General features: G+C 45.4%; 1 protein-coding gene across 1 annotated transcript; it reads right to left on the bottom strand.

The window, feature by feature from the left end:
• Positions 1 to 46,084: 46,084 nt before the first annotated feature.
• ADAMTS15 (ADAM metallopeptidase with thrombospondin type 1 motif 15) lies at positions 46,085 to 71,218 on the bottom strand. The gene is made up of 8 exons (XM_066365248.1): positions 69,877 to 71,218; positions 59,171 to 59,303; positions 58,504 to 58,671; positions 58,005 to 58,288; positions 52,197 to 52,374; positions 50,956 to 51,137; positions 50,674 to 50,849; positions 46,085 to 48,868 (listed from the first exon to the last, which is right to left on the bottom strand). Exons 1-8 carry the CDS (start codon positions 70,831 to 70,833, stop codon positions 48,094 to 48,096), a joined length of 2,853 nt encoding a protein of 950 aa, XP_066221345.1. The 5' UTR covers positions 70,834 to 71,218; the 3' UTR covers positions 46,085 to 48,093.
• Between the last annotated feature and the right edge of the window lie 871 nt (positions 71,219 to 72,089).

Genomic DNA, 72,089 nt, shown 5'->3' with positions numbered 1-72,089 from the left:
TTCCTCTTGCACCCTGTGTCCACCTTTATTGAGAGGTTTATGGTGGGGGGTAATTAAGAGATAAACCCGAGGAGACAGTCTCATTCAAGTCCAGTAATGCCATTTACTAGCATAGAGTTGTTGCAGAGATTATCTGAGTTAGCAGAGGCAGAAGGCAATGGCAAAGTACTTGTATGGGTAAATATACATATATAGCCAAATACAGAACATGAATAATATATATACCTGATATGCTATATAGTATGTATATATAAATATATATATGTGTGTATATATGTATGTACATACTATTGATTTACTAGGTATAGTTATATAATTTATACATATAAATTCTATTATTATATACCAAAAATTTGTGTATTATTAGGATATTAATGTGTTAATATTTGTACTAGATTGTACAGAAACAAATAAGATGTAAATAATATATACTGTTGATATTTCCCAGGATGAATAATATATCACATTATCATATATTTATTTGTCTGCATTCGTCACTGGACTATGAACTCTTTGAGAGCAGACACCAGGACTTCTATTTTAGCTCCCCTTAAGCCAGTGTTTGGAACACAGTAGGAACTCAACCAATTGATGAACAAAAAAATACCAAATGACTGTGTTGCCCATCCCAGCATATATGCTATCAACTGAGGCAGAAAAGTTCAACTCACTATCCACTCTCCTCAACCTTTTTAATTTCCCAGAAGAACCTCAAGTGAAACGTTCCAGTAGAGGCCTGGCTTTAATTTTAAGAGATAAAGAGAGCCAAGTGCTAGAGAAATGTCTTATCCTGGTTCTCAAGCCCTTTACTCCTTATTCCCCCAGGGCTCCCACTTCTGCTTTCCTCCCTGGCCCCTCCCGGGCTACACCCACCTCCGTTCTCCACCCCTGGGCGTCCCTCCTTTCCCACGCAGCCTGTGACACCTCCGCCTGCTCCCAGGGACACAGAGGAAGGAGCTACCTCAGAGGCCAGGCAGGCTGGTGCCATTCCCACAGCCATCATCCAGGGCCCTTCAACACCGACCAGCTCTGCTGGAAGCAGCCCAAACGCCTCCGACGTTGAGAATGACATTCAAACCAGAGCCTCGGCCCGCAAGGCTGGAGGACCACACACAACAGGACGTCCACACCCCCACCCTCGGGCCTCACTCCCCACCCAGGCCTCACACAGACACCCACCTCACACACAGTGCTGCACACAACAGCCCCTCGCAAAGGGCACCCCACTGCCTCTGTCTCTAGAAAAAAAGGAATGCTGTTCAGCACACAGCTCACTTAACACTGCCGTTTCCAGAGTGTGCAGAAGCTCCCGGCTATCCCACATCGTGACCAAGTGCTCTGTGATCCAGCAGAAAGGAGAGCAGAAGCCTTAAGCAAAAATATCACCAATAGATTGCATAACCTCACAGAAAAATGTAAAATTCACATGGGCTATAATAAATGTCAGGTTCTACCCATGCGAGGCACTTTTTAGGGGTGAAAAAGACTCCAAAAGCAAGAATTAAGTTTACGACACCCTGGTTCCATCAGTGTGCTTGGTGGCACCCATGGCCCCTTTCCCCACCCCTGGGTTCCCCCAGAGCAGCTCCACCTGGGTTTGTTTTATATAAGAATATATACCAGTAAGTTAACTTTAGTTAGAAGAAAGAATGCCATAGCTAAAAAGTAATAAGCATGCAATTCCCATATCTCCACTTCTACCGAGTATACAAACACATGGGTTTAGCCTGGAAGAAGGATTAGCCTCACATTTCTCCTCCCTTCAGTCCCCTCTGTGCACACACTCGGTAAAGCCAGTAGCCACGGCTACCATCACAGCCTCCTGGCTCATGCAGATTCTCATTTGATTCAGACAGATGGTAATGAAACAACAGAGCCAAGAACTGGTGAGCCATTATCTTTAATCCTAGCTTGCACCTGGAGGGCGAGAAATACACACAGTGGAAAAACATTTCCCTTTCCATTCAGGGCTCCCAAAGCCACTGACTCATCTGAGTTTCCTAGACTCAAAGGTTTCTACCTCACCAGCCTTATTCACCTCTGTTCCCCATTTCCTTCTCTCTGCACAAACTCTGCACATACTGGCTTCTCCTTCAGCACTCCACCATCTAGGCTGCCTCTCCTCTGCAATGCTGATGACAGGATCTGAGCATGAGTGCCCCCGGTCTGCTTTATCTTATAGTGTAGAAATTAAAGCCTTTAAGCCAATATACAAATAAGGAAGTCTCTGATACAAAGCCACTCATCTGAGGCATAAATGGGATTCCTCATAAGAGTGCACCACCCCACATCATGCAACAGTCAAGGGTGTGGGGAAAAGCTCAGTTTTGAAAAGATCTTAGTATTAAAAGGATGGGAAAGGCTTAGTCTTAAAACCAAGCCTTAGGCCAGGAGTCCCCAAACTACGGCCCGCAGGCCGCATGCGGCCCCCTGAGGCCATTTATCTGGCCCCCGCCACACTTCTGGAAGGGGCACCTCTTTCATTGGTGGTCAGTGAGAGGAGCATAGTTCCCATTGAAATACTGGTCAGTTTATTGATTTAAATTTACTTGTTCTTTATTTTAAATATTGTATTTGTTCCCGTTTTGTTTTTTTACTTTGAAATAAGATATGTGCAGTGTGCATAGGGATTTGTTCATAGTTTTTTTTTATAGTCCGGCCCTCCAACGGTCTGAGGGACAGTGAACTGGCCCCCTGTGTAAAAAGTTTGGGGACCCCTGCCTTAGGCTATAACAGTGGTAGTCAACCTAGTCCCTACTGCCCACTAGTGGGCGTTCCAGCTTTCATGGTGGGTAGTAGCGGAGCAACCAAAGTATAAATAAAAAGACAGATTTAACTATAGTAAGTTGTTTTATAAAGATTTATTCTGCCAAACTTAGCGAAAATTCGACATAAAGTACTTGGTAAGTAATTATTATTATATGCTTTAACTTGCTGTAACTCTGCTTTATAAATTTTATAAAGTAAAGTTACTTCCTACTTTATAAATCACCATTATTGTGGAACCGGTGGGAGGTTAGAAAATTTTACTACTAACAGAGACACAAAAGTGGGCAGTAGGTATAAAAAGGTTGACTACCCCTGGGCTATGACTACCTTGTCACCCTCACAAATGCTGCCCCTCTCAAGCTGGGGCTCTCTGTCCTTGGCTGGGAAAAGGCTACTTTTAGTTACCAGGCTTAAATGGCAAAGAAGGCCAAGGTAGCCACCACTCTTTGCTTTGGGACATTTTGTCTGGAATGTTCACACTTACAGCATCAGGCCCCTCACTTAGCTAAAATGCAGAATTCTTCAGCCTCCTCTGACCCTTGAGTTACTGCATCTTTGGGGTTTCTGCTACCCCAGAACTCCACATTGGGAAATGAGGGTGGAGTGGAGGACAGATGCCATCCTGAAGCTATTGTTGGGAAACAGAGGGATCTGTGAAGTAAACACTCTGGTGTTCTCAAGTTTGTCTTCTCATGAAAACTTGGTACTAAAAGGGGAGGACACATTATTCCGTAAACGGTCATTCGATACCACTGCATGGCGTGCATGACGTGCACTAGTACTAGGAGCAGATGAAAAGGAAAGATCTCCTGTTTACAAGGATCTAACCATCTCACTGGAGAGATCAGACCACATCTGCCCCAGAGAAGCACATTATCAACCCAAAGCCACATGTAATCAAGGACAAGGCAGGGAGGGCTCTCAGAGGAGAGGCCAAGAACTTGGGAGTCTTCATGGAGAGATGGGACTCCATTGGGGTCTTAAAGCATTCTCACAGGAGAAAGAGGTGGACAGAAAGCATTTCAGGGCCCAAAAAGTAACCTCAAGTAGACTAGCATGGAAGTGAGCAGGGAGCTCTGAGAAGATGCTGAATAGAGCTGCCGAGCTACATGTGGAGTATGGCTGAGAAAAACACCAGCATCGACAAGAGTGTTTAGGGTCAGGCACCTTGTTGATTGATTGATATAAATAATGTCTCACCAGATGTATAGAGAAGGAGGGAGTTCAGCTTAAGTCACTTGCCGAAGGCCCCATCCCTACTTCTGTCCCCAGAGTCCGAGCTTTCTCTTCTCAACTCACTGTGTTACTCTGACCCGCCTTCTCCGTTCTCTACAACAGCTAGAGGAATACTGGCTCCTATTGGATCCGGACATGATGCTAAAAGTCTCTCCTCATTGTTCCCTCCAGCTCATGTCACTTTTTTTTTTTTATAATAATTTTATTTTTTTAATGGGGCGACATCAATAAATCAGGATACATATATTCAAAGATAACCAGTCCAGGTTATCTTGTCGTTCAATTATGTTGCATACCCATCACCCAAAGTCAGATTGTCCTCTGTCACCTATCTAGTTTTCTTTGTGCCCCTCCCCCTCCCCCTTTCCCTCTTCCTTTCACCCCTCCCCCCCGTAACCACCACACTCTTATCAATGTCTCTTAGTTTCACTTTTAGAGCACATGTCACTTTTAATAAAGCTATCACTGTCCGCATTCATTCATTCCCTCGCACATTCACGTCGCCAGCTAGTGACCTGAAGAAAACGGGTATTAAAAGTCTTGAATTTCAATTAACCACTGACATAGTCAAACCGTGGTTCTCCAAGAAACTGTCTGGTGGAGCTATGCCTGGCTCAGTGAAGGTCGCTGAATGACCACTGACCTCAGCCACCAGCCTGAAGCTGCAAGGAAGACATAGCAACTGAGCACCTCCCACGTGCAAGCAGTGTGCAGGGCCGTCACCTCATTTAATTCAAATGCCAGTCAGCAGGTAATTAATTCTCATTCTCCCCATTATATGAAGAAGTGTCCCACTAGCTCAGAGAAGTGAAGTAATTGATCTAAAATCACAGAGCTAGTGAAGCACGGGACTCAGGTGTAAACCTGGGATCTGCTTGGTCTCAGAGCCTGGGCAGCTACCACTATAAAGTGTTGTACTTTCCATAGGCCGATGTGCCTGAGTTGACAAAAAATAAAAATAGAAAGGAACTGTCTGGAGAGAGAAACCACTCTCAAACAGTTACCGCCTTTCCCTCAGAGAAGCCACTGGCCGCTGGCCACGCTCGGCCACCTCAGGGGACCTCTCCAGAACATCCGTGCTCTGATGGGGTGGGGTGCCCTCGAGAGCCAGGACATATAGGACTCTTCCTGCACTTTAGGGGAGTCCTTGAGACACTACACCCCCTCAGTCCCCACCTTGCCTGGGCATCCCCCTCCCCCACAGTGGCATACTCAGAAAGGTCAGAGTGCAGCGTCAGGCCTTGGGCGCCAGCGTGTGGGTATAAGCATAAGGAAAGCCAAGGTTGCTGGCAGGCACTGAGCCTCGTGGTCGAACTCCAAGCCCAGGTGCTGGGGACTGGGGTGGCGTTGGGAGAACAGGAGGCATGGCAAGTATTTTTCTGAAATTTTGGAGAAACAGAGGGTCACTGGGACAGGAATAGCTTGGGGTAATTTTTCCCCCTGTTCTGGCCATAGGTCTTCATGCTGCAGCCCAGTAACCACAGCGTGGCTGAGAGGAGGCGGGGGCTCCAGGGACTCCCAGTAGCCCCCTTCCTCTGCCCTCAGCTCCCCCATCCCCTCATCTGCAAGTGCAAGCTCTATGTTGAACTAACAGCCAAGTGACCATAAAATTGGTCATCCAAATGAGCATATTCTCGAGAATACAAGGAGGCATTGTTAATGATTGTGCTGGGACAATCGATATAAATTGGAACTGGGGCAAACTAGGGTATGCAGTCCCCTAGCTACAGGGCTCAGAGCAAAGTCTACTCAGGGACAGCCATGCAGACTTTGCCTTTCAAGGAAAGTCAGCTGACTTCTGTTTCAGGCAAGAGTTCTCCCAAAGACGTTTTTAGGAACCCCTAAGGGTTTTGTGTCTTTCTCCTCCCTGGTTTAAGAGTTAGTAGTCAGTGAAAACAGATAGGAGGGAGTTAAAGACACTGACTACTAGTAACCTAGAAACTTAGAAATATATTGTAGCAATTGTCATATCAACAACTTTTCCAGAATCCTCTTCCCTGGGTGGTTCTGGGTTAGAATTTGAACTGACAATAGCTCTGGAAGCAAAGTGGGGCAGAGGCCACCACTCTATTCGAGTTGTCACAGAAGTACCCGTGTGTCCCAGCTCATCCTCCACTCTTGATGCGTTTTCCTTCTGGTCACCGGCTCTGCCCTCCAGTGAGCACTCAGGCCATCACCAGACACTTGGCTGCTGGTCCACTACCCCACCTACCCCCTCTCCATGGGTTCATTTAGGCAACTTCTTCCCAGTACATCCATGTCTTAAAGGATACATTTCTATAAGAAATCTCTTCTCCCATAGCTCACAGTGGATAAGCCTTCCAGACTCACTCCTGACTGACTCATATGTAGAGAGCAGACTCCTTAAATATCTACACAGGTGTAGACAAATTATACACAAAGGCACCCTGGCCTCCTGTTATCTCTGCACAAACCGGTGATTCTAAGGAGGGCCTCCAAGAAGAGCTCAGATGAGGAGATCTGGGACGTAAAGGATGCAGAGTTTAAGGTCGGGGACCACAAGTTCCTGGAGTGGTTCTCAAAGTGGGGTTCCCATACCAACTGCATCAGCATCACTGGGGAACTTGTTGGAAATGCAAGTCATTGGCCCCCACCCCAGACCTGCTGAATCAGAAATTCTGGAAGTAGGCCCAGCAATCTGTTTTCATAAGCCCACCAATTTTAAGAAGCTCTAGTCTAGATGTATGAGCTCCTCTCCCTTTGTCAGAGCCAGAATAGGACAGTATGGGAAGACTGCAGGCAAGAGGGCCAGGCAGAGCCCCGGGAATTGCCATACTTTGAGGCAGTGGCTGAAGGTAAGGAGAAGGTCTCTGATGAGCTGGTAGGAAACCTGGCTTTTCCTAGGCAGCAGAAGGTCGGGGTTCTGTCCTTTCAAAAGCCTAATCTGTCCCCAGAAGAGTCTGACCATATGTCACTACAAATAGTACAGCTTGCTTCATGGCAGAACAGATGTTCCTGAAAGCCAAGGCATTTGAATAAAGACAATAGGCAGCCATAAGTCATCAGCTGGAGTCATGCGGAGGCTGCAGGAGGATGAGGCCACCTGCCCTGAGCCCTGGCATGACAGCTAGGTGTGTGCTCCATTTGAGCCAGCATGCAGGGCATCCGCCAAACAGGAGTAGGAAGGCCAGGCTTCCTCCCTGTGCCAGCTCAGAGCTCAGCCTGCAGCCGATTCTCTCTACTGGAGAGACCCTGAGCCCTGAGTCCAGGGACAGAGCCACAGGGGGTGTTTGTGTACCATCTGTTAACAACTGTCTCTGTCTACAGTAGTCCTGTGGGACCTGAGAATGTGAGCCCCAGGGGCTTTCAGAGGTAGGGTAGCTCTTGGAGGCTCATCCCTCAGGTGGCAGCTTTAATAGTTGAGGTGCTAGATATGCGGTACAAATTCTTCACCCCTCAGGGAGAAGCTGGGAATTGGGGGTGGCTTCCCAATTGTAAGGCACTGTGTTGGGTGGTGTAGTTTATGCTGAGACTGTTTCTCAGCCTTGCTCACCTATTTCAATATGGGTGTTTTTTCAGGCACCTGATGTCTAAGAGTCCCTCGACTTAGTTTCCGGATTTTTCTCAGAGGGAAAATGATTCATGTATAGTTCTATATTCACCCATGGGAGGAGGGAAAGTCAGAAGCCCCCTATGTTGTCATTTTGGTGCCATCAGAGGTAGCTGCATGGAAATCAGTCAACTTTCCCACAGTTCATCAAGGCATAGGGTACATAGTGATTCCCAAGTTTTAAGACATTAGCCCAGGAGAAAAGTAGAGTGGGACTATCTTATAAATTCTGTCAAAGGATTTCACCCAAGTGGCAGGAAGGGGGAACCCAGATACAAGAGGGAGGTCAACACCACAGGACTGCTGGGCCGGTAGAAGAGTTGTAAGCAACTGCCCACTTGGGGCCACAAGTCTAGAGACATAGGTGAATAGAAATGGAAAATAGTATGTTTAGTGACATCACAGGTTTAGTGACATCACATACGATACCTTCAATGCGTTGCCCCAGTTTGCAATGCACTGGGCAAACTTTTAGTGAGTGTGCTTTTCTTAACACAGCATTTTCCATTTTTATCCATCAGTACATAGTGATGTTTCACCTTAATGAATTTGTGATTTTGATTTTCACTGAATAAACCTTTACTTTTAGCACACCCCAAAGAAGCAATAGGAAGGATTCGGTGTTTAAAAAAAAATAAAGGAAATAATAATTGTCTAGGTTTTCTTTTTTATGGTCCCTGAAGATAAAAGAAATATATACAGTCACTATGTTAAGGGGTCTGCAGAAGGGAAAGTGCTGAGGATAACTAAAGAACACACCAACATAGCCACGATTAAAGCATGCTCTATCACCCACAGCACAAAGCCAGTATGGGGCACTTCCAGTCAAGAAGTACCTCTCCTATGTCCTCCCAACACACACACACACACACACACACACACACACACATACATTTTCTCACCACTCCCTTCTACCTTCTCACACATGGAGGGAAAAGAAGCCAGCCAGGAGATGAGAAAAAAAGATGAGAAGAAAGAGCTGAAAAATTGAGACAGCTCCCCCACTCCCCTCCCACTGCCAGCTCACGGGGAGTCCCCCTGAGGCTCACCTGAGCCACAGGTAGGAGGAGACTTAACACTAAATCTAGTTCAGAATTTTAATTATCTTTCTCTGAACGTTGCAGTTTCTGAATCGTGGCTGTGAGATTTAATGTGTTGATAAGATGTATTGCTAAAGTTTTCTTCCAGGGCAAAGGAAGATTACACCCGCTGAATAATTTTAAAGGGGTGATAAACACAGAACACATGAAAATATCTTTTGCATTTTGGCCATGTCATGAGTTGTTAGCATTTACTGAGTGCTTACTGTGCACCAGGCATTTTCCCTGCACCATCTAGTGTAATCCTCACAACAACAAGCCTGAGAGTCAGATGTTGCTTTCCTCTCTTCATAGCTGAGGATGCTGAAACTCAGAAATCACCCAACCCTTCCAATGACATCCAAGTGTATGTAGACAAGCTGAGACTGAACTAACGTGTCTCAGACTCCAAAAGTCTTGCCCTGATTCATCTCATGTTCAATGTATTCTTTCTGCCTGTGAGTTTGTCACAGGTCTAACATGTAGGGATGGGAATCAGGCACTATTCCCTGCGCTTGTTTGCATGTGGCCAAGCATCCCAGGAACCTATAAATTCTAAACTCCATTGCTTTGATACTCAGCCCTCACATTCCCTGCAGCCCAAGCTACTTCCCTGTTGTAGGAGCTGGCTGCACACAGGCAACAGCCTTCATGTCTCCTAACCGGGGACAGAAATGGGAAGTATGAAGGGGGCTCCTTTATTTCTCCACCACATACTTTGGAGTCACCACTTCACTTAAAAGAGAATGTTAGATTGGCGCAGTTGGTTAAAGTCCAAGACAAATGTTAGATGTTTGTTTTGAAACCAGCCCTCATGAGCTAAAACCCCCACAAGTTATGATAGAGGAAACCACCTTTTACAAGCACACATGGGCACAGTGAGAGAACTCCTTAGGCTGAGGCTGGTTTGCTCTACCGGTTTAGAAACTCAGGGGTACAAACAAAGACAGGTGCTAGTGCAAATACTGTGGTCAAACTTTTAAACAAATTCAATTTCTTGTGAGATGTGCAGATAGGACAGACCCATTTGAAAAAAAAAAAAGAACTTGTTTTGGTTTGGGGACTGGAAAAGGAAAGATGGCTGTGAGATCCTGGGTTCAACCCTTGACTTTCTAAGAATTGTCCCCAAGTGCCCTCCTGGGTCAGTGGGAATCCTGAAAAACACCAACAACCACAGCTAGAAAGACTCTGGCCAAACCACATAACTCTTTTAGTCAACAATCCATCAACAAGCCAGCAGCCTGCCAGGCTGCCAAGACAAAAGAATGCGGCAGTCAGCCTCTCAGTAGAATCCTTAAAATCAGGTGCGGGTTTTGAGCCCAGCCCTGCACTGACCATCTGGGCAGCTTACAAAGCTCCAGTTTTCTAATCTGTAAATTCAAGGTGATAACAATGAACATACAAAAGGTGATTGTGACGGTTAAATGGGAGGACATTCGTAAAACAGCTTGCACAGTTCCTGGTCATTAAATCTTAATACTAAATGTTACATATATTTTCACTAAAAAGTATACAAATGAAACTAAAAAAATTGTAAAAGCTGCCCTTCCTTAGGATCCCAGTCCCCAATTTAGATCATTGTGATAACGTTTTTGAGAATTCAAACAGAGAGCTAGATTTTCATTTCCAAGATAGAATAGACATACTTCTCCCTGTTATTCCCAACATATACAACCAGAAGTCCTGGACAGAATATGTAAAACAAACATAATAGGACTAAAAAGTGGAGAGAAGGCAGACTGGCTCGGGACTTGGGACTCACAACACAGTGGGAGTTCCCTGGGCTTATTTTTCTGCCTATCATATACTAGACTTAGTTCAGAAGAAGGTGGCAAACAGACCAGAAGGCAGAAAAACTCCCCAGAAAAGCCTCTATTTGGCCAAAGGATCAGGAAAGAAGAACCTAGCAAGACAGAAAACTGGCGGGGCCTCAGTACTTTGTGTGCCACAGAAATAAAGCTGTGGCTCCATGTCACCTCTGCCAGCAAAAAAAGTTGAATGGGGAGCTGCTCTTCACCACCCTCATCAGGCTGCGATGAGAGGCCCCCAACGTTCCTGCATGGTACTGTCACAGGAGGTCGAGAAAGGAGCCCCGAGCTTCATCCCCACTGGGAGGTAACAAATTGCCTTCCCTCGGGATATAGGTGGAGACCAAAAGGGATCTGGATGTCAGGTCCACAGGGGAGTAATGAGGTGCCCCCCACCCCCACAGCAGAGTTTGTGTCAGAGGAAACCTAGTAGAAAATCAGGACTTACTGTCACCTTGTAGTAATAAACCACCACGCACACACCTCTCTTGGTGTCAGTGAAGGTCATGTGGGAAGTAGGAACAAGGTACTTCTACCCCTGCCAGCCAGGGAAGTTTCTGGAGGCCTAGTGAGAAGCCAGGACTCCCACCCCTACTTAGCAACAATAGCGAGCCCCTCTCAGGTGTCATTAGAGGTCAGGTGAAGGGACCCAGATTTCTACTTGCTTCTGGCAAGAGCAAGATGCCTTTTCTTTGCCAGAACAGTGTTTAGAGAAAATAACATAATATCCAAAATGTCTAAGTTTCTATGGAAAATCACTCAATATGCCAAAAACCAGGAAAACAATTTGAATGAAAAAATACAATCAATAAATACCAATAGCAAGATGAGAGAAATCTTAGAATTATCTAACAAAGATTATAAAGCAGCAATCATAAAAATGCTTCTAGGAGCAATTTATAAGCACGCTCCATGTGCCTGAGACGAATAAAAAGGATGTCTCACAAAGAAATAAAAGATATTTAAAAACCAAGAAAAATTTTAGAACTGTAAAATATAATAACCCAAATAAAAACTTAATTTGTGAGTGCACCAGCAGAATAGAAGAACAGAGACAAAAAAAAATTTCAGAAAATCAGTGAACAATAAAAATAGAGCAATAAAAAATACTCAATATTAACAACAGAGAAAATAAACTAAAAAAGAAACATGAACAAAGCTGTAGGGATATGCAGGGATTGCAAAGGGGGAAAGAGAGAGAAAGAGAAAGGGAGAAACCTTACATTCAAGTCACCGGAGTCCTGAAAAGAGAGGAAAAAGAGGGCAAGGCTGAAAGAGTAGCTGAAGAAATAACACCCGAAAACTTTCAATTTTAGTAAAAGGGAGAAACATACAGACTCAAAAACCTGAGAAATCTCTAATAGGATAAACCCACACCAAACCACATCACAGAAGAGTTCTGGGCCCTGACTGGTGGTTCAGTGGATACAGGCTTGGACTGACATATGGATGTCCTGGGTTTAATTCCTGATCAGGGCACACAAGAGAAGCAACCATCTGCTTCTCTCCTGCTCCCCGTTATCCTCCCCCTCCCCCTCCTCCTTCTCTCTCTCTGTTCCCCTCCTGCAGCCAGTGGCTCAGTTCAAGCATGTCAGACTCAGGCACTAAAAATAGTTTGGTAGTGGAGCATTATCCCCAGATGGGGTTGCCTGGTAGATCCCAGTTGGTGTGTATGCAGGAGTTTGTCTCACTATCTTCCCTCCTTTCACTTAAAAAATATAAAATAGGCCCTGGCCAGTTGATTCAGTAGTAGAGCATTGGCCCAGTATGTGGATGTCTTGGATTTGATTCCCAGTCAGGGAACACAGGAGAAGTGATCATTTGCTTCTCCACCCCTCCTTCTTCCTCTTCTCTCTCTCACGCGTGCTCTCTCTCTCTCTTTCTCTTTCTCTCTCTCTTTTTCCCTCCCACAGCCATGGTTCAGTTGGTTCAAGCACAATGGCCCTGGATACTGAAGATGGCACTGTAAAGCCTCTGCCTCAGGAACTATAAATAGCTCAGTTGCAAGCAAGGCCCCAGGTGGGTAAAGCATCGGCCCCAGACAGGGGTTGCCGGGGGGATCTCAGTTGGGATGCATGCAGGAGTCTCTCTATCTCTTCTCCTCTCACTTGGAAAAGAATAAGAAAAGAATAAAATTAAATAAAAGTTATGGACACTAAAAACAGAGAAAATGTTCTGCAAGAGAGAGATCAAACCTTATATGGGGGAAAAATTTAGATGACTGTGGATTTCTCACCAGAAATCATGAGTGCCATGAGAAAGTGGCATGATATTTTCCAGGTGTTGAGAAGAAACAATTGTCAATCCAGAATTCTGTATCTAGCAAAAATCTTCTCCTGAAATGAATATTCAATCAAGACATCCTCAGCTGAAGGAAAACTAAGAGAATTTGTCAAAACAATCCTACCCAAAGAATGGCTAAAGGATGTTTTCCAAACAGAAAAAAAAAGACAAAATAAGTAATGTTGTAACATCAGAAGGGAAACTCAATGGGAACCATAAAATTATTATTAAAGACAATATATTTTCTGTTTCATGTTAATTTTTTTAAATAATATTTGACAATAGAAGCCAAAATTGTAACACTGTCTGATCTGATCCTAAATGTAGTTAAAAAAAATATTTCAGACAACTATATTATAAATGACTTAGAGTTAAGCATGTAAAGGGAAGTAAGGTTTCTACAATTCACTCAAAATGATAAAATGACTATACCAGTAGTCTGTAATAAGTTATGTATATACAATATAATCACTAAAGCAACCACTAAGAAAGCTGTACAAATAGTTACAGTCAAAAACACTATGAATCAAAATTTAACTCTAAAAAGTTCAAGTAACTCATAAGAAATCATGGTGTGTTTTTTTTTGATACGTAAAGACACATGCAGCCCCATGTTTATTGCAGCATTGTTCACAGTGGCCAGGACATGGAAACAACCAAAAAGCCCGTCAATAGATGACTGGATAAAGAAGATGTGGCACATATACACTATGGAATACTACTCAGCCATAAGAAATGATGACATCGGAACATTTACAGCAAAATGGTGGGATCTTGATAACATGATACGAAGTGAAATAAGTAAATCAGAAAAAAACAGGAACTGCATTATTCCATACGTAGGTGGGACATAAAAGTGAAACTAAGAGACATTGATAAGAGTGTGGTGGTTACGGGGGGGGGGGGGGGGGGAAGGGGGGAATGGGAGAGGGAAAGGGGGAGGGGGAGGGGCACAAAGAAAACAAGATAGAAGGTGTCAGAGGACAATCTGACTTTGGGTGATGGGTATGCAACATAATTGAATGACAAGATAACCTGGACTTGTTATCTTTGAATATATGTATCCTGATTTATTGATGTCACCCCATTAAAAAAAAAAATTATTAAAAAAAATAATAAAAAAATAAAAAAAAAAAGAAATCATGTTTTTTTAAAAAAAGAGAGAAAAACTAAAAACACAGAGGGAGAAATAACAGAATGTCAGATTTAAGCTTTAATATACCAATTACTATATTAAATGTAAATTATATATGTGTACCAATAAAATGCAGGTGTTGGCAGAGTGGATTAAAAACCATGAAAATGTTATTATTGTTTATAATAAAATCACTTCAAATATAATGATATATGTAGATTTAATATAAAAGGATGAAAACTGATATATCATGCAAATATTAATTTAAAAAATCAGAGGTAGTTATATTAATATCATATAAAGTGAACTTTAGAACAAAGAAAATTACCTGAGGCAGAAAATTACTACATCATATAATGATTAAAGGGCTAATCTACCAAGAGACATAGCAATCTTAAATGTGTATGAACCAAACAACAAAGCTGTAAATTATGTGAAGAAAAAGCTGATGGAATCAAAAAGGAAAAAAGCAAATAAAATCCACAATTATAGCTAGGGGCGTCAACACTCCTTTCTCAACAATTAATAGGAAAACTAGACAGAAAATTATCAAGAACATAGAAGTCAGCACCACCATTAACCAACAGGATCTCAAGGACATTTAAAAAACACACCACCCAGACACTCCACAGAAGTTACATATTCTTTTCAAGTTTCCTTATCATATTCCAAGATAGGTCATATCCTGGGTCTTAAAACAAAACTCAACAGATTTAAAATCATTGAAGTTATAGAATCAAACTGGACACTAATAACAGAAAGATAACAGAAAAATAGCCCTGGCCGGTTGGCTCAGCGGTAGAGCGTCGGCCTAGCGTGCGGAGGACCCGGGTTCGATTCCCGGCCAGGGCACACAGGAGAAGCGCCCATTTGCTTCTCCACACCTCCGCCGCGCTTTCCTCTCTGTCTCTCTCTTCCCCTCCCGCAGCCAAGGCTCCATTGGAGCAAAAAATGGCCCGGGTGCTGGGGATGGCTCTGTGGCCTCTGCCCCAGGCGCTAGAGTGGCTCTGGTCGCAACATGGCGACGCCCCGGAGGGGCAGAGCATCGCCCCCTGGTGGGCAGAGCATCGCCCCATGGTGGGCGTGCCGGGTGGATCCCGGTCGGGCGCATGCGGGAGTCTGTCTGACTGTCTCTCCCTGTTTCCAGCTTCAGAAAAATGAAAAAAAAAAAAAAAAAAAGATAACAGAAAAATAAATAATACACGTCTAAATAAGCCCTAGATCAAAGAGGAAATCTCAGGGAAAATAAAAAATAAACATTAAACTGAATAAAATGATAATACAACATATCAAAATTTGTGGAAAACAGATAAAGCAGTGCTTTGAGGGAATTTTATAGAACTAAATGATGTATTAGAAAACAGTGAAATAAGTCTCACACTTATGATCTAAGTAAGTTCCAGCCTCAATAATCTAGGGAAACAAAAATAAATAAATAAATAAATAAATAAATAAATAAATAAGCAAGCTCAAAACAAGTGGAAGAAAGGAAATAATAAAGAGGAAGGTGAAAATCAATGAAGTTGAAAACTGAAAAACAATAGAAAAAATCAATGAAACAAAGAACTATTTCTTTGAAAAGATCAATAAAATTGACAAACTTCTCCCTTCCAAGTACTAACCAGGCCCAACCTTGCTTAGCTTCAGAGATTAATGAGATTTGGCATGCTCAGGGTGGTATGGCTGTAATAGTCTTCTCTTCTAATGATTTTAGCTATAGTTTCCTTAATGTCGCTTTTTAAATAGACAATTAAACCTGTAAAAAGACTGACAAATAAAGAGAGAAAGAGAAAGGAAAGAAAGAAGGAAGGGAGGGAGGGAGGAAGGGAGGGAGGGAGGGAGGGAAGGGGGGAAGGGAAGGGAAGGGAAGGGAAGGGAAGGGAAGGGAAGGGAAGGGAAGGGAAGGGAAGGGAAGGGAAGGGAAGGGAAGGGAAGGGAAGGGAAGGGAGGGGGAAGGGAAGGAAAGGAAGGGAGGGAAGGAAGGAATCACCAAACTAGAATTCTTTACCCTGTGAAATTATCCTTCAACAGAATAAATAAAGACTTTCTCAAACAGAAATTGAGGGAAATGTTAAAAAAAAGCTCATCAGAGAGAAGAAAAATGTTATAACTCAGAAACTTGGATCTATTGCAATACATAAAAAAAGATGAGCATCAGGGAATATAAAATAAAAACTTTTATTTTTCTTATTCTTAATTGATCTAACAAATAACAGACTTGTTCAAAGTAATAATAGCAACAATGTATTCAATTATGCATGTTTGTGTGTGTATGCATCTATATTTATGTATGTTTATGTATAAGTTAAATAAATGGCAGCAATGATACAAAGGACAAGAGGGAAGAATTAGGATGACTGTGTTATTACTAGGTACTTTTAGTACTTGTGAAGCAGTATAGTGTTATTTGAACATGGACTTGAATTAGTTGTAAATGTACATTGCAAACTCTAGGATAGCCACTAAAAGAAATATATATATATTATATTAATAAATATATATATATTTATTATTATTATATATATTTATTATATATATATTTATATTAATAAATATATATTTATTAAATATATATAAATATATAATATTAATAAATATATATATATATAACTGATATAATAAGAAAAGAGAAAAAGTAGAATCATAAAATGCTCAGTAAAAAGCATAAAAGACAGAAAAGAAGTGGAAGACCAAAAGGTGAGCAAAGACAAGGGTAACAAATAGAAAACAGTAACAAATATAGTAAATATTAATCCAACTATATCAATAATTATTTTAAATGTCAATGGTCTGAGAATATCAATTAAAATTCAGAAACTGTCACAGTAAATCAAAAAACAAAACCCAGGTATATACATTGTCTATAAAAAATTCACTTTTGCTTCATTTTTTTTTAATTTATTTTTAGAGAGGAGAGAGAAGGAGAGAGGAGAGACAGACAGAGAGAGAGAAGGGGGGAGGAGCAGGAAGCATCAACTCCCATATGTGCCTTGACCAGGCAAGCCCAGGGTTTTCAACCGGCGACCTCAGCATTTCCAGGTCGTCGCTTTATCCACTGCGCCACCACAGGTCAGGATAAAATTCACTTTTAATATACACATATAGATTAAAAGGAAAGAAAGAAAGAAATATCATGCCAACACTAAGCAAACGAAAGCAGGAGTAGCTCTCTTAATTTCCGAAAGACCAGACTACAGAGCAAGGAAAGTAATCAGGACTAAACAGGTCAATTTTCCAAGAAGCCATAGCAATCCTTAATGCATGTGAACCTAACAGTAAAGCATCAATACGCATGAGGCAAAAACTGATAGAACTGCAAGGAGAAACAGATAAACCCACTGCTCGAGTCAGAGGCTCCAGTACCCCCCTATCAGAAATGGACAGATCCAGAAAACAGAAAATCATTAAGGACGTAGTTGAACTTAACAATACCAACCATAAACCAGGGATAACTGACATCTATAGACTACTTCATTCAACAGCAGAAGAATATAGATTCTTCTCAGAGAAACACATACTACTTAAGCTCATGTGAACCATTCACTTAGATCACATTCTGGACCATAAAACAAACCTTAATTAATTAAAAAGACTAGGAATCAAACATTTTCTGCTCTCAGACCACAACAGAATTGAATAGAAATGAATAACAGAAAGAACAAAGTACTTGGAGATTAAACAGCAACAGAGGCGTTGCTAGCGGAACCGGGATGCAGGCAGTTCCCATGGGCTGTGAATGAGTCGGTGGCCCCAGAGAGCACTAGTCAGTTTTAAGAAAAAGTAGAAATCACTTCTGACTATATTAAATAGCAAAACTAAGTTACACTGCAAACCATGGCATTACCATTCCAGAAGGACTTAGAAAAGTGCAAAGACCTGGATGAGAATGACCCCCCAGGAATCTATCCAAAATAGGGATTAAACATCACAGTTCTAAATTATTATACATGTGGGTCAAAGAAGAAATCTCGAGAAAAATATTAAATATTTAGAACTAAATGAAAATAAAAACATCAAAATTTATGGGACGCAGGGAAACTAGTGTTTAGTGGAAATGTATAGCATTGAATAAACCTGTTAGAAAAGATGAAACCTGTTAGGAAACTGAAAAAAAGCAAAAAAGCAAATAAATCTAAAACAAGCAGAAATCAATGACATTAGAAAGAAAGCAATGGAGAAAATTAACAAATCCAAGAAACTGATTCTGTGAAAAGAATGGCTTTTTGAAACACATCCAGCCTGATTTGAGCTGTCCCTGAAACGGAGCAGTTTCTTCAACCCTTCCTTAAAGTAGCTGAAATAACTCAATGGCCTGCATCAATTCCTACCGTTTACTGTAAATTAGTTCAAGATAATGTTTAGTCCCTTGAGAAAAAAAAAAGTACTTCCCCAAATACCATTATTTAAATGGTTGTCACCTAAGAACCAATTTAATGCAGACTTCAGATGTCCTTAAACCATGGGACCAACTTCAGTAAGGGAGGCAGATGGGGAGATTATAACAGTAATAACTTCTAACTAGGGGATGTGGGGAAATTTTCTTCCTCCCTCTGTATTATCTCAACCTCTGTAAAAAGCAACATTACTAAGAATCAACTTAAATACCAACCATCTCCACAAAGCCTGCCCTCATTCTTCATTCTTCATCTAAAATAACTTCTTCCTCCTCTCAACTCCAATAAACCTTATCTAAAACACTCTCACCATTGTTATCTTGTACTCTCGCCATTGTTATCTTGTGTTATAATTAGATAAACAGGTTTGATATTCCCTATGAAACTGTAAATTCCCTAAGGACAGTGTTAGTTTCATTTTTTATTCACCCATGGTGCCTAATATGTTATCGAGAAAGTGAACAAAGAGTATGTGTTGAAAGAATAAATCAAGGACAAATTGAGACAATTTGCTCAAGATATGAGCAAGTCCTTTTAAAAGTCAGAACCATAAACTACAAAGGTAATCATGCTGCCTGTGAGTAGGTGTGGTTACCCCCCTTCCCTTACTGGTTGTGGGGTCTTGGTCCAGTACTTTAGCCTCCTTGGATTTCTCAGAAATGCCTTATGGATAGGGAGAGTGCAGTTGCATTCTGTTTGCTTCTGTTTTCTATTTCTACCACTCCTCATTCAAAGAAATGAAAGTGAGGGTTGGGTACCATAAAACCCCTGTACCCAAGGCATATAAAGATAAAGGTGAGAAATCGGAAACCAGAGGAAGGAAATGGGGAGAGATAAGTTAACTGGAGCCATAGGTGAAACAGTCACTGTAATTGGGCTATTAAATTAAGTATCAAGCTTCCTGGTAGCCAAGGCAAAAAGGAAAGCACAACAGTGTTCTTAGTTCTTTCTCATTGTCAGAAAAAAAAAATGATCATACCAGATATCAGGAAAGACAAACCTCTTCCCAGAGCTGCATTTTGCAGAAATTATGGTGTTATTCCTTTAAAAAGTCTGATGAGTAAACTCCTGGGTAACATGCTCAGCTGCCACCCCCTTAGCCGGCAAGGCTGCAGGAGAGCTTTGAGTCCAGGGTTCAGGGAGGGCGCCAGGGAAGAGCCAGTCCCAGCCAAACCCCCAGCCCAAGCAGCTGCATAAACTGGCCAATGTTGTCTGATTGCATGTTGAAAAATACATGCCTAAAACACCTATTTTCCATCTGGCAGTAGGCTGAGCTCTTCTTTCTTACAACAATTTGCCACTGGATAAAATTCTCTGTTAAAACAGGTTGTGTCTCCTGAGTGTAAAAAAATAAGCCATGATAATGGCATTCTCTTTCTGTTTGCTGTGGCAGGAAAGCATGAGCCAAATTTATCTAAAAAGTCATCACCTGTTTGCAAGTTAAAGAGAAGAGTATTGTAATAAGAGAGTTGAGAAGAGAGGGCTGAGGAAACACCAGCAGCAGACCAGGGTCTTTTGAATCAGGTGATGAAGTATGAGGCTTTCATTGTTCTTTTCTCTCTGTGTTTGTGTGTTTAAAAATATCCATATGTTTTGGTTTTGTTTTTTAATTTTTTAAACCTAACAGCATTGCAATACAGGATTCCGGCTATGAAAGGTGACTTGCACCCTCTAATGCCCTACCCAGGGGTGACCAACCCTTCACTGGAGCTGTTGTGACTCAGCAGCCCCAGGAGATCCAAGTGACTTTCCAGAGTTCACACGCAGGCCTTGTCGTCCAGTGCTGGCTGAGGGCACCCGGTGACCCAGGGGACTGCCAGTGTTCCTAGAAGCATGTCAAACAATGAACTGCTTGTTCCCAGCGGCTGGGCCTTGGAGAGAGTTGGTCTCACTCCTTCTGTGCTGCAGCAACAAGAAATTCTGCCCTTGGTGGAGGTGAACAGGGGGAACACAGGCTCTGGCCTCCCCTGGAGGGGAGGAGGCAGTGTGGTGCTGGCCCTCGGGACTCATGGGTCTGGGATGGGAAGAAGAAGAGAGAGGATGCAAGAACTTGAGGACATGAGGGATAACTTTCTTGCAGAGCTGGGGCCTCTGGGGCTGCAGACTGGAGAGTGAGCCCTGCAGAGCTGCAGGGACTGCAGAATCCGGAGGGGTGGCCCAGCAAGGAGGAGCCTGGGACGGAGGAGGGGCCTCGGTGCAAATGGTGAAAGGCTGTGACTGGAGTGAGGAGGTCTGTAGGCCTGGGTGAACGTGGGGCATCCTCCCCTCCCAGAGCCACATTCAGAGGGGCTGCCCAGTAAGAGCCCTGAGTGTGGGCACCCCCATACCATCTGATGCCACAGAGATTGGCTCCCGCGATAGGAAGGGAACGCTAAGAGGGAAACTCTGAGCTGACCCCTGGGAACTCAGCGGCCCCAGCTCCCAGCCTGGCTCGTCCTCCCTTGAAGGAAGCAGAAAAAGAATGTGCTTTGATTTTCCTAAAACAAACACTGTGTTGAGAAAAGAGATAAGCTCAAACATGGGTTGGCTCAGGCTTCTCCGTGCAAGGGAAGTCACACTTCATATTTCCAACATGAAAGCCCATGAAGGGCTGAGCCTTGCACAGCGAAAAGCCGGAGAGGCTGCTGCCCCATTAAGGAGAAGGACTCCGGGGACAGACCTATCAAGTCGGGGTTGGAGGTCTTCTGTGACCAATCGACAGTGGCAACTGAGACACGTTTCTTCACCAATTGGGCATGAGTGTCCAGAGCCAATAGGGTACAAGGAGGAAATAGTTTGGTCTTCACAAAACGGACCTTGGCGGCTGAGGCCCAAGGACATGCCACCTCCCAACCCTGGGGCAGAGGGATTAAGGTCGGATGAGGCCCAGGCGCAGAAGAAAATTTTGGGCCCCTTCATGAAAGAGAGAAAAAGGGGAAATAAAAATACATGTTAACCATATTTTTAAATAAATAAAAATATTATGTACTATTAATGTTAAAATTGCAAACATGAAACCAAACTTGGTGTCATTAGAAAAAATTGTGAAGTTGGGGTTTTGCGGGGCCCTTCAGAAGTCAGGGCCCAGGGCCCGTGCCCGGTGCGCCGGCAGTTAAATCCACCTCTGCCCTGGGGGGTTGGGAAAGTGATCTTATTAGAGAGGAAAATCTTCCGAGGAGACCCCTGGCACAGTAACACAAGATGTGAGAGGCAGAAAGCTCATGTGCGGCTCAGGAACAGCAGGAGGACATGGTCCATCTCCCCTCCCCTTCCTCACAGGCCTGCGTGCTCCTGACTGCTGTCTGCGTTCACCGCCACGAGTGCTGGGGGGATGATAAGAGCAGCCCGGCACTCAGTGTTCTGAGTGCTTTCATATGTTATCTCTCTTGGTCCGCTCGGCAGCCTACCAGGCAGGTACTCCTATCATCTCTGTTTACAGATAAGGGCGCCAAAGCACCAGGAAGAGCAGCAATCGCAAGGTCACCCACAGTTCAACCACAGTGGAACCTGGATACCTGGCTCCCCACAGGCCCTACCATACTCCGCCCTCAGGCCACTCACCAGAGATCTCTGGGCAGTCGATTTACATTGATGGCTAGTGTTCCACCTGCAGGTGATGCTGACATGCTCCCTTCCCTCTGCTCACTCAGCTCAGCTCCTTGGGCCTCTTGTAGCCCTTCGGAAATACTCCCAAATCAGACACCTCTGGCACAAAGCCTGTAAGTATATACAGTCACACGCCACATAAGATGATAATGAAGATGAAAAATTTTTGTCACCTAGTGACTTCGTAGCAGTACTAACACCCTAACATAAAGTATTACTTATGTGTTTGCAGGATGCTGGTGTAAACAAACCTACTATTTGTTACAGGTGTATAAAAACATAGCACATATAATTATGTACAGTATATAATACTGGCAATGATACAAATGCCTATGTTACTGCTTTATGTATTCACTATGTTATACTTTTTATCGTTAGAATATATTCTCTTTCTACTTCTTAAAAAAGCTTACTGGAGGGCAGTATGCCATTTCTCTTATTAGCATCATTTCTCTTGTGTTTGATTTAATCTCATGTTGTTTTATAAATTTAATGTAGCCTGAGTGTACAGTGTTTGTGAAGTCAACGGGGTTTACAATAATGTCCTCAGCCTTCACACTCACTCACTCCTCCCTCACTGACTCAGCCAGAGCAACTTACGGTCCTCCAAGTGCCAGTCATGGTAAGGGCCATCTACAAGCGTACCATTTTATCTTTATTTTACCTTATTTTTACTGTACCTTTTCTATGTTTAGATACAAAAACACTGGGCACTGTTTTATAATTACCTACACTATTTGGTACAATAATGTGCTGTGCAGGCTTGTAGCCTAGGAAAAGTAGGCTATGCCATATGGCCTGGGTGTGCAGTAGGCTGTACCATCTAGGTCTGTGTAACTGCACTCCGTGATGTTTACACAATGACAAAATTGCCTTATCATTAAGAGGTACATAACTGTATTTTTCTCTCTCATTAAAAAAGCCAATTCTATCAATACATGATTTCTCTCAAAGGAAAGAATGGGAAGGGAATAAGCTGATCCCCTTTCTAACCCAAATACTCTTTATTTTTTGTCAAATTGGCCTTGACAAGCCAGCCTGTTATGATTAAATGGGAGTCCACTGGCAGCCGGCTCTGGTGTGCATACATTGAGCAGATGGGGTCAAGATGGACACCCCGGGCACCAAGATGAAGGTCTTGAGGCTAATGGGGCAGCAGCCTGCTCAGACTGGGAGGCTGAGCTGGAGACCTCACCACCAGGCATTAGCCTTTCTAAGACCAAAGCCTATCAGAGCCTAACCCACAGGCCAAAGCCCAGAACTAAAACTGGCTTTGAGAAGTTGGGTTTGACTATATTCAATGATACTGCATTGTCTACTTGAAAGTTGCCAAGAGACTAGATCTTAAAAGTCTTCATCACAATAAAAAAAAAATTTTTTATGTTGATGTATAGTGATGGATGTTCATTAGTCCAAGACAACAAAACCCCAATGCCAGAAGACCCCCAGCACTACTGATTGATAATGACACAGTGTAACTGACCAAGGAGCAACTAACAGGACAAGAAACAAAACTATTTCAGACACATGGGCAAGGGACAACAATATGCAGAAACCTTTCAGAAACAACCTTAGAGGAGGAAGTCCCAAAAAGAAGGCAATCTCTTAGGTTGTGGCAGTGATGAAAGAAGCATCTCTGTGGTACAGCTAGCTATATTTAAAGAAGCTCTCGATGACCAAAGAAAAAGAATACTAGAGATGATGTCAGAGAAATGGCGCCGTAAGGAGCAATACCGATTAAATCTCCCCCAAAATTCAACAAGATCTTCAACCAGAGACAGAAAAATCTATCCTTGGAGCCTCCAGAAGTTCCACACTAAACGCAAAGGCAGAGGCAGCAGCAACCCCATAGCTGGGTCATCAGGCTACTAATTCAGGAAGGAAAGACTAGGAGAGAGGCTCTGGGAATACAGACTCTCTCATTGGCAGAGCCTGCAAATGCTAATGAGCCTCGACTGCCAACGAGACTGAAGCCCAATATATGACATCGCCATAGAGACTTATCAACTGCAAACCTCTACCTGACCGTGCCACAGGGGCAGAACCCGGGGTACAGAGTCACCAACCAGGAAGAGGGAGAGAAAAGAAAAAGCAAGAAGATAACCTCTCAAAATCAAGAATAATCCACAGACTTTATAACCTATCGCATTTGATTATATTTGTTTGTTTGTTTCTCTTATCTTCTTGTCTTGATTATTTTCTTCCTCTTCCAATTTGGTTGTTTAATTCTCTGCTGGTCTTACTCCCTCCTCTCCTTGAACTACACTACCCATAAGTGTTACATCTCCCATTATCTTTTCTTTCTTCTTCCTTTCTCTCTATGAGGGTTGCACTCCAAAACCCTTAACTCAATCTCTCTCTCTCTCTCTCTCTCTCTCTCTCTCCTGTTATTCTTTTTTCTTCTTTTTGTGTTTTCCTCTTTCTTTTTTTTTCTCCCTCTATATAAGTTTCTTCTTTTCTCCTTTACTTTTCCTCTCATTCAATCCTCAATCATGAACAAATTACTTTATCTGAGACTCAAATTTTTCCTTGTGGCACTTTGGGAGTTTTTTACTTCACTTTTTTAACTCACTAGTAGTGCTCCCAACCCTGGCTCTCCATTATATCTAGTTCTTTCCCCACTAAATACAATAGTAATTTTTTAATTTTTTTCCCTTTTTTCTGTTTCCCTCTTATTCCTCTCATCATATTTCTTAGTCAACCATCACCTATAAGCAAATAATTTTATTCTTAGCCCAAATTTTTTCCCTTTTTTGCATTTTGTGGGTCCATACCCCCATTTTTGCCCCTTTATCATTTCTCTCCAACTCAGTCCCTCCATTATAGGTAGTTTTTGTTCTATTTAGCACAATATAATTCACAGTTTACCACAAGATTTTCTCAAGAAGGAGGGGAGAGGAGAGGAGAGGAAAAAAAGGGCGGTGATAACAATTTTTTTTAACTTTTTATTCTTTATTAATTATCATTAATACTATCAACAAAACCACCCTCAGATGCCATTAAGGAAAAGGAAATCAAATATCATGGATACAAAAGACAGAGAAGTAGCACAGATAGATGTGGAAAAATCTATGGAGAAAAAATTTAATATACTGAAAACCTTGGAGCTAAATGACAGACAATTTAAAATAGAAATCCTAAAAATACTCAGAGATATACAAAAAAACACAGAAAGGCAATTTAGGGAGCTCAGAAAACAACTCAATGAACACAAAGAATTTATTACCAAGGAAATTGAAACTATAAAAACAAATCAAACAGAGATGAAAAACTCAACGCACGAACTGAAAAATGAGGTAACAAGCTTAGCTAATAGAACAGGTCAGATAGAAGGTAGGATTAGTGAAATAGAAGGTAAGTAACTTGATTCACAACAGAGAGAAGAAGAAAGAGACTCAAAAATTTAAAAAAAAATGAGAAAACCCTACAGGAATTGTCTGACTCCATCAAAAAGAATAACATAAGAATAATAGATATATCAGAGGGAGAAGAGAGAGAAAATGGAATGGAGAACATATTCAAACAAATAATAGATGAGAACTTCCCAAGCCTATGGAAAGAACTAAAGCTTCAAATTCAAGAAGCAAACAGAACTCCAAGTTTTCTTAACCCCAACAAACCTACTCCAAGGCATATCATAATGAAATTGGCACAAACCAACGACAAAGAAAAAATTCTCAAGGCAGCCAGGGAAAAGAAGAATACAACATATAAAGGAAGGCCCATTAGATTATCATCCGATTTCTCAACAGAAACTCTACAAGCTAGACAAGAGTGGACCCCAATATTTAAAGTCCTGAAAGAGTGGAACTTTCAGCCACGAATACTATACCCATCAAAGCTATCCTTCAAATACGAAGGAGAAATAAAAACATTCACAGATACAGAAAAGATGAGGGAATTTATCATCAGAAAACCCCCACTCCAGGAATTACTAAAGGGGGTTTTCCAACCAGATACAAAGAACAAAACAAAACAAAACCACAAGTAAAAGCTCCACCAAGAACACAATAAAACCAAATTTAAACTGTGACAACAACAAAAAAAAGGGGGGGGGGGGAGGACGGAGATTAACAGTAGCAAAGGACAATGGAGTGCAAAAGTACTCACAAGATAGTGCACTACAATGAACAGGGTAGGAACACTTTTCATTACTTAATGGTAACCACCATTGAAAAAACCACCACAGAAGCACATGATTTAAAAAAGATAGCAACAGAGGAAAGATGTATGGAATACAACCAAACAAAAACAAAAGATAGAAAAACGAAAGAGAAGAATCAAACAAGACACAAAACTAACAGAAAGCAATGTATAAAATGGCAATAGGGAACTCACAAGTGTCAATAATTACACTAAATGTAAATGGATTAAACTCACCAATAAAAATGCACAGAGTAGCAGAATGGATTAAAAAAGAAAATCCAACTGTATGCTGCCTACAAGAAACTCATCTAAGCAACAAGGATAAAAACAAATTCAAAGTGAAAGGCTGGAAAACAATACTCCAAGCAAATAACATCCAAAAAAAAGCATGCGTAGCAATACTCATATCTGATAATGCTGACTACAAGACAGCAAATGTACTCAGAGACAAAAATGGTCATTTCATAATGATTAAGGGGATGCTGATCAAGAAGACATAACAATTCTTTTTTTTTTGCATTTTCTGAAGCCGGAAACGGGGAGAGACAGTCAGACAGACTCCCACATGCGCCCGACCAGGATCCACCTGGCACGCCCACCAGAGGCAATGCTCTGCCCACCAGGGGGCGATGCTCTGCCCCTCTGGGGCGTCGCTCTGCCACGACCAGAGCCACTCTAGCGCCTGGGGCAGAGGCCAAGGAGCCATCCCCAGAGCCCGGGCCATCTTTGCTCCAATGAAGCCTTGGCTGCGGGAGGGGAAGAGAGAGACAGAGAGGAAGGAGAGGGGGTGGAGAAGCAAATGGGCGCTTCTCCTATGTGCCCTGGCCGGGAATCAAACCCGGGTCCCCCGCATGCCAGGCTGACGCTCTACCGCTGAGCCAACCGACCAGGGCCAACAATTCTTAATATATATGCACCAAACCAAGGAGCACTAAAATATATAAGACAGCTACTTATTGATCTTAAAACAAAAACTGACAAAAATACAATCATACTTGGAGACCTCAATACACCGCTGATGGCTCTAGATCGGTCATCCAAACAGAGAATCAACAAAGATATATTGGCCTTAAACAAAACAGTAGAGCACCTGGATATGATAGACATCTACAGGACATTTCATCCCAAAGTGACAGAGTATACATTTTTCTCCAATGTACATGGATCATTCTCAAGAATTGACCATATGTTGGGCCACAAAAACAACATCAGCAAATTCAGAAAAATTGAAGTTGTACCAAGCATATTTTCTGATCATAAAGCCTTGAAACTAGAATTCAACTGCAAAAAAAGAGGGAAAAAAAACCACAAAAATGTGAAAACTAAACAACAAACTTTTAAAAAATGAATGGGTCAAAGAAGAAATAAGTGCAGAGATCAAAAGATATATGCAGACAAATGAAAATGACAATACGACATATCAGAATCTATGGGATGCAGCAAAAGCAGTGATAAGAGGGAAAGTTCATATCACTTCAGGCATATATGAACAAACAAGAGAGCCCAAGTGAACCACTTAACTTCACACTTTTAGGAACTGGAAAAATAAGAACAAAGACAACCCAAACCAGCCAAAGAAAAGAAATAATAAAAATCAGAGCAGAAATAAATGAAATAGAGAACAGAAAAACTATAGAAAAATTAATAGAACAAGGAGCTAGTTCTTTGAAAAGATCAACAAAATTGACAAACCCTTGGCAAGACTTACCAAGGAAAAAATAGAAAGAACTCATATAAACAAAATCCAAAATGAAAGAGGAAAAATCACCACAGACATCATAGATATACAAAGAATTATTGTAGAATACTATGAAAAACTTTATGCCACTAAATTCAACAATCTAGAAGAAATGGATAAATTCCTAGAATAATGCAACCTTCCTAGACTGATTCAAGAAGAAGCAGAAAGCTTAAACAGACCAATTAGTAGGGAAGAAATAGAAAAAACTATTAAAAACCTCCCCAAAAATAAAAGTCCAGGCCCAGATGGTTATACTAGCGAATTCTATCAAACATTCAAAGAAGGCTTGGTTCTTATTCTATTGAAAGTCTTCCAAAAAATTGGAGAAGAAGCAATACTTCCAAACACATTTTATGAGGCCAACATAACCCTCATACCGAAACCGGGCAAGGACAGCACAAAAAAAGAAAACTACAAACCAATATCTCTAATGAATACAGATGCTAAAATACTAAACAAAATACTAGCAAATCGAATACAACAACATATTAAAAAAATAATACATCATGATCCAGTGGGATTCATCCCACAATCTCAAAAATGGTTCAACATACGTAAAACAGTTAACGTAATACAGCATATCAACAAAACAAAGAACAAAAACCACATGATCTTATCAATAGATGCAGAAAAGGCATCCAATAAAATACAACACAATTTTATGTTTAAGACTCAACAAAATGGTTATAGAAGGAAAATATCTCAACATGATAAAGGCCATATATGATAAACCATCAGCTAACATCATATTAAATGGCACAAAACTGAAGGCTTTCCCCCTTAAATAAGGAACAAGACAGGGTTGTCCACTCTCTCCCCTCTTATTTAATGTGGTGCTAGTGGTTCTAGCCAGAGCAATCAGACAAGACAAAGAAATAAAAGGCATCCATATCAGAAAAGAAGAAGTAAAGGTATCACTTTTTGCAGATGATATGATCCTATACATCGAAAACCCCAAAGAATCTACAAAAAGTCTACTAGAAACAATAAGCCAATACAGTAAGGTCGCAGGATACAAAATTAATATACAAAAGTCCATAGCCTTTCTATATGCCAACAATGAAACATTTGAGAACAAACTCAAAAAAATAATCCCCTTCACAATTGCAACAAAAAAATGATAAAATACCTAGGAATAAACATAACAAAGAATGTAAAGGACTTATATAATGAAAACTACAAACCATTGTTAAGGGAAATCGAAAAAGATACAATGAGATGGAAGAATATTCCTTGTTCTTGGATAGAAAGAATAAATATAATCAAGATGGCCATATTACCCAAAGCAATATACAAATTTAATGCAATTCCCATCAAAATTCCAATGACATTTTTTAAAGAAATGGAGGAAAAAAATCATCAGATTTATATGGAACTATAAAAAACCCCGAATAGCCAAAGCAATCCTAAAGAAAAAGAACGAAGCTGGGGGCATTACAATACCTGACTTCAAACTATATTATAGAGCTACAACAATCAAAACAGCATGGTATTGGCAGAAAAATAGACACTCAGACCAATGGAACAGAATAGAAAGTCCAGAAATAAAACCACATATATATGATCAAATAATTTTTTATAAAAAGGCCAACAACACACAATGGAGAAAAGAAAGCCTCTTCAACAAATGGTGCTGGGAAAACTGGAAAGCCACATGCAAAAGAATGAAACTGGACTACAGTTTGTCCCCTTGTACTAAAATTAATTCAAAATGGATCAAAGACCTAAATATAAGACCTGAAACAATAAAGTACATAGAAGAAGACATAGGTTTTAAACTCATGGACCTTGGTTTTAAAGAGCATTTTATGCCCTGGCCGGTTGGCTCAGCGGTAGAGCGACGGCCTAGCATGCGGAGGACCCGGGTTCGATTCCCGGCCAGGGCACATAGGAGAAGTGCCCATTTGCTTCTCCACCCCTCCGCCGCGCTTTCCTCTCTGTCTCTCTCTTCCCCTCCCGCAGCCAAGGCTCCATTGGAGCAAAGATGGCCCGGGCGCTGGGCATGGCTCTGTGGCCTCTGCCTCAGGCGCTAGAGTGGCTCTGGTCGCAATATGGCGATGCCCAGGATGGGCAGAGCATCGCCCCCTGGGGAGCAGAGCACCGCCCCTGGTGGGCTTGCCGGGTGGATCCCGGTCGGGCGCATGCGGGAGTCTGTCTGACTGTCTCTCCCTGTTTCCAGCTTCAGAAAAATGAAAAAAATAAAAATAAAAATAAAAAAAATAAAGAGCATTTTATGAATTTGACTCCAAAGGCAAGAGAAGTGAAGTCAAAAATAAATGAATGGGACTACATCAGACTAAGAAGTTTTTGCTCAGCAAGAGAAACTGACAACAAAGTAAACAGACAGCCAACTAAATGGGAAATGATATTTTCAAACAACAGCTCAGATAAGGGCCTAATATCCAAAATATACAAAGAACTCATAAAACTCAACAAACAAACAAACAATCCAATAAAAAAATGGGAAGAGGACATGAACAGACACTTCTCTCAGGAAGAAACACAAATGGCCAACAGATATATGAAAAGATGTTCATCTTCATTAGCTATTAGAGAAATGCAAATCAAAACTGCAATGAGATACCACCTCACACCTGTTAGATTAGCTATTATTAACAAGACAGGTAATAACAAATGTTGGAGAGGCTGTGGAGAAAAAGGAACCCTCATTCACTGTTGGTGGGAATGTAAAGTAGTACAACCATTTTGGAAGAAAGTATGGTGGTTCCTCAAAAACCTGAAAATAGAACTACCTTATGACCCAGCAATCCCTCTACTGGGTATATACCCCCAAATCTCAGAAACACTGATACGTAAAGACACATGCAGCCCCATGTTCATGGCAGCATTGTTCACAGTGGCCAAGACATGGAAACAACCAAAAAGCCCTTTAACAGAAGACTGGATAAAGAAGATGTGGCACATATACACTATGGAATACTACTCAGCCATAAGAAATGATGACATCAGATCATTTACAACAAAATGGTGGGATCTTGGTAACATTATACGAAGTGAAATAAGTAAGTCAGAAAAAAACAAGAACTGTATTATTCCATACGTAGGTGGGACATAAAAAACGAGACTAAGGGACATTGATAAGAGTGTGGTGGTTACGGGGGAGGGGGGGAGGAGGAAAAGGGGGAGGGGGAAGGGCACAAAGAAAACTAGATAGAAGGTGACGGAGGATAATCTGACTTTGGGTGATGGATATGCAACATAATTGATTGACAAGATAACCTGGACATGTTTTCTTTAAACATATGTACCCTGATTTATTGATATCACCCTAGTAAAATTAATAAAAAGAAAAGAAAAGAAAAAGAATACTAAAAATGAAATATGTCAGCTCCCCCTCCCCAGTCCCCAGTGTTGGGGAGATGTCACCCTGACCAGCCATCACAGGTATTCCCATCCTGAAGCGATTGGAATGTTCATAGCTTAGTGACATCTCCCTTAAGTAATTTCCCCTGAATCTATGCTTCCTGAGCTGCCTTATGCATTTCATTTTCCGAGAAGTATTCTCTATGAAAGAGAGGAAAGTACTGACAACAGCAATCATCATATATTCGGTTCTTACTGAGTGCTTTGTAGACATTTCCGCCTTAGGCTGTAGGGTGACTTATTTTGTAGAATGGTTTGGTAGAGAAAGCCCTGTCTGCCTATTGTTACATTACTTAAACACAGGCACCTACCTGTTTCTCTGCAGAGTTTAACACAGTGCCTTGAATACATGGGAGACACTCAAGTATTTGTTCTCCTGAACCAGATTCAATTAACAACACTCTGAGATTAAGAACATACCTTTTTACCCCAAATTGCAAATGAGAGCTTTTTTCTGTATTATTATAGTAATAAAAGTAGCTAATATTTATTGATCTTAGTAAAATGCCAAGGAGTGTGCCTAATGTTCTACGTTCATTATTTAATGTGACTGTCATGAAAATCTTATTGTTACTTTCCCCATGTAGTTCCAGAGGTTTAGGGAAGCTGTTTCAAAGGAGTAAACCCAGGGTTTGAGCCTGTATGCAAATCATGAATTAAACAACTGTGTGTTCTTTGTCCCTAAAATAATACCAAAAAATAAAACATATTAAAAATACAATACAATCAAATGTAGCTTTTTATGGGCTGAGTTGTAGTTACCAAAATTCACAGGTTGAAGTCTTAACCCCCAGTACCTCAGAATGTGATTATACTTAGAGATAAAGACCTTTAAAGAGATAATTAAGTTAAATTTAGGTCATTAGGATCCCAATATGACATGTGTCCTTATAAGAAAATAACAACACACAGACATCCACAAAGGGAAGGCCCTGTGAAGACACAGCAAGAAAACAGCTGCAAGACACAAAGAGAAGCCATGGAAGAACCAAACCTGCTGACACCTTGATCTTGGACTTCTAGCCTCCAGAATTGTGAGAAAATTGCTTCAGGCACCAAGTTGGTGGCAATAGTTATGTCAGCCCTAGAAAATGAATACATAGCTTTACCGCATTTAAAAAAAATTGATTTTAGAGAAAGAAGGGAAAAGGCATTGACTTGTTGTCCCACCCACCCATGCATCCATCCATTGGTAGACCCTTGCTGAACCCACAACCCTGGCAACACAGGGACGACACTTCAAGCAGCTGAGCCACCTGGCCAGGGCTACCACTTTTTTTTTTCACTTTCACATAGAAATTAATTTGATTATAAGTACCATGGTTACCATGATTGCTTTAAATAGTTCCCTTTTTGATAGAAATCTAAGGTTTGCCTTCCTTTCTTCTTTTCTTTCTTCCTTCCAATTACAAGTAATGTTGCAATAAACATTTCTAGGTATAATCTTGCCCATTCTGAGTGAGTATGTCTATAGATTAAATTCATCAACGAAGAATTCTAATGTCAAATAAGAAGCGTGTTTTCTAAGTCAGTACATATTTCCTAGAAGTTTTGAGTTTGCATGCATTTAATTTGTTAAGTAATTCATCACCATTCTTTTTCTATGGTAAATTGGCTTCCTGCTTTCTCTTCTATGTTGCCTGTTTCATTTGGGGGGGGGGTTGCATTTGGCCTTTTTCCAGAGGGAGGGAACTAAGGAGAAAAAATAACCAGAACAAAGTCAATCACATGCTTAACTCCAAAAAAAGACAGGACCCCATAATCTCATAGAAGTCGGGGAGCCTATTCTGCCTCTAGCTTCAGTGTGAAGCTCTTCGTCTCTTGAGATCCCTAGACAATTTCTTAAACTTGCAGAGACCACACTAAATAACCTAGGAAGTGCTGTGGTGGTCATTGCTAAGTCCCCCCAGACATAGCTTTGGGTGGAGAAAGGCGACAGCATGGCAGTGTTGGAGAATCCTCAGTAATTGGTTTCAGAGTTCAACACATTAACTCAGCGACTCATTTCTGGCACAAGGTATATAAGTCTATAGTCTTCTCTCTTCTCCTCATTTTTCTTACTTTAAAAAATCAATGCTATGTGATTTCAGAATGCTAGTCCTCTGTTTAGAAACCAGACTCCCCATTGCTTGGCTCAGCATAAAGCCTCAACTTTCTGGGCAGGAACTCAGCCTTCTAACAGGCTGGTTCTGACCCGGCACACCTTCTCCCCACGGTGCCTCTGCTTTAAGCAGCTGCTTCCTCACCCTGCCAAGATGCTCACTGGTCCCTGCCTGGTGCCTTTACTTAGGCTAATTGTACAGTTTCTCCATTAGACAGTGAATTCTCTGAGTGCAGATCCTATGTCTCATAGACCATATTCCTGGATGCCAGTTGTGAAAATGATAAATATTAAAAGAAGGAAAGGATGAGAAAAAGAACAGGGAAGGACACAGAGCCTATGTCAAGGAGATGACATCCTAATCCGGCATACTCTGGCCACTTCCCACCCAGCTCCTCCAGCCCCTAAATTTGATCTGTGCTTTTCTCATCCATCCCAACTCCTCCTCCTCTATGGAACTTTCTCAGCTACTCTGCACTATTTATTTATTCATTCATTAAGTGTATGAGCAACCTTCCAAGCTGGACTACAGGCCCTATAGGGGTAAGGACCATTTCATGGGCTTTTTTTATATGCTCCATAGTTATACACACACTGTAATAGATAACTATTGGCCTGAACTGGAGACAGTGTCCAACAATAAATTTATTCTCTTCTGATATTGAGACAGCAATCAAACAGAAACTTGGCTGTGAAGAATCTCTGTGAGAGCTGAGGCCTAGGAGGAATCATTCTATTTCTATCCCTAAATCCCACCAACCTAGTTGTCACTTACCAAAGGCAGCTTTTTAATCTGCAAAATGGGACTAAGCTACCTCATCCAACTGCTAGGAAGATGCAGAGCATGTAACATATAAATATTTATAACCTATGAAACCGTATAACATATCCAATATGTAAAGACTTAACAGTGTCTGGCAGGATGTAGGAAAAACAACAACACGACCCTTATCCCATCTTCCAAAATGAATCCAGGTTTCTTCCCCCAAGGCTCAAAGAGAATGCAGTGATGAGGGCTACCCACTGGGCGGCAGTGCAGAGTTCAAAATGGATTTTGGTGTCTAGGTATGGGCATCATAATAACTACAGGGAAAAAATAGAAATATTTAAGAATCACCTCCCTACTTCCTGACCTCTAAAACTACTTTAAAAGTCCAGAAGAACTAAGGAAACCTTAGAGGCAGTAGCAAATCTACATATTGAGATTTCGCAAATATTTATTCTTCTTCTGAGAGCTTTCTACATGTAAAAAAACAGGTAGGAGTGCTTTGGGTGGAAAACTTCCGTAAGAAGTGAAAATTTATAAAGTAGAAAGCCAAAATATACTTCTCTCTCTCTCTTTTTTTTTTTCAGAAAAGGTGACAAACAAAAGCTTTTAAGCCCTGGACCACTGGCTCAGCGGTAGAGTGTCGGCACAGTGTGTGGAAGTCCCAGGTTCAATTCCCAGTCAAGGCACACAGGAGAAACAGCCATCTGCTTCTTCATCCCTCCCACTCATCTCTCTCTATCTCTCTTCCTCTCCCACAGCCATGGCTCGATTGGAGCTAGTTGGCCCTGGGTGCTGAGGATGGCTCCATAGCCTCAACCTCAGGCACTAAAATAGCTCAGTTGCTGAGCAACAAAGCAGCAGCCCGAGATGGGCTGCTGAGCATCATTCAGTAAGGGCTTCCTCGTGGATCCCAGTTGGGATGTATGCAGAAGTCTGTCTCTGTCTCCCTGCCTCTCACTGAGTAAAAAATACTTTTGAAAATCTCCTTGGAACTGAGATTTTCAAACTGGTGAGTTATAATGCTTGAAAGGGACCATGTGATCCAACACCACACCTAACAAATGAGGAAATGGATACTGAGAGAAGACAAGTCATTTGCAGAAGGTCACTGGACCCAGGGGCAGCAGAGCCTAGACAGAAGTTGGGTGCTCTGACTCTAAGGGTCATGGTTTTCCAGGACCCCAGAACTACATATAACTAGGTGGCTCTTGAAAAACAAAAGCAAAGTGACATACCAAGACATAGTGCCCTGAACTCATGGCAACTTAAAGACTCATCCATTAAACAATTCTGTATTTATCTAATTATCTCAAAAGCAATCTCTATGTGTCAAACTTTCCCAGGAATGCAGGGAGAAAATAATAGTGGCCTAAACCATTGGAATCATCATTTCAAGCAAAGACTCTAGCAAGGAGATTTACCCAGGTTGATTTAGGAAAGTTTTCTTGCCCAGATACAGTACATAAACCTTCATTCAGAAGATTCTCATTTTTCTCACCCTGACTCCAATCCCTTTGCCAGTCCAAGACAGAGTGTGTTCTACATTAAAGCCACAGGGTTCTTTATGGATAACATATGGAGCCGTAATATCTCGTAACGCAGTGGTATTATCCCTAGAGTTACTTAACTCCGTTAACATATGTTTCTGTTATTCCCATCCTCAGATATGTGTATTAAAATATTTTATGCACAATGTATGTTTAATTGAAAGATACAGGGGGTATATTAAAAAATAAATCTGTTTATATGACCTATGCTAAAATAATTTGAAATACCATACAGTTGTTTTCATTCTAATGTATGTGGACTATCTCTCGGTCTTTCCTCTAATTGCTCTATTTTCTTTTTCTTTCAGTCTCCCACGTCTCCTTGTATGCTTTCTTGGTGCCAAGCTAACCACAGAATAGTAGGATTAAATGTGTGTGTGTGTGGGGGGGGGTGATGCCAGGAACTAAGGCAGTCAGTAAGGAGGAGTGGCAGGAAGTGAGGAACAACAAGAGGAAAGAAAAATGTCACTCATTCCTTCCCTGGGAACTGGCAGTACTATAACCTAGAACTTAATCCAGAGAGACGATCAAGAATACCCACTTTTCTCTCCCCTTGCTCTATGTTCATACCCATAAATCAAGAAATGGCTAAATTGTATACTTCCTTTGCAAAGTCAAGGAAGCCATCAAGAAGGAAAACATGAATCTGCAGTTTCTGCCGACACTTTTTTCATTGTCATACCCTGTACACCGTTACTTGTCGAGACCAGTTCACACTTCATCCTATATATCATATTTCTAGAGTTTGTCATCTTCTTAATTCATTTATACTGCCCTAGTCCTGGCTTTCATGGTCTTAAGTCTAAATTATTGCAGGAGCCTCTTACTTGGTCTTCCTGCCAACAGTCTCTTCCTATTTTAATCATGCTTACTACAAGCTCATTAGAGTCGTGAGCTGATTAGAATCTGACCCGATTTTAAAATCTGATTTAAAATCCATGGCTCTCTCTTTACTGCCCACCAAACAAAGCACAAATTCCTGAATATGGCATAGAAGGCCTTTTATCATACGACCCAGCTCAACCTTCAACCCTTATCTCCCACCACTCTGTCCCATGCATTCTGTAGTCTAGCCATACCAAGCAATTTCCGTTTTTAAGGTTTCTGTGCCAATGTACACACCTGCCCCACTGTGAAGAATGCTTTCCCTCCTTATCTCCTAACAAATTCCATTCATTCTTCAACACCCATCTCCAGCATCATTTCTGCTGTGAGGTCCTCCCAGATCCATTGAAAGTTACTACTGCAATTGCTCTTCTATAATCCCATAGATCTGTATACATATCTCTATTAAAGGACACAGAAGATGCCAGAAGGCAAAATGGGGCATATTTTGTCGGATTGAAAACCATTCCTGAAGGAAGGACTGAAGGGGGATGCATTCAGAACCAGAGAGGTGGGGGAATAAGCTATTTACATATTCCAGGGGAGGAGTGATACTGCAGCAGCGCCAGAAAAGAGCAGAAAGGACCAACTTTAAAGACTTTGGTGGGTGAGGAGGAAAAGTGATATCAAGTCATGTGACTAGATGACCAATGAGATGTGGGGGTCCCTTCCAGGAGGGAGTCTGGGTGAGCACAGATGTGGGAAAGGTTTAGGTAGGCATATTCATGAGCCATTGATACATAGTTTTCACTGAAGCAATGGGACAGCACATGATCTCCAGAAAAAGTGTGTGAAATGAGCCAAAAGTCAGCATTTAAGGGCTCAGGAGGAAGAGGCATTCAGGAGGGAAACTGAGAAGGAAGAACCGAGAGAGAAGAAGGGCCCAGCACGGAAACCAGGAAAAGAGAGAGAAACAGCCAAGGAAGCAGAGGTATTTTTAGTGCCTGGACCTGGAAGATATACAGATATTTGTGGGATAAATAAATGAATCCCTGTATTTAAATGACCCACTTAAAACTGAAGACACCGGAAAAGCCTTTCCTAGGAATAGGAACAGACCTGTTACTTTACCCTAATAGAATCTTTGGGGTGTTGAAGATCAAGGAGGGAGGGACTTTGGAAGAAGAAGAGCAGGGAAATTTAAGGAGAGAAGGTGGACTGAACTCTATTCCATGAAAGAGAGAATGAATGTCCTCAAGGCCATCTGAGAAAGAGTCGGGGAAACCAAATCATCCCACAGCTTCACTGCTCTTGGGAAAGCTGGCAGTATGACCTGCAGATGTGGTGCAGCTTGAGAGCCACATGGAAAAGGCAGGGGAAATGGAACAAGTCAGAAGGCACCACAGGAAATAATCAGAGACTGAGATTCAATGTGAAGACCTTGACTCGATCCTATAAATGACATTCTTGGAAGAACTAGAGAAATTTAAATATGAACCAGATATCTGATGCTATCAGGTAACTGTTAGTTTTCTTAGATATGATAATGGTATTAAGACTATCCTTATTCTTGGCCCTGACCAGGTGGTTCAGTAGATAAAGTGTCATCCCAGGGCACCAGAGGTCATGGGTTCAACCCCAGTCAGGGCACGAAGAAGAGAAACCAATAAGTGCACAACTAAATGGAACTAAGTGAACCAACAAGTTGATGCTTCTCTCTCTCTCCCTCTCTTTCAATCTTTCCCCCTGCCCCCCCCCCCAGATCAATGGGAAAATTAAAAATAAAAAACACTGACCCTGTTCTCAGGAAATTCACACTAAAGTATTTAAGAATGAAGTGTCAGAATGTCACTCCCTAGTGGTTTAATGAAAAAAAAAATTTTAAGTCTATGAAAGACATGAAGCAAATACAGTAAAATAACAATTATAGACTCTAAGTAACAGATATATGATAGTCCATAATTCTTTCCAGTTTTGCATGTCTCATATTTGTCATAATAAAATTTTTGGGAAAGAATGAGAAATACAGTTTCCAAAATCTTGGAGATTCATCTCCCCAAAACAGTTCTGCACTATTCAGAAAGCAGGAACCCTATTGACTTCTGCGGAGCTATATAAAGGGCTAGAGTCCAGAAAAGTACCAAAAAAATGGAAATGCCACATTTCTTATTTTTTCAAATGTCAGGAAACTGTGAGAACAACCTTAACCCACTTACTTGTATTTCAACACAGATTGGGAAATAACAACTAAGAAAATTCTTTGAGAATTCTCGAGCCTATGTAACTTACTCCTGGCATTTATTGAGCACTTACTACATGCTAGGCACTGTGCCCACTGAATTCACACAATAGCTTTATAACATAAGTACTATTATTTCCCCTTTTGTAGATAAAACAACTGACAGTGTGTCCTCAATCTAAAGTTTCAGCACCTGTCTGACCACCCTAGCTACACAGACCTCTTTAACTCTGGTCCTCGGAACCTTGCTCCCTCACTTTTCAGGGCACGTGTGGAAACTGAGCCCAGCAGTTACTGGCTTGGGGTGCTACACTAGCTCTTGGAGTTTTCCTACGCCTTGTCCATACCTTTCTAAACTGTTCTTTATTCAACTCTCCCCTCAGATTATCCTAATTTGAGTGTGTCATCTACTTCCTGCTGGAATCCTGGCTGATAGCGAAAAGGGAAGGGAGGGAAAGGGGGAGAATGTAGGGAATGGGAGGGAGAGAGACTGGAGAAATATGAATCTTACCTAACAGCAAGGTGGGTCAGGAAGCAACCCCAGTTGGTGGACAATAAAAAAAGGTAAGTTAGGCCCTGGCCGGTTGGCTCAGCAGTAGAGCGTCGGCCTGGTGTGCGGGGGACCCGGGTTCGATTCCCAGCAAGGGCACATAGGAGAAGTGCCCATTTGCTTCTCCACCCCCACCCCCTCTTTCCTCTCTGTCTCTCTCTTCCCCTCCCTCAGCCAAGGCTCCATTGGAGCAAAGATGGCCCGGGTGCTGGGGATGGCTCCTTGGCCTCTGCCCCAGGCGCTAGAGTGGCTCTGGTCTCGGCAGAGCAACGCCCCGGAGGGGCAGAGCATCACCCCCTGGTGGGCAGAGCATCGCCCCTGGTGGGCGTGCCGGGTAGATCCCGGTCGGGCGCATGCGGGAGTCTGTCTGACTGTCTCTCCCTGTTTCCAGCTTCAGAAAAATATAAATAAATAAATAAATAATAAATAAATAAATAAATAAATAAATAAATAAATAAATAAATAAATAAAAATTAAAAAAAAAAAGGGTAAGTTAGCAAAAGTTAGGCATGGTAAAGCCACTTGGAGAACAACTTGAAAATAGCTCACAATAAAGTTGAAGGTACATACATCCTATGGCCCAGAAATTTCATCCCTAAAAGCTCTCATATAATACATGCACTGGAAAATATGTATAAGAATTTTCACAGCAGAATTGTTTGCATTAGCAATGTTCTAGAAACCACTTAAATGCCCACCATTCATATCCAAATAATGAAATAATATGGCAGACTGAAAAACAAAACTAGAACTACATATATGTATCCACAAGAATGACTCCACCAGACACAATGTTAGGCAAAGAGAAGAAGTTGCAGAAAAACATAGAGAATATGCAGGTATCTGCAAGAACTGTATCTATAGTTGGAAGGCATGCAGAGCAAATGATGTGTGGTTTAGGGATACAGATATGTTTGGTGAAAGAGTAAAGGAATGGAGCCTCATCAGGTAGTGGCACAGTAGATGGCGCATTGGCTGGGATGCTGAGGACCCAGGTTCAAAGCCCCAAGGTCATCAGCTTGAGTGCAGGTTTCCTAGCTTGAGCGTGGGATACTAGGCATGGCCCCATGGTTACTGGCTTAAGCCCAAAGGTCACTGGTTTGAAGCCCAAGGTCATTGGCTTGATCCTAAAGTCACGGGCTTGAGCAAGAGAGCACTGGCTCAGCTGGAGACCCCCGGTCAAGGCACAAATGAGAAAGCAATCAGTGAACAACTAAGGTGCTGCAACTACGAGTTGATGCTTTTCGTCTCTCTCCCTTCCTGTCTGTCTGTCTGTCTGTCTCTCTCTCTCTCTCTCTCACTAAAAAAAAGGAAAACAAAAAGAATAAAGGAATGTCTAAGAATGATAAACAGCTAACTCAAGGTGATGGCTACCCTTGGAGGAGGAGGCAGGGACAGGGAGGGGGCCATTTCCACAGAGGCCTTCAACTCCATTAGTGATGATTTGGTGATTAATAAAATAAAATTTATTTGATAGCAAGCAGTTCCAAAAGCCAAATACCAGCCCTGAAAACTTCAGAAGCAGCTCCACTGGGAAACAGACAAGAAAGCAATCAAGTAGGTAGATTTCTTACAAAGAGAATAAGAATCAGGGCCTGTTTGGGTTGTGTTAATAGGTCCTTTGGAAATCACAAAACATGGCCTCGAGAACATGCTCCTCAGTCAGCGGTTGGGAACCTTTTTGGCTGAGAGAGCCATGAATGACACATATTTTAAAATGTAATTTCATGAGAGCCATACAACGACCTGTGTATGTTACACATTATCCAATAAAAATTTGGTGTTGTCCCGGAGGACAGCTGTGATTGGCTCCAGCCACCCGCAACCATGAACATGAGCGGTAGGAAATGAATGGATTGTAATACATGAGAATGTTTTATATTTTTAATGTTACTATTTTTTTTTATTAAAGATTTGTCTGCAAGTCAGATGCAGCCATCAAAATAGCCACATCTGGCTCACGAGCCACAGGTTCCCGACCCCTGTCCTAAGTCATTCCAAGAAATCTTTCAGGGAAAAAGAAATGACCAGATAGTTGTCGCCCTGCCTTACTGAGAGGCTGACAGGACCTATGCTGCAGTGGAGCAGTGGAGAGCCTAGTTCTGGAAGGAAGCAAACTTGAGCTAGCCAGGGTAACTTTGCACAAGTTACTTCACATTTCAAAACCCCAGTTTTGTTCTGGATTGATCAATCCTCAGAGGATGGCTGTGAAGACCAAATGGGATTGTGTTGGCACATTAGAATGAATAGCACCCGCACAGAGGTCTTCATAGCTCCGAGGAGAGGGGCTCTGTCATCCCTCTTGGGCTGATGCTCCTTCCAGGGAAACCTCCATCCTGGAAATTTTCACTGACAATGGATGGTGCCCCAGGCCCTGCACTGGGTGCTGAGCTAACTGCTGCCCAGGGCACTGCAAACTCATCCAGAGAGGGCTCTTCAAGAGGTCGGGTCATTCTCCTGGATACCTTTCCTCACACCTCCCAGGGGCTTTTTCTGCAAAATCCTCAACACCAACCACCAAATCAGGACTGTCTGCTAGACTACCCATGGTAGAAGTGATAGGTACTCCCTGTTGAGACTGGAAGCCCAGTCCCATGTGATCACCTGGACAGTTGGTCAGATGTCTGAGAAAGCAGTGGCCTAAACCCCTGTTCATACTGTTGGGATTGTGGCCCCCAGAAGGGGCAGGGGAGAGGAGGCAGGAAGAACAGACTGTAACAACTTCAGGATGTGGGAAAATCTCATCAACCTCCACACATTCGCCATGACAATATTTTCACCACGTTCCCAAATCTGATTTTTCATGAGGAAGTTTCCTTCTCTTTTCCTCTCTGTCTTGCCCTTTCTGCTAAAATCACTCTCCTTTGGAAACAAATAGTTCTGTTTCTTCTTTGGAATGCCTCTGGAAGCCAGGAACTCTTATCTCCCTCAGCAACATTCTGGCCAGGACTTGGAATGTGATTTACGTTACTGACCAAACACAGGAGAACAAACATCAGGGCTTCCCAGTTGAGCACCAGGGGCAGGGTGCTGAGTGCCTGTGGCAGCAGAGCCACAGGACTGGGAGCAGTGACCATGTCACTGCAGTCCCCTCGGGCTGTCATGGGATGAGGGGAGGGATGTGGTGGTGTCTGGAGAGCTTGAAGGGGGAGACATTCCGCTTTTCTGGGATTTGTTGCTAGGATTGCAGGCTTCAGGGCTGACTCACCCAAAGGGGTTGGGTGCAAGCCAAAGAGCCACAGAAAGACTCTCTGGGTTATAGACACTGCCATTGGCCCTGCCAGCTCAGCCTGCTGGGGACCAGCCAGGGCTCGCTGGGCAGGGAGAGCATGGCCCGGAAAGTCAAGACCTTTTGACAATTATTGAAGCTTTTTCTCTACTGAATTACAAAGCAAATTGGTCCTGTCTCTCTCCAAAGGCCAGTGGGGTTAGAAAACTGCTCCTTGCTTCTCCAGAAAGCTTGAAATGACAGGCAGGCTTGTCTGCCCCAGAGAGCTTCGGTGTAAGTTGCTACCACTGACCTTACCTGGAGTCTCCTGAGTCTCCTGAGGTGGGACCTAGCTTTCTCTTTTTCCTCTTTTATTTGCTACAACATCATAAAGTAATATTGATTATATATACTGATCTCTGCCCCCATTCTTCCTGATGCAGAATTTTTTTTTTTTTTTTTTTGAGAAAGAGAGAGAGAAAAAAAGAGAGAGATGGAGGGACAGACAGGGACAAACAGGAAGGGAGAGAGATGAGAAGCATCAACTCATAGTTGCAACACCATTAGCTGTTCATTGATTGCTTTCTCATATGTGCCTTGACCAGGGGGTTCCAGCTGAGCCAGGGACCTCTTGCTCAAGCCAGATGAGCCCGCACTCAAGCCAATGACCTGGGGGTTTTGAACCTGGGTCATCAACATCCCAGGTCAATGATCTATCCCAGGGGTCGGGAACCTATGGCTCACGAGCTAGACATGGTTCTTTTGATGGCTGCATCTGGCTTGCAGACAAATCTTTAATAAAAAAATTAGTAACATTAAAAATATAAAACAGTCTCATGTATTACAATCCATTCATTTCCTACTGCTCATGTTCATGGTTGCAGGTGGTTGGAGCCAATCACAGCTGTCCTCCGGGACAACACCAAATTTTTATTGGATAATGTGTAACGTATACGGGTCGTTGTATGGCTTTCACGGAATTACAGTTTAAAATATGTGGCATTCATGGCTCTCTCAGCCAGAAAGGTTCCTGACCCCTGATCTATCCACTGTGCCACCACCTAGTCAGGCCTGACACAGAACTCTTAAAACCCTTGGAATTTCCTGGGTGATAGAAGTGTCTTTTGTTCTAATGAGCGAACACTGGTGAGCTCTTAGATGGGAGCTGGCCACCAGGAAGGCCAAGGCGTGATTAGAAACCTGGAACTTCCAGCCCCACTACCCATCCTCTGGGGAGTAGTGAGGCTGGAGATTAAGTTAACAATCCAGCATGCCTACTGAGAAAGTTTCTGTGAACATCCCTAAACTATAGGGTCTAGAGAGCTTCCGGACTGGTAAACATATTCATGTGCAGGGAGGGTGACGCGCCCCAACTCCACAGGGACAGCAGCTCCTGCACTCAAAGCCCTTCTGATCCTCGCCCTATGCATCTTCTTACCTAGCTGTTCACTTGTATCCTTTATCATGTCCTGTAGAATAAACCAGCAAACAGAAGTAAATATTTTCCCGAGTTTTATGAGCCATTCCAGCAAGTTATCAACCCTGAACAGGGGTTGGGGAAGCCTCCACTCTGTGGCTAAGTCTGTCAGAAGCATGGGTAGCCCGGGACCCACTCTTGGAGATGGGTGACTGAAGCGAGGGCAGCCTTGTGGGACTGAGCCCTCAATCCTGTGGAGTCCGATGCTGACTTCAGCTAGTTAGTGTGAGAAATAAATTAAATGATGGGACACCCAGTTTGTGTCGGAGAGCTGGAAAACTGGTTGGCGTGGGGAAGAACACTCACACATTTGGTGTCAAGAGTGTTAGAAGTAGAGAAAGTTTTCCTCTACCCCTAACCCAACCCATGGGAACTTTTCCTTAGAAAGGTTTTATTGGCCATTGTTATAATGGAAAACAGAAGGGATTAAAGAATAAATAAATAACAAGCCCAGCAATGCCACAGCACTTTGAATAATTTTACCAAAATCACACAGTTGCTGGCTTTTCTAGCTTAGACATCCACCTGAGTCCCTCCAGACCCCTTCCAGACCCATCCAGCTCATCGTGTCACGGGGCTCTTCTGGCTAGTTCCTCCTTCCACTGGAAGCTTTTACCAAGTGCTGAAGCTGGGTCCGAGCCCCCCACCCTCACCCTTCACCCCGGACCCCTCCCAGTCTACAATCAGCTCCTGAAGAAGTCACCCTCCCTGACACCTCTCCCTGCAGGAAAGGCGTGAGGAGAAGCCCTGTCATCTCTGAACTGCAACTAACACCAAATTATCATCTACCGAAGTTGAAACCATAACTGTGCCTGGAAACCCAGATGGTTAAGCTAGAAACACCCTACAGGAACATTAAATATTATGTCTATTTTTCTCACCTCACAGATAGGAAATGGGGCTCCAAGAAAGGATCTCAGATGTGAGACCAACACAAGTTTCTGGGCTCCCAGGTAGATGTTTTTAAATCTCATCCCACTTCCTCTCCTGCCTACCTACTTGCTAACACTGTCAAACCAAAACAGAGCTAGGAAGCAAGAAAGTTTCTCCAAACGGAGTGAAACTTTCTGTCAGGAAATGTAGGGTTTCCTCCTAAGCCAGGTACCGGGATCCCCCGCAGGATGGACCCTCTGGCCTCTCCTTGCCTCAGCCGCTCCCCACGGTCTAGCCCCAGAGGGCCTCCTGCTCCCCAAACCTCAGCACGCTGCTCCTCTGTGAAAGGCTCCTGCCCCACCTTACGGGCTTCCCTGGGCAGTCTACCCCATAAACCCCACACACTCAGACCTTAGTTCTCATTCTTCTGGACACTTACACCGGCCACTGTCCAGTCTTTCTGCCTGCTGACTTGTTGGCTCTGCCTTTCCAGCCAGGTGCCTGGGGCGAGACTGTGCCTGTCCTAGTCGCTGTTAGGTCCCAGCCCCGAGCACTGTGGCTGGCATGTGGCAGGTGGTCATTCGACAAGGGGAAAGTGTCCGTTGGTGAGATAAAGTCAGGGAGGCAGGACACAGATTTTAAATACGTACAACTTTATTAGGAGTCGGCTGTTGTCCCCGCAGCAGCCAGCGCCCACGTATACACGGTATACACAGACCACTTAGGACCCAGGTCCTTTGGCCCTTCTGCTGTGCACAGAATGCAAAAGAACCAGACACAGCAGGGGGGCTCTACAAACGACATGTCTCGTGCCTTCCAGAGCCAACGCCAGGCTAGAAATATTCAAGTCTCTCCCCCTGTCCTCACTGCCCCCATCCCTCACTCCAGCATGGCAAGGCCCATAAGCTTGGACTCTCGCAATCAGTGCACACGATGGGCAGAGGAGGCAGAGGGCTCCTGAGCCCAGATCTTTGCTGGTCCACACCCCACTAAAGAAGTTGCTGGAGCCCCCAGAATGTTCCTCTTCTTCCATTAGACATGAGATGCCACCTTAACATTTATTCTGTAACTAGAAACCTGTGCCTTGAGGCTTATTTCAGCTCAGCCTTGGAGAGCACGGTTGGATTAGAGAAATAGTCAAAGACAGGACAAACCTCTCAAGTTGTCTTGGTCATACTTCTTTTAAAAAGAAAAAAAAAAGGAGAAAGAAAAACATCATGACAGAAAAAAAGCATGGAGACCCAGCTTGTGTCAGGAACAAGATTGGTTGTCCCTCCTTGAAATGATTTGTAAACCGCTCACTAGGGGGCCAAGCACCCCACCAATGGCAGCTCCCTTCCCACCCACCCCATTCCCCTGCCCATTCTACACAGCCCCCGTGCCACCCTCTCCTCGTCGAGGATGGGTGCACCGAGCACAGGGTGCAGTGTTGTCGTCAGCTCGCGGGGTCTGCCTCTGGCGGGGCACCCTGGGCTCCCTTCAGCCCTGCAGCCCCACAAGTATGCACTCCTGCACGGAGGAGAGGGCCTCCTCACTCTGTTTCCCCATGGAGACTGCCTCTAAGATCTTCCTGCGTGCTGCTGCTCTGCGCAAGGGCTCAGCCCAGGGCGAGACCGGGATGAGGGCACCATCCCAGAGGCTGCCTGGCTGGCTGGTTGGTTTGTGGATTCTGACTATTAGAGGAAACCAAGTAAAAGACGCTTGCTCTAATATCACCTCACTGAAGTCCAGGACTCATTACCTACACTCAGAAGCGGAATCTTCTGAGTGCATACTGGGGGCTACTAAACCCTGAAGAAATACCCTAGTTGGCCAAAGAATCTTTAACCCCAAAACATCTTCCCACTTGGAGCTATAGGAAATGTCCTGGTTTCTACTTCCCTAACATGTTTCCAAGATAGACAGGTCTCCAACAGTTCCTGTGGTGGTTATCAAGGGCCACAGGGTCAGGTAATTGGTCCTTGGTGTCTCCTGAAACCTGTTCCCAGAGCACCTGAAGAAAGAGACTCTGTCTTTGTATTTGGATCCACAGTGAGTGGCTTTACTGTGGAGAGCAGAGAGCCAAGCACTCGAGCTCATCTTTGTGTCTGGACAGGTCAATCTACAGAAGATGACAGCCAGGTGATCTGAAAGCACCAGGATACCACTGCCCCGGGGAAGGGACAATGGGGGGTCCCTAGAGAGCAAGCCTGAGGTAGCAAATAGTGAACCCCGTTTTCCAACTGCAGAAACCACAGCCTAAGATGCAACATGACATGCCCAATGGTAGAATGGATGGGGCTGTTTGAATGGAGGCCAACCTGCAGGCATGTGGATCTTCAGCACCTAGCACTCCTGGGCATATTCCACACCTTCTTTGTTGGCATGGGACTGTGACCACTTTGAAGATTCTCTACAACAATGCAGAGCCTAAGGCATCAGCCTGATTTTTACTTGCCTCCCTGGAGGAAGAGGCTATCAGAACTGGGGCCTCGGCCTTCCCATCCTAGAGCGACATTCCCCTAAAGCTCAGACCTATCCCCAGTGACAACAGAGCCCTCGGATCTCCCCCCAGACTCCCTGCTTCAGCCACAGAGTCCACCTCCCCTTGTAAGCTTCAGCATTTTTTTAATAGTCGGATCCCTCTTGAAGAAGACAACAGGCTCCCTATTGAATTCCTTTCTCTACCTGCAAAGCCTCAGAGGACACCTGTGGGAAAGCCCTCCCACTGGTCTGGCGTCCTGGATGGCACAGGGAGAAGTGTCTCTTAAATGGGGGAGGCCAAGAGGGAAAGGAAGATGAGGAACCTCAGGACTCCCCCTGTACATCCAGCTCTTCCCAAAAGGAGTGGCCCAGGCTCTGGCACACCTCACCCCATCTCCCCTCAGCTCCTGCTCACCCCTGTTTGTGTTGTTCAGTCCATGCCAGTCAGAAAGGAAAGTGGGGCTAAAAGCACCTTGTTCAGAGACATCTCAAGAGCACCTGGGGCCACCTGGGTGCCAAGCTGCTGGGCCATGGCTCTTCCAGCAGCCTATGGCCTCCCTGATGGGGGCCCAGGTCCCTGAAGTTCTGTGTCAGAGCGCCCATCCTCCAGGTCCCGTAGAAACTGGACCCCAGCACCTTCTTGTCTAGCTCCTGCACCTCTCGGCCTCTCCCCAAGGCCGAGCCCCAGGGGAGCCACTGTGAGGTAGACTGTGCATTAGTTACTTAGCTCCCCGCCCAGGCCAGGGAGAAGGAAGGAACCGCTCGCTCCCACCCATGATCCTTGTCCCTGGGTGTGGTGACATCGTGGCATGGGCCCCTAGCCACTGCCCTCTGTCCAGGGCTCCAGCTGGCCAGAATACTGGCAGCACCAATGGGTTGGACAGTGAGGAGGAAAAAGAGATGGTTGCGTTCAGCATGGCCTCAAGATGCAGAAGTCCAGTTCTTGGGGCTTCCTACGCAGGTTGCACTGGTCCCGGGCCAGCAGCCGCCCTCCGTGGCCCAAACACTTGAGTGGACGCCTCTTAAATCCCCTGCCACAGCTCTTGGAACAGGGCGACCAGGCACCAACGTCCCAGGTTGGGCAGGGGTCCCCACAGGCTCGCGTCTCCACTGGTCGGTGGGTTGTGCTGCAAGCAGACGCTGAGCGCTGTCCCAGGGAGCCACGACAGACCACTGCCCGCTTCTGCAGGCCACTGCCACAGCTCATGGAGCACGGCCCCCAGCTGCCCGCCACCCAGCGCGCAGGGGGCCTGTCGTCTGGCTGCTCCACTTGATTGGAGAGGCTGAGGACACTGTTGTGGAGCACGGAGGGGCCCCGAGGGTCCTTGGGGTGGGCGGACTTGTCCTCCCGAGGCTCTTTGGGCAGATAGAAGGAATAGCGGACCCGCGGTGGCGTCATCTTCCCCACAGAGAGGACCTCCACGGTCAGGGGCTCCATGATGGGCCGAGAGGCCTGCAGGCTCTCCACCGCCATCCCCGTGCCGCTGTAGCGCAGCACGCTGCCCCTCACCACCAGGTCCCGCTCCATGGGCGACACCACGAAGTGCCCGTTGAGCAGGTACTTGCCTTGGCTGTTCTTCAGGGCCAGGTAGTTGTCATCTCCAATCAGCCCCTTGTAGCCACGCTGGCGGATGTCAATGCTCGAGGCGCCAGCGGGGATGGCCACCACGAAGTTGTAGCCATGCCTGCGGCGAGAAGAGGACTGTGCATTAGACGGGTGCTGGGACATAAAGACCTCGGCCTCTCTAGAGTCGTAATTGATTCCCCTTTCTCAGAGCAGGGGAAGGTCACGAAGATGGTGAGAACAAAGGCTCCCCAGGCTGCTTCAACCACAGTGTAGAGGGGCATGGAGGCCCGCAGGCTGGAAGAGGCAACTGAGACTGTCTGCAGCTCATCTAAACCTGAAGAGCCTGGCTGTACCGTCTTATGGTCTTGTTTTCTTCAACACGATTCTATTTTGGCGAATTCTAGCATGTGAGTAAAAGCAGAAGTGTTGGCATCAGAGGGGCCCCTACCACACACTGAGCTGTGGCCTTAAGTAAGCGGCTCAGCCTCTCAGTTTCCTCACCTGTAGAGACCATAATCACACCTGCCTCACTGCACTGCACTGAGGGTTAAAGAAGCTGCAGCACAAAAAGCATGAAGCATAGCACCTGGCACAGAGTAAGTGCTCGGCGGATATCTGCGAGGGAGAAGGAGGGGGGGCTGGGGGGAGGAAATGAGTCTGCAGTCCCTGAGTTCAAGGCTGAGGCCTCAATGCAGAGGTACACACTGGCCCTGCAGTCGGGGACTCAGATCAAGCCTTGGCTGGGACACCAACTCCCTGGTGGCTTTAAGAAAGTCAGTTTCTCTGGGTTCCAGTGTCCTCATCTATATGATGAGTAGGTTAAACTAGATGATTTCAAAGGTTCCTTCTAGTTCCAACAGTCTATGAAAGGAAAACCTGTCATTTACCAAGTGACGCCAGTCTGCAGGTGTTACCTACCTTTAATTCCTCACTTGTCCAACCCCCCACCCCCACCCGCAGATCCCTGTGAAGAACAGCCTAGGACACCATCTGTCTGCACTGTCCAAGTTATCCAAGAAGTTGCCCACCTAGAGGCTCAGCAGAGGGCCCCACGTCACGGGGTGGCTGAGGCTCCTGGGATCCCAAGTTTTCAGAGCAAACATACCTGCCCCTCAAATGAGACCCCAGGGGCCCTGCCTGTCCCAGCTGCTCCCAGAACATGGGTCAGGACTTTCAAAGGAGCACATTCTTTTGGAAAATTGAAGGGAATGCGCTGGAACTCAGGAAGCTCATGCCAGGAAGCCCCAGGCTCTGGGGTTGGGAATGGAAGAGGCCTGGACACATTTCTCCAGCTGGTCCCAGCACAGGTCTCCCAGGAAGAGGGAATTCCTCATTCCCAGCCTCTCACACCGCCTCTCTCTCCAGGTCAGTGCCATGCTCACCTTAATCTGGTCCCAAGGCTCAGGGACAGGGGGAATCTGTCACACTTTGCTTTCAGCATAGTTACATTTTGTTATCATGTCACGAACATTTAGTAAGTATTATTATGCACCAAAACTCTGCTCAGCGTCTTACTTGGATTCCCTTCTTTAAGTCTCAAGACAGCACTACATCAACTATATTATTGACATGCGCACTTTGTAAGTGAAGAACTCTATTATTCTAGAGACTGTGTCACTTGCTCAAAGTCCTCCAGAATATTGGGAACTGAAACTTGAACCCAGGTCAGTCTTACCCTAGGGCTCAAGACAGACCCTAACAACTCTCTGCCATCTCTCTGAATAGCATCTCCTAGTAGGTGGTATCTTCCTCAAGCATTCATCTTTGTTTGCTGAATGAATGAATGAATGAATGAATGCCATACTCATAGAAGAATGTGAGTGGTCCCCAAGTCAAACTCAAGCTTCTAATGCCTGGACACAATGCCTCTCCCTCCTCTTCTCCCATGCAACCTGGCTAAATCCTCCAGGGCCCAGAACTCACATGGGCTTGGTGAAGAGTCCTGTCACCTTCTTACAGCTCTTATTGTCTCCCCCACACACTCCACACTTGTCGAACTTCCTCTTGGAGCCCAGGTTCCCATCACAGCCAGCCTTGATGCACTTGCCCTGGACGCAGACTGAGGTTGAGTCAGGGGTACACAGCGTACCGTCCACCACCTGCAGTGTCCCCAGAATGGGGAGAAAAGGAGAGAGGAGCAGTTCAACTGGATGTTCCCCTGGAGACTTTGAACCTTGTCTGACCTCCTGCCCCAGGCTCGCTCACCTTAGGTGCCAGCACGTAGAAGTAGCCGGTGCCGTTGGCTCGGCAGATGAGCTTGCATTTGTCCTGGGGAGACACACCGGAGTACTTGGGCACCCACGCCACAGTAAGGGTGAGCCGGTTGGTGCTGTGGTTGTAGCCATTGAAGGCTTCACACTGTTCCTCCCGGAAGCTCTTGCCAGAGGCTGGGAAGGGAGAAAGCACGTGCAGAAAGTTAAAGGGAAGGGCCAAGGTGGGGGCAAAGTAGAGAGCCTGCCCAAGTTTCTCAGCTTCCCACAGTTCTAAGCAGCTCTTCCCCACCCTCAGCTGCGTGACTTCAGCACTGAAGCCACCCATCTCAAAGGACTAATGCAGGCTGAGACCTCAGGATGCAGGGTGCAGATGACAAGGCCTCTCCCAGGCACTATGCCCCCTTCTCCAGGACTCTGGTGTTGCAGCCAGCTGCAGCAAGTGTCCTAATCCTCTATGCTACAGAACCCTCCAGGAGCTACTGAAACTGTTCTCAGAATGTTATGAAGCGTATCCAAAAAATTACATAAATTACAAGAATACCACTTATATCAATATATAATTGCCAATATATTTTGAAACATATTTGCAATGTATATGCTTCCTTGTTAACACATCAAATAACAAGACTCAACAAGGAGTCTAAAACACATTAAATAACAAGATTCAATAAGGAGTCTATAATCACTATAATTTTGAAGTAGTAACAAGCACAAGTGACATTTTGAGAAATCTGTGACAGCTTAAATGTAATGTGAAATATCCATGATTTCTCTTGGTGACAAAGTCACAGGTACTGCTACTACCAAATTTTAGATAGAAAAGTTAGTAAAAATACTAAATTTCTAATAGAAGAAAACTCTAAATTTTAAATAAAAAAGGTTAGTAACAATAGAGATGTAACGTTTTCCCCTCTCAAGGTCATGGGCCCTGGATAATGAGTTCCTGCTCGTCAAGATGGGCTTGTGAGGACTTAACTAAGGGGACTTCTGGTGTCCGTTCCCTGGGGCCATACAGCCTCCCAGTCGGAGCATCCAGATGAAAGCCCCCTTGCCAAGGGAGTAGACAGAGAAGTTATCCCAAAAGGAATGTGCACCTGTGCATTCCCAGGCTCTGTTCTAAGGCACAGAATATTGATTTCAGTAAACTTGTGGCCATGAATTACCCAGAGTGGGGCCTGTGACCTCCGGCTGAGCCTTCCCCAGACCCAGGCCACAGCTGCCCTCCCTCCTCACCTGAGCTGGGGCAGGGCTCCAGGTTGCAAGATCGGTATTTCACCCTCACTCCCTCGCAGTACTTGCCCCCATTGGCAGGGGTGGGGCTGCTGCACTGCCTCCTGGCCAGCTGCACTCCCCCGCCGCAGGTGCGAGAGCAGGGGCCGTAGGGCTCCCATTTGGCCCATGAGCCATCCACCTGCGGGGAAGAGTCTGTTACACTCCTGCATGGGTCAGGGTGCCACACTCACACCCTGAGCCTGCAGAAGGGTGACACTTGTATGGCCTCCACGGTCCCATCCCACCAGAATGAAACCCACTTGTACCGCCAGGGGAAAATGACAAGCAAATGATCAGTGTGCACAAGGCCCACACGACACTTCAACCTATTAATTAGCAAATGCCAACTGCTCCCAGGTATACACAAGACTGCTCAGATGAGAGGTATCTTGGGCGGTGAAGTCACGCAAGCCAAATTCTATACTCTCTGCCCTCACCACATGGGTGGTCTTGAGCAAGTAGGGAAACTTCCTAAATTCCAGGTCCTTCACCTGAAAAAGCAGGACCCACAATACTCAGGTGTGTGGTCAGACAGATTTAAATGACGCAACACGTATGAAGATTCCTAGCACTGTGCTTGCCACTGTGCAGGAGTTCAAAGTTTCTCCAGATCTATTGTTAGTGTATTTACAAGTCTCTAAATCTAAGGCATGGCCAGCCCCCTGCCGTGCCAATAAACCATAGCTATCTGAATATTTTTTACCTATAAATGTTAAATAATTCAGACTTTTCACAGAAACAAGCTTCTCTTAACCTCAGTTGGGGGTTGAATTTGAAAACATTTCACTACACACAGTCCTAATGTTTGTGCTAAGAGGAGATAAACATAACAGACTGTTAAGCAATCTTAAAACTCTCTTTGGCTTTGGGGTGAATTATGCAGTGTTGTCTTATTTTTTAAGAGGGTGGAGAGGGGATAGAAAATTTATAGTCTTCATTATGTTTCTCTTATGATGACAGTAAAGTGAGTTTTTATCCCCTGAGCACACATCAGTTGGGCAATAAAGGAATCAGCCCTGTTAGACAAGCTTGGGATTAAAAACGCAGTCACAGGTCATCCAAAACCACTAATCCACATGGAGCTCATCAGGAGCTGGCTGCACACAACACAAATGCTTTAATTTATGTATATATGCAGCATATTTATTCTATCTGTCTTTCTGTCAGAGTTCTGGTTTCAGTGTGTCAATATGACAGTTCCATCCTATTAAAAAAAACACTTGCCTTTCCCCAGGCTTTCTCCTCATTCCATCCTTCTGCTGCTAAGAGAGTCCACATCTGCCCCTTCCGCCCCCTCCCCACTCCGTGCCTGGCATGGTGGGTTTCACCCCGTCACACCACGGGGACTGCTCTCAGCCAGCAAGGTACACAAGTAAAAATAAGACTGGCCTGGCCTGTGATGGCGCAGTGGATAAGACATCACCCTGGAATGCTGAGGTCATCAGTTCAAAACCCTGGGCTTGCCCGGTCAAGGCATATACAAGAAGCAACTACTATGAGTTGATGCTTCATGCTTATCTCCGCCCCCACCTCTCTTGCTCTCTCTAAAATCAATAAATAAAGTATTTCTTAAAAGTATATATATATACTCTAAATATATACACACACACATATGATTTTTTAAAAAGCCTGTGCCCATAGTCATAGTCATACGGGGTTAAAAGCAGGTAGGGAAAAGAGGTGTGGGAAGGGCCTCAGGGAGCTGAGGTGCTCTGTATTATAAGGGGTCCTCCCTCCGGATGTGGCACCTGTGCAAAGGCCTAAAGGAAGTACAGGAGCGAGTTGCGTGGATAGTAGGGAAGGAGCGTTCCACACAGAGGGAACAAGTGCAAAGGCCCGGAGGAGGGAGGTGCCACAGAGGTCCAGGTCACAAGGGCAAGAGACGCAGGAGACACAGGAGGAGGGAGGACTCTCTCCTTCTAAGAGAGGAGAAAAGGCCCAGAAGTGGCGCAACCGAACTTGCATTTTAAAGAACCCTCAGGCTGCTATGATGGAAACAGTCCGTGAGGAGTAAGCTCAGAGCAAGCAGAGCAGTCAGGGAGCAACCACAACAACCCAAAGAAGATGCTCGGGCCAGGGTACAGCTGATGGGGGGGGGGGGGTAGAAATGCTTAGGTGCAGGGTCTGTTTGAGAGTAGCGTCCACAGGAATGGCTGAGGCATTGGACATGAAGTGAGAGGAAAACGGTGTGGGCAGAAGCAACTGGAGGACAAAGCCGCCAAAGCAGGTTCCTGCGGGAGTAGCAGCTCGGCTCCCAGGGGCTGGGCTCACACGTTTGTCAGTTACCCACACGGAAACACCAGAATCGGTGGTGAGAGTAAACTGACAAACAGAACAGAAACAGAGGCATGGACACATGGAACAGACGGACAGCTGTCAGAGGGCAGGGGTGAGGGGACTGGATAAAAGAAGGTGAGGGATTAGCAAAAATAAAAATTTATATATATACATATATACACACATATATATATATGTGTGTGTGTATGAATATACATGTATATATATGTATATATATATGTCAAATATATATGTGTGTATATATATATACACATATATGTATATGACACACAGACAACAGTGTGTCAATAGCCAGAGGGAAAGGGGGTGGGGCTAGGTGGAGGAGGGCAAAATGGGGAGGGGCGTAATGGGGACAGAAAGAGACCTTGCTTTGGGCAGAGGGTGCACGATGCTGTGTGCAGATGGTGTTGTATTGAGTTGTACCTTTGAAACCTGTATAGTTTTGCCAACCAATATCACCCCAATAAATATAATTTAAAAAAGATTCAGTGGGGCATTCAGGTCTATAGTTCGGGAGAGAGGTCTGTACTGAAGATACAAATTAAAAACCTAAGTAGTGTTTAAAGCCAGTGGTCCAGAGGAATCATCTAAGACATTAGCGTGGACAGAGAAGAGAAGGAGGGCTTGGGCCTGAGCTCGGCCACACTGGGAAAAGAGGAGTGTGAGGAAGAATCAGTAAAGATGGAGAAGGGATCGCCTGTAAGGGACAGGGGACCAAGTCTTGCCAGGGGAGGGAGGGTCAATGCACAATCGCTGCTCACAGTTCAGGCCACACGAGGAGTGGCTACTCACTGACTCTGGTGATGTGCAGGCCACGTCATGGCCTTAACAAGTTATTCTGGAGGGACGGTGGGAGAGAAAGCCTGACTGGAAGGAATCCAGAGGAAAAGGTCAAGACAGGAATTGGATGGAGCAAGTTTCTACAACTCTTTCAAGGAACTTCGTTCACTGTAAAGAGAGTCAGTTCAGCCGCGATATATGCAGAGAAAGTAGGTTCATGAGAAGTTTTGTGTAAGATGGGAAAAATTACATTAAGTTTGAACCCTGATAGGAGTGATTCAGCTCAAGAGCAGGAAATCTGATATTTCAAGAGAAAGGAAAATTGGTAGAGTGCTTCCCATGAAGAGACGAGAGGGGACAGTATTCCAGCAAAGCGTACAGTCTGGCCTCAGACCAGAGCATGGGCAAGCCACCCGTTGTCAAGGAGAAAAGGCAGGGTGCATGGGCACACAAGCAGGTCAGTCAGGTGGTGGATGTAGTGGCAGAAGTTGGTGGAAGTTCTCTTCTGATTATTGTAGTGCTTCTTTTTTTATTTGTTTGTTTGTTTGTTTGTGGGTTTTTCTTTGTTAGTGAATTAAGAAGAAAGGTTTCTGGCAAAAGTGAAAATGAAGAAGAAACAGTTAGTAATAGGAGGAGATAGGTGATGGTGTGAAATCATAGCTTGAAGGTTGGGAGAGCGCGTGAACTAGAGAAATAATAGATGATATGACTCCTTGGCAGCATTATGGGCCCACCTAGATGTCCAGGTCATGAATTTTAACTGAGACCAGTGAGCATCGCTCGTCCTTCTCCAGCCACAGTCATCTGCTCTGGCACAATCGAGTAGGTGAAAGTTGGATTCCACCACGGTGGCATCTTATCCAAGTGAGGAGGGGTATGGTGGTCAACAGTGTATGTGAAGGACTTTAACAATGAGGCATGGAAGCTCGGCTCAATAAAGAGGTTGGTGAGGGCATGAAAAGAGTGAGAAACAATGGCAAGATGGTCAGATCAATAGCTGACAGTCCAGATGAGTCTGAAAAACTGTTGGAGTCCAAACACTAGCAGAATTGAGCTGGGAAAATGGGGCCTTGGTGGTCAGAGTGGTATTCTTGCAACTGAAATCTCAGGGGGGCTACAGTGATTGCCAAGAGAAGCTTTGTGTTTGACCTTGATGAACAACGATAGTGTCCTATACGCAAGGCTAGGTTTCAGTTGAAACAGAGTGGTGAAGAGACTGTTATCATAAAAGAGGTTAAGGATGTAGTGGATTTTGCTGCTGATGGACTGAGAATTTCAGAAAGCATATTGTGCTTCTTAGATCACATTTCCTATATCTAATATCCTCTTGTCCAATCTCCTTGTCATTCCTGACTTATCTCTCGAGAGCAGGAACTGTCCATAACCGGCCTGCTCTCAGGACCTTCCAGTGTAAATGCATCAACCTGGTGGTCCAGGTAACTGAAGTCCAGCCCAAACCACTTTCGTGAAACTGATTTGATAGAGCCCTCTTCCACCCACCCTTCCAGCTTGCCCCACCACCTGACTTTTCTATGTCTCTGTACTATCTCTCCCTATTCATCCCTCATGGCTCTCATCAAATCCAACGTCCTAATCAAAGGATTTCCAGACCCCTCAAATGACCGTTAATCTCTCCTTCCCTGTTCTCCCATAAAACATTCTCACACTTCTGCCTCAACACACACCTTCTTCGCTGCTTCGTTTCCAGCTTCCCCATGAGCCTGTGAGTCCTCTGAGATGTGGCCCATTTTTTTTTATTTTTTCTGACCACCGCTGTATCTTACACAGTTCCCTGAAAACAGTGGGTCATTGCCTAACAAGTGGCTAAGGTTTAATTAAATATATAGTCCCAGAACACAGCAATGGTTTTACATAATTCTGTACCGCACCCATCTCAGGGCAATTGCTAAAATTCTTGGTGAATGCTTTCTGATTATAAAGCTTCTGTGTACACAGAACCCCAAGCCAGCTCTCCTGCAGCTGGGCCAGGGTGGGGAAGGGCTGGCCCTCATCAGGATCTAAGGAGAGGAGAGATTTCTTATTTCTGCCTGGGAAAGTACAAATCCCTTTACTATCCCAACCCAAGACCTGAAGAAAATTTTTATTATACCGAGCATACTTGGGGTTTTGAATTTGTTCTGGCTTGATTGCTATTCCTTCTTATCAGGAGAAATAAATTTGTTCACTCATGGTTCAGCTTCAAAAAGCAATAATCCCAACAGAAACTGACACTTGGTTCAAGACATGGCAAATTACTGAGCCGTGCCCAGGAATCCACTTCCTTTTAGTTCTGAGCCTTGTTCAGCTCTGGTCTAAAGCTCCCTGAAAATGGAACATACTCAGAAAGAGCTGATGAGGGAAGAAAGGAAGAAGCCAAAGAGTGAGCAGCTCCAAATATCAGTGTTCAGCTTTGGGTCCAGAGCTCCGTCTCAGGCAGGGCGAGGCACAGAGCTCAGTGCTGGGATCCCTTGCTCCAGTTAAAGGGCTTCCTCACCTGCCTAAGGCCTCACCAAGTTTTCTAAGCTATCATATCTTTTTTCTCCAGTCTTAGAGTCAAGAAGGTAATAGAACCACAGACAGGGAATTCGAGGCACAGCACATCAATGCGATAGTGATGATCACATAGCCAATCTGGGATGAGACTAGTTCCCAGTGGAGGCCCCCAGAGTCCACCCCTTCCAGCACACGCACCCTGTACTTATTGAGGTTGTGTCTCTCCACACAGGTCCCCTTGAGGCAGAACTTGCCCTCGCCGCAGCTGGTGCCATCTGCCCAGGGGAAGTGGCGGGTCTGGCACACCATCTGTCCCTTTGCCTTGCCAGTGCACCACAGTTTGGTGCAGTACTGCATGTAGGGACAAGGCTTAGAGCCCACACCAAAGGCCAGCTCACACTGCTGGCTCAGGGAGTAGCTGGCACCTGGCAGGTCCTCAGGCAGGGTGATGGGCTTGCTGGGTTGGTCCAGGAGGCAGTCTCCTGCAGAGAGCCAAAGGCATTCATTAGGGAAGAGTTGGGGAAGGTGAGGCTTGGCTAGCCCAGTATCTGAATAGAGAGACTAAAGCAAGGGGTAATGAAATGGACCTACTTCAGAGCCCATTGAAGGTCATGCACACCTCAGGTGACAGAGGGCAGGTCCAGAGAAGCGTTGAACACTGCCAACAGTGAAAGCCCTGCTGTGTCGCCCGGCTTACCGTGCCCACTATCCAGGAAGTCAGTGACGATGGCAGCACTGCAAGATGACCAGGGATTGGCACGGTCGATCTGGATGAGTGTTGGGGACATCATGTGGTTGGCTTGCAGTTTTCCGAACACCTCCTCACACACTTTCACATTGTCATGGGGCATGTTGAACACATGGCCTACGGGGTGAGACAAGAGGGCTCAGTGGGCAGTGCACTTTAGAAGGCATGGGGGTAGGGGTGAAGAGGGTCAGCTGGGGAAGCTAGAGGCTCATGTCTGTGGTTTTCAGGCCGGTCATTTCCACGTATTGCTATATCACTTTGCAGGTGTCCCCAAGATTATGGTGTAGGGTTCTCTGTCCCATCCAGCAGGCTGTGGGCTCAGGGAGAACAGCAGTGTATTTAATATATATTTTCCCCTTAGTGCCTAATTGATGAGGCACTCTGACTTACGATGTTCTCAGACAGGATCACTGGCCGACTAAGCTGGGGCAATCAGAGGAAATCAAACAAAGTCATTGCCATCGAAGACTCTAACCCTGGGACAGGATCTACGGCTTCAGGACATGAGAAAGCACAGACACACCATGTTCTCCCCCGCAACCCGAGCACCCAAAGAACCCCGGAAGGACCCCAGAGGGGGGCTCTCCTACCCCATCCAAGAGCCCACCAGCCTTACCCAGCTCGTGAGCAGTGGTGAAGGCAGATGGGAGCCCATCGTCCTCGATCACAGAACAACTTCTCTTGGGGTCGCACATGGTGCCCACGTCAGCCATGCCCAGCGTGTCACAGGTAGTAGCTCCACACAAGTCCTGCCAGGGCAAGGGGAAGCAGAAGCCAGCCAGAAGTTAGAAACAGAAAGGACCTGAAGGGAAGGAAGAGCATTCCAAGCCTAACCAGGGGCAACACCTCTGCTGCCAGGAACTTTCTCCGGGAGCAGTAGGCTAGCCATGGACTTGACCCGGGCTGAGGGAGGAGGCCTCAGGAAGACAGCTCTGTGGCTCACAAATCCTATCCGGGGAGGTCCTATCCGGGAAGGAAATTGGGAGGTACAAAATTAAACTACAAGGGCCATTGCTTTATATAGAGTTGGCCTTCCAGACCAGAGAATGGTGACTCCCACAGCGGGGTGAGTCCCTGGCTGGGCCTGAGGCAGGTGGGGGGCGGAAGGCAGTTCTCCATTCAGGCAGCTCTGTGCAGCCACGGTCATGGCTGAGTGACTGCTTTTGGACAACCATGAATTAAGCTCAGATTCTCAGCCAAAGAGTCACCAGCCAAGATCCAACCCATGCCTGAGCTCTGCTTCTTTGGGTTGGAAGGAGGCAGAGTGAGGTGGACAAGCCCCTACCCAGACGCAGCTCAATTGCTACAGATCTCAAAGGGACCATGGGCTCAATGGCTGCTAAAAAAAAAAAAAAAAATTAAATGAATTGTGACCTAAACAGGAAGGTCTCACTTTTTGTACTGAAACATTTTTTTTTTTCTGAAATGTAACTTGCAGCAAGAGGTAGAACTTCTAACCTGACAGGAAGCACTTCTGGGGGATATGGAAGGACACAATGGGGTGGATGTCTCAAAAAAATTTATTGGGCATTATGGGCCAGCAATGCATGTAGATACCATAAAAGCCAAGGAGTTGGAAATAAAGTCAGACATTGGCGCATGCTCTGATCCTCGTAAGAAGATGCTGTGAAAGGTGGGGCTGGTCTTCTCTCTACATCTTTGCCTTTATTGTGAAGGGCATTTTACAGTTGATGGGAAACTATTACAACTATTACAGGTCTCACCTCATTTAATCTCCACAACAGTCTTAGGAGGCAGATATATCATGATACCTGTGTGTCAAAGGTAGAAACCAAGACTCATGATCACAGTTCATCATGGTGACGATTGATTAAGTGCTGACACTGTGCGTGCACCTCACACACATGACCCTATTGAATTCTCACAGCGTCACACTGCAATAACGACTGTTGTTATCACCTTCCACAGACAAGGAAGCTGAAGCTGAGAGAGGTTCGAGGCCCAGGCAGCGATATGCCCTCGACATCGGTGTAATCTGAATAGTCAGCACTCCTTCCAAAATGTTACAGCTGACTGCACAGCAACTCCTGAGCTAATGCTCCAGATAAAGCTGCATACATCTTCCTTGGGGAGCCAAGGTGTTTACATAAACCCACAAACACAAAGCTATTCTCAATTTCATCCTCCGTAGGGCCATGTGCAGTCATGAGTGTGCCCACGTGTACATGCGTGTGGGTGCAGATGCAAGCTGACACGGAGAAAGGTGGGCACAAGAGGGAAAGCGGTCATTGCACAGGAAATCAGCACAGTTTAATCCGAAGCACTCAAAAGCTTACCACCTGGGCAGTCACACTTGGCTTCCATGGCCAGGGGACAGTCACACCTCCTAATGAGTTCAGTGTCCCTGGACAGAGAACCTCCAGGGTGATCAGCCTGAACCCATAGTCAGCGACGGGCAGGACAGGCCGCAGCCTTGATCAGCCACCCTGTGCTGGCACGTGGCCCTTCCTCCACTTATGCGAGCACCATGGGGTGAACCTCAAATTCCCTTCTCTTCCAACTACCCCTCCCTCTCCAAAAGCTCACTGTCCCCCAAAGGTCTCCCTCCCCAGAATTCTGAAACCTAGAAGACAATTGCTGCCAAAACGTGGGGAGAGGAGTCCACCTGACAAGCAGGTTAGGGAACCTGATGGCCGAGGAGGAGAACTGAGTCATGGGACCAGCTTGTGGATGCAGCTGAGGGCCCAGGGTGAGGAAGGAAGGGACTAAAGTTTGTGCAGGAGCATCATGAAGCAGGGCAGGTAAGCAGCCCATATGTTCCTGGATGCTGGAGAACAGGAACCCCACTGAGGGCGCAGCCTCTGAAAACTCTGGCCTGATGGTCAGAGCCTGTAGGACAAGCAAGTTACACTGCCTGGGGGCACCATGTTCACTCACTGTTGGCCTTATGTGAGAGAGGGGGCCCGGGAATAAGAAGCCCAGGCTCTGGTCCTGGTCCCATCACTAAGTAGATGTGTGATGCTGGGCAAGTCACTGCTCTCCCAGGGCCTCAGTTTCCAACCCTGGGGAAGGGCCTGTTCTCACCTACAGGCAAGACCAGTGATGCCTTAGGCCCCTGCTCCTGCCCTACTCCCTGGATGCCCAGCCCCTTCTGGCCTTCTGAGTGATATGCCTTCAGAATGGAAAACCCCAAGGATGATCCTGCCCACGGACCCACATGTAAAGAATAAAACTAGCTCACAGAAAGGGAGGGTTCACCCCTATGCAAGTTCAGGGTCCCGTGTTCTCTGCTCATCGTAACTGACTAGAGCCAGTGGTGAGCTCAGACCGAGGTCTAGAACTCAGCTGCTCGCAGCCCCCACTGCAGCTGGGAGGTCCTTAAAGCCAAAGCCTCCTTCCTCTCAGGGAGGGTGGACTCTGGAGCAAAGACAGGCAGCTGCAGGCCGTTCCTGGCCAGGAGCAACCTGTTCTTTCCATTAAGAAGTCCCAGCTTCCCTGGATCAAACAAGAGGAACAAGGAAAGAGCCGGCAAATTTCCTGAGGGTCTGGGTAGAGCTGAGACCAACTGTCCTTCACTGTGGAAAGATGCAGCTGTTTGGGGTCAGAGGCGCTGCCCGTTGCTCTCCTCCCAGTCAACTCGCTGGGCCACCATGCTGTGAAGGCCGGCAGGCAGCGTGCAGGGCCCAGTGGAGCCTCATTTGTGGCACTAAACATCTCCACCCTCTGGAATGAACTCAGATGCACTCGAACTGCTTTAACCTCTGCAGCCTGGGCTCTTGTCTCCATAAATGGAAGCTGTCCGGGCTCTTTTTCCACCTGGAGAATGTTTACGCTTCCCAGCCCTGTCTCTACCTGCCTCACTCTTCCTGAGAGTTTGTCGTTTCTCCTTGCAGCTGCAGCTGCTTCTCCAGATGACCCCAGAATCACCTTGGCCAAGAACCTAATCCTCCGGGATTATTCTTGTCTAACTATCCCTTTTCATAAAATAATTTAAGATGGGAGCCACGATTTGAAAATAAATAAATAAGAATAACAATTTGCAGTGGCCGGGCTATGTTATCCAGGTTCTCCCTACAAGCCGCCCACAACTCCCACCAGCTCTCCTCTCTCCAAACCTCTTTCCCACCTCCTCTCTCTCCCCTGCCACGTGCTGCGATGCCCAGTATTTGCCAGCACTAAGGAGATACCCACAAAAAATCAATCGCATTAAATTGTTTTAATGTGGCAGAAGATATATGTGTTCTCAGTCAACTTCCGGCTCACAGTGAACTCCCAGCAGGTGAGCCAGTGGCCATGTTCATGACCACATCACAGCATCCAAGATTATACTCACGGAACTTTACAGCCATTCTGTCCTTCTGCAGAAGAGGAAACAGAGGCTCAGTGAACTCAGATTACTCACCCAAGGCCACACAACACTAAGTTAAGAATGGCGTCCTGAGTCCATGCTTTTGACACCAAGGCCAGCGGTGGTCCTTGTCTGAATAGCACCACGCCAGTCAGGATGTCAGAACTACCGGCGAGAACCGCCTGTGCTCCTGTTACTACTGCCTCTTTCACTTGTTTCCCATCCGAATCTCCATCATGCATTACTGCATTTTCTCATCTAACCCAAAATCCATTTGTTTATAATCCCCAAGAATGGGAGGACCTTACTTTGTTAAAAAAAAAAAAAAAAAAAAACTAGCAATTTGGTGCTGGGGCAACATGACTAAGGATGCCTAGAGAAGGAGAAAATAGCATGCCCTATAACTGCTGTAAGCAGATTCGGTTTCACTGGAATATAAACACCTCGAGATGTACAAATGGCAAATGGTATTATAATAAGAGACTGAGATCATCAAAACACCAAGAGTTAGCTCGGTGAGAAAGAGGGGAACCCAAAGCTGCGGGAAGACCAGACTTAGTATAATGATAGTAGCTGGCATTTCTGGATTTGCTACTATGCGCCAGATACTGTTTGAAGAGTTTTACCTGTAATCGCTCATTGAACCCTCACAACGGTTTTAGAAGAGAGATGCCATTATGAGGTCCCATTCTACAGATGAGACCCAGAGAAGGTAAGTAACTAGGCCAGGGTCAAACAGTGAGCCCAGGGTCAGGCAAGGAGGGATGGGCAGAGGGAGGGTTGAAATCCAGGCAGCACAGCCTCAAACTTGAGCAATTCCCATGAATCCGTACTGTTTCCGGTACACATGCGCCCCAAGAATGAATATGCTAGGGAATCTCAGGAGGGCAAGATTGTGCATCCCACACCCAGCCCCCAGAGCACAGGCTGACCTCTGAGTGGGGAGGGGGTGGAGAGGGCAACGGCAGGACTGAGTGCTGAGAGTGTTCCCAGCTGTGTCTCCCAGGATGCGCAAGCCCCTGGCTCCATGCCCCACACCTGCATTGACACACTGACCCCATTCCTGCTGTGTCCCCTGCCTGCTGGCTCCTCACTCCAGCTCCTCCTTTCTCCAGGGAAGAATGGAGGGCAAAGAGCCAAGATGAACTGCCAGAGAAGCCTAAAACTCCCTCTCCTGACCCCACCGCCTGACAGCCTAAAACAACATTGCATTGATGATCCCTGGGAAAGGAGGTGAACGTCCTCAGCACCCACAGCTACATGCAGTCCTCTCACTATGTCAACACCTTCCTTCCAGGAACACGTACTAAGACCAAGGCAGCATGCAGAGGCCCAACAAAGGGCTGCAAAGATGTAAAGAGGTCCTGCTTTAAAGGAGTTTACAGATCAGTGGGACGGCAGGCAAAAGCTGGAGTCCACTGTTTCCACTCACAAACAGGAACGTCATCAGACAAATATTAAGTAAACTTGCAAGGGAAATGGGACAGAACACTTTAAATCAGGCCTATCCCAAATATAAATCCTGGAAAAGGACCTATAGGAATCATTCAACCACAACAAACATATACATTCCCCCTATTCCCAGGCAGATATGCTCCAAGACCCCCAGTGGATGTCTGAAACTGTGAATCGTTCCAAACTCTATATATACTGTGTTTTATCCCTATCCACACATACCTATGATAAAGCTTAATTTATAACAGGCACAGTACATGATTAACAATAAAATAGAACAACTATAGCAATATACTGTAATAAAAGTTATGTGAATGGATTCTCTCAAAACATCTTATTGTACTGTTCTCACTTCTTCCCCGAGAGGAAGCACTTCACAGCCTCTCCTCAGCATACTTGAATGGCCAGCATCACTACGACTGAGCTTTGGGGCCATTATTAAGTAAAATAACTGTGGCCCAAATACAAGACCTGAAAGGCCACAAAAATCGATCTGATAATCCAGAGGGCTCCTAAGTGACTAACAGCCACGCAACTTAAAACTTATAAATTATTTATTTCTGGAAGTTTCCGTCAAACATATTCGGACCATAGTTGACTGCAGGTAACCAAAACCATGGATAAAGGGGGACTCCCTGTCCTGAGTGATACTACGGTAGTGATGACAACAACTGCCATTAACTAGGCCCCTATTCTGGAACATGTGGTAGCTCATCCTTGCGACAGCCATTAAGTTGGTACCGTCATTATCTTCATTCCATGGACGAAATGGCTGACTCATTCGATGGCTGTTGCTAAAAAGTGCAAGTGTCAGGATTCAAACTCAGCCCTGCCTGACTCCAAGCCCATGTTCCTCCCATTGTGCCAAGCAACCGAAGCCAAGGTCAAGGCGAGGAGAGGGTCAGTACTGAGAGGTTCAAAGGAAAGAGGAGGGCAAGACCCAAGGAGGTAGAAAACCTCATTTGCCTTCCTGACTAACCAGCGTTTTAAAAAAAACAGAAGAGATTCCAGGTCACGTTACCATTGGCTGACTTACTTGGGGTAAGTAGGAAAAGAAGGGAGAGGAGGAATCACCCCACCAGTCAGAGAGCAATCCTCTTCCACACCTTCCTCTCCCTAGAAGAAGTGGTATCAAGTTTCCATGTAGTGATATTTACAAACTATTAAAAACCAAATCTACAGATGCCCCTCTTTGTTAATATCTTCCAAGGCCTGACATGGAAAAAGACAAAATTATGATTCTTTTTATTGTATTGGGAAAGAGGTGTAAAATATATATTATCATTTTACTTTTAACATTTTTATTTTTTTATCTGAACACTAAATTTCACTGCCATATTGCAAGGCGTTAATTATAGAAAGAAGCGGCTTCTATCACAATGAGGTTCGGTGTGCTGTTCCACTCTGTGCATAGTGTAGAGATGCATAGATACCCCCACAAGACATTCAAGTACCAAACCAGAAGGTAAGCTCCAAGCCTGGGAGAGATGGAAAGGTGAGTGTGAACAGCAAACAAAAGAGAAGAATGACAACAAGCCTGCCTCACTCATCCTGAAAGAGGAGAGGGGAGCACAGAGGGAGACAGGAGGGACTGGAAGAAAGCAGCACTGAGTGCCCCAGAAAAAAATAAAGTCACTGAAGGATTAAGCAGGCAGAAGACTCACAAATGACAAATCCTAAATAATCAAAGCCAGTTCAAAGGAGGTAATGTCACAAACAGCAAAATAGACAGTCAAAGGGAGGAGAGGTCTCCTACATGGGAGACAACAGATTCCATCAGCACCAGCCCCCAACCCCAGTGTCTTTCTTGAGGGCTGTCTCTCTGAAGGCTTCCCAGGCTCTAGTTTAAGAAGAATGACCCCCCACTTGACTCCCAACAGAGGAGGGTCCACACCTCTCCTAGGACACTTACTACATCCTATTGTAATGAGCTGTTTCCTTGTTGGACTCCCTGACAGGCAGTGAGTACCAGGGGCCAAAAGCCACCTTTTACTAATAGCTGTATCTTCATAGCCCAGGATAGTTCCTGCAAATAATAGGTGCTCAATAAGTATTAAAAACAATGTACAAATAAATGAATGAAAACCAGTCTATCACTAAGTTACCCACACAGCAGAGGCATTGGATCCAAAGACAGAAGAGAATCTCAGCAAGAAACAGCTGGCTCCTGCTTTCCAGTGCAACAAGAAGCCTCAGAACCCTTTCTCCACATAGAAATAATGTCCACCCAGAGAGCCTGGCTCCATTTCTGCACAGTCCTGGTTCCAATCCTGTGCTGACCTCACCCTGGTGTTATGAGGCTGAAAGCCGATCACTTTATATAAAGTCAGACGTGCACTCTTTCTCCAGGAACATGAACTTTCTCTGAATCTCTAAGTAAACTTCTCAAATTGTCAAAATACTTGTCATATGATCATTTTTTCTCCTGTGTGCACAGGACACTCCCTGGGCCTTGTCTTCCTAATGTTTTGATTTCAACACCCCACACCCCTCCTCTGCTCACCAGGAGGACACCAGCATCCCCTACTGCTTGGCCCAGACTTGCTTCATGCACAGTGATTCTGACTGTCAGTTGAAGGGGGGTAGGTGACTCCAATGTCTGCAGGTCATGTCGCTCTTATTTTATTGCTTTCCCTTTGGGTACCCCCAGCACCTATAGCTCTAAGGGAGTCAGCCCGACCCCTTCCTAACCACTTTCTCTCTGTGGAAACCACAACTAGAGTGGGATCAGTTAGAAAGGGTCACTCAACATTTTTTCAGATTTCTCTGAGAGAATCAAGAAGTGCATGATTCGAAAGGTGTCCATCATTTCTAGATCCCTTATAAACAAAAGGTGGTTTACAAAATAAGCAGACTTCTGAAAAAAAAATCTGGCAAGCTTCCTACTGGGGCAATGCTCTGCCCATCCACGCCCACTGCTCCATTGCTCAGCAACCGAGCTATTTTAGCTCCTGAGGCAAGGCCACAGAGCCATCTTCAGTACCTGGGGCCAACTTTGCTGGAACCATTCATTTGAGCCATGGCTGCAGGAGGGGGAGACAGAGAAAGAGAGAGAGAAAGGGGAGGGGTGGAGAAGCAGATGGTTGCTTTTCCAGTGTGCCCTGACCAGGAATCGAACCAAGGACTTCCACATGCCAGGCTGATGCTCTACCTCTGAGCCAACCAGCCAGGGCTCTAAAAACTTCTTATCCAGATAAACTACATAGATAGTGTATACACTGAAATGCATTGATTACAACAACATTACAAACTAGATTTAAGCAGAGTAGATCATACATCACACTTAAAGGATTACTACTGACCCTTACAAAGTGAAACAAAAGTCCCTCTTGTATTAGAGTATAGTGGGAGACTCCTCCAGGTTCCCGGAGACCACATCTGCCTCAGTCTAGAAAGCACAGCTGTGCGCGCATGTTCTCATCGCATACTGTACCTTCCCGGGGGAGTTCAAGAATGAGCAGTTCCTAAGACTCTGAGAATGCAGCAGGCTCTGAAGTCTGTGCTGGCAAGGAGGTGAGGGAGCGATGTTTATTCTAAAGCATAAAGCATATACGTGAAGGACAGGCCTGCCAACACAGCCTCCCCACTTTCTGGCTTTGCCTTCCAGATGCCTAAGAGAAAGACAGCATCTACAAGTCACATCTTGCCCCTCACTCTTCTGACCCAAGTGGTCATACATCTTGCACCCATTATGCATGGTCAACACAGCCCCCTGGGGATGTAGCATACCCTTCTGACAAACAGAAGCTGTCACGCTGTTTGATGGCTTCTTCTTCAAACGGTAGATTCTTCTGATGGCATGGCCCATATGCCCAACAGGAATCCTCTTCCGAGGGCTGGTTCCAAGTCAGCCTCGCCACTAGGCAGCAGAGACTGAGGTCTGGGAGTTCAGAGCCACCGAGTGACCGCCACAGGGGCATCCCAGGTAGCAGATGAAAAACAGCTGCTTTGCCCATTAAGATATCTTGTTCTCAGCCTTTGCTTTCTTCCCCCAGCAATCTGACTGCCGAGTTGGCCTGTGTGCAGAGGTCAAAGCCACCTCCTCTGTAGCTTCCCCATGACTCAGGCAGTGCTTGCAGGGGCTGAGCAGTGGCAGCTCTATAGACCTCAACTGGAAGAATGAGCACAAGGAAACAGACTCAGGCCAAAGACCTCCCTAGAGAAACCAGGTGGTGGGAGGAGAAGGCTGGGAAAGGAGGAAGTTCAACTCCAGAAAGGGACTAGCTGTGCCAAATAGGTTAGTGGGGAAGACTCCAACTCCAGCCCCAAGTGCACCAGTCCAGCTCGGAGGGGCCATATGGAAACGGTGGAGATTTAGAGCCCCACAAGTAACCATGGATTCTGTGCCATCCCCAGAACGCTGTAGTTAAACTAACAAAACAAGAGCATGGCACAGATTCAAGTTGCAACCCCTAAAATCAGAGGAAGCAGGTCATGTGAATGCCCCCTTTTCTCCCAGTCTCCTCCATCTAAGAAATGTCACAGTACTCAATCACTTCAACATTTACAAATCTAAATTCTTACAGCTCCATAGCAAAAAGCAGAGCTGCTTTTCTGATCTGCTTTCTAACACCAATATTCAGTATCTTTCCAAACCTAATTTAGCTAGGGTCTCTCAGTGTTCTTTACTGAGTTCAGGCCATGTCCACACTGCCAGGGGCAGAAGCTGGAGGGCTGCAGTCAAGGGCACTCACAGGAAGTTTCAGTGATTCAGGGTCATAGACAACCTTGCCTGCTCTGTTCCATAGCATTCATTCATCAGGGCAAAGAGGTCACTCTCCACCAATAAGGACATAGGAAAATTGAAAGAGACCTTTCCAATTCAGCCCCAAGTGAACCCCCAAGCCCCAAACAGGTGCTTTAACTAGATTATCTGCTCTCAATGCGCTGCAAACCCCTCAAATAGAAAACAGGCCCAGCACAGAAGGGTATGGGAGACGCAGCAGTGACAGAGGGAATGGTCTCAGTTCTTGAGTCTATCCTTTCACCATAAGCCACAAAATATCCCAAATGATTCCCTCTATCCCAATGCAGGTTTTCCAGGCCCTGAACAGAGAGGTTAACTGAACTGTTACCTCTGAGAAATGTAGCCAGGCGCTTAACTCGGCCGTTTGGATCGGCCAGTTCTATAAACGGAGGAAGCCTGCACCTCTGAAAGGACTGGGACGCCCCCATAGAAAGGGGCAGACTTTTCCCGCCCTCTCCAACGCTATCCTTCGAGCGCCTCCTATCTGTCTAGAAGACAAACTGCGGCTCCTGGGCGGCAACTTCCTGGGTTCCGGCCCCTTGGCGCCTGATCTAGGAGGCGCTGATTGGCCACGCCAGGCCAACACCTTCGGAAGGAGCCGACAGCCCACGTGCATCCAGAAGCACGAGCCAGACCTCTGCTTAGCTTAGGAGGGGGCTCTCGCTGGAAGATTCAAAGTAGGCGTCGAAAGAGATCAACAAAATTTGAACTTGGGGGCATTGCTCAGCACAAAAGGCATTTGGAGAGCTAATGCCAGTGACCCTAAGAAAATAACGCTATCTGGGTCCAGAAAAGTGACAGATCAACTTACCTGCCTGGTGAAGAGGATGGCAGTGTCCCAGTACTCAGGATGCTTGTCACTCACTTTGTTTAGCTTCTTCTGCCAGGCACAGAAGTTTCGCAGAGTCAAAGCCGCGTTGCCGGTGACCTTGGGCCCTGCGTCGCGATCTCCAAGAAGCAGCACCTTGACCACGACAATGCTAATAGGATTAAGAATGCTGGGATGGCGGTAGAGTCGCGCCGCGGTGGCCAGTAGCGTCAGCAGATAATGCTCCAAGTCCACGCCATGGAACTTGACCATTGATTCGTCCGCTACCACCAATGTCTCCACGTACCGCGGGATAGACACGAAGCGTTTGGCGCGCCCAGACCTGCGCCTGCTGCGACTCTCCCCTAAGCCGGTCCGCCGAGGCTTGTAAGGGTCCAGAGCTCGCAGGATGGCAGGGTTCCAGCCTGAAGCAACCCCGCAGCGAGAGGTGGGGTCTCCGGGAGGCCCTCCGGGAGCGCCCCGCCGCTGAAGGAGGTGTGCGCCCTGGCTGTTGCGCTGCGCCGCCGGCGCGCTGGCGTTGGGCAGCGGGCTAATGACATACTCGGCGCCTCGGTAACCGAAGGCTCCGCGTAGCCCCCCGCACAGGCTCACAGCAGCGAACGAATCGGGCTCGGCGTTCACGTCCCCAGAGTAAAAACAACGTCGCAGGTCTGGGGAGCTCCCGGTAAAGCCCTGGAGGGGGACACCCAGATGCTCAGTGGCGAAGGCGGGCGCCAGGAATTGAGCATCCGGTGTCAGGTGTAGGTAAAAGTCCTCCTGAAACGCTGTGATCTGAAAAATTAGCCCCTGATCCCCAGAGTCCTCGGAACCCCGCCGGTAGTACTGGCGGCCGTTGATATCTGGGTCCAGTCGGATGGGCACCACCACCTCCCGCTCTGGCTCTGAGCCGCCAGCGGGTCCCCCGGCGAGAGCCAGGGTTAAGATACCAAGCAGAAGCATGGCGCCGGACAGCGCACAACCGCGCTATGGGAGCAGCCGCCGGCACGGTCTCTGTGCAGCCCGCGCGCTCGCCGTAACCACCAAAGCTCCGGGCAGCGGGCAGCTCCCAGAAAGGAGAGCAGAGGGAGGGCGACTCCTCCCAGAGCAGCGAGAGTGCGCCCGCAGCCCGCGCCTCCTACCTGTGCCTTCCCAAGCAAAGCGCGCCACCGGGACTTAGTGCAATCGCTGTCAAGTGCAAGGACGAAGATTTGCAGCCGAGAACTAGAGGGTGGTGCCGGGCCGCTTCTCCGAACTGCAGCCACTCGTAGCGCCTCAAACTGGGCGCTGGGTGAGCCTATTAAAGGCCCCCCTCTCTTTGGACTGCCCAGTCAGCGCCCCACCCTCTCTCGCCTCCCAGCCTCCCAAAGCTTGCAGCCGGGAGCCCCCATGGGCCACCGAAGAACTCAGTCCCGCCTCCAGAGCCGAGAGCCACTGGCGGGGAGGGAGTGGCGTTGAGCAGAGGCAGGAGGCGTGGGCTGGCCAGAGAAACCGGCGCTGGAATCTCGGTTCGCGTTTTTTGCCCTCAAGTTATGCCCTAGTGCCCGACACATCGGTTACTTCTGCCCCAGTAGACGACTGTCTTAACCTTTATCTCAAGGCAGTTTGGGTGTGGAAATGGGAAGGAAGACCCCCCCCCCCTCTCCCATCCCCTCCTGTTGCAACATCCCTGATGTTCCTTCATCACAATGTCCCCTAAAAGATCCAGAACCAAAAATTATCCCTGTAAATGTCCTATTGCCAGAAGGGCAACTTCCCAGGAACATGGAGAGCTCTTCTGAAACCCAGGGCCACCTAGGCCCACAATCTCTCCAGGGAGCTATTGTGCCTTGGATGGGGTTGGTGCAGATTGTTAAATTTTTGGGAATTTTGCCAGTCAGCTGTTAAACACAATCATTATTAAAAGTTAAATTATATAAATTTACAATTACAAATTATGTTTTAAAACAAACCTCATCACTTCCTAACTATTAACTGCCAAACCACCAACCCTCCAGGACAGCCCACAGCTCCCAGGAGAGAGTAGAGCGAGGTGGAAGGAGGATGGAAATGCTAAACATTACACTACTCTTCATCTCCCCACTCAGGGCATCACAGTAGGAGCTTGGAATAGACCCTGGTGGGAGTGTTTACACCACAGAAATAGGCAAATGTCACCACCATCTTCCTAAGAGGGGGGAACTTTTGTATATTGATCAGCATACAAATGCCTGGAAGGG

The sequence above is a fragment of the Saccopteryx leptura genome, chromosome 2 (genome assembly GCF_036850995.1).
Source record: "Saccopteryx leptura isolate mSacLep1 chromosome 2, mSacLep1_pri_phased_curated, whole genome shotgun sequence".
NCBI lineage: Eukaryota > Metazoa > Chordata > Mammalia > Chiroptera > Emballonuridae > Saccopteryx > Saccopteryx leptura.
This window is presented reverse-complemented; position numbering and strand designations above follow the sequence as displayed.

Excerpts from the sequence above, each read along its gene's own strand:
- ADAMTS15 (XM_066365248.1), bottom strand. The coding sequence starts at position 70,833 with ATGCTTCTGCTTGGTATCTTAACCCTGGCTCTCGCCGGGGGACCCGCT. Across the intron at positions 58,672-59,170 it reads CACCACTGCTCACGAGCTGG|GCCATGTGTTCAACATGCCC; the intron begins GTAAGGCTGGTG and ends CTCACCCCGTAG. Across the intron at positions 48,869-50,673 it reads GGACTCTTCACCAAGCCCAT|GCATGGCTACAACTTCGTGG; the intron begins GTGAGTTCTGGG and ends TTCTCGCCGCAG.